Source organism: Bactrocera neohumeralis, unplaced genomic scaffold (genome assembly GCF_024586455.1).
Source record: "Bactrocera neohumeralis isolate Rockhampton unplaced genomic scaffold, APGP_CSIRO_Bneo_wtdbg2-racon-allhic-juicebox.fasta_v2 cluster10, whole genome shotgun sequence".
Taxonomy (NCBI): domain Eukaryota; kingdom Metazoa; phylum Arthropoda; class Insecta; order Diptera; family Tephritidae; genus Bactrocera; species Bactrocera neohumeralis.
This window is the reverse complement of record NW_026089623.1, coordinates 8,001,453-8,073,541: the sequence shown is the minus strand read 5'-3', so window position 1 is coordinate 8,073,541 and position 72,089 is coordinate 8,001,453. Positions and strand designations below refer to the sequence as shown.

The following is a 72,089-nucleotide window of genomic DNA, read 5'->3' as shown; positions in this document are numbered from 1 at the left end:
ACAACCGGTACTCCTTGCGGGAGATTTCAATGTAAATTTCTCATTGCCAGAAGCTGAACCATTACTGGCATTCCTCAGAGAGAAATTTTCATTAGAAATGATCAATGGAAGAAATGATCCTACGACAAAAGGAGGTACGACTATTGATGCGGTATTCGCGAGAAATATAGATTAAATAGATGTAAGACATTTCATATCGTATTTTAGTTATCATAATGCAATTGTAAATATTATAGATATCAATCCGTCAGAACCCAGAAATGATAATTGATTTGGACTTTGCTTTATAAAATGTGCATAATAAATTTATAAAATGTGAACTTAAGAAAGTGGTGGTCACTCCACCATATTTTTATCCTTTCCCTCTCGCTAGTTTTCTTACAAAATGATATGCATTTCTTGGAATATCACTAAGAAGTATAACTTCTTCCGCGAATTAAGAATAGTTTTTAATTATTCTTTAAAAAACATATTTTCCTTCGATTCCTCCAATGTTCCTTTATTTAAATGTTTAATATTAATCTACACAAAACATTATAACTAATTATGTCTGAATTTCTATTCAAACTGAGGACAAGAGTTGTATGCGCGTCACTCTTTTATAGCAGTGCAGTCAACTCGTGTCGTCTTCCTATTGGCTAATTCCGGTGGCGTGGCATCTTGGATAATGGCATGCTTTTTGTTGTTGGTCACGTGGTGGCTGTACATTCTTGTAAGATAATGCCCCATGTGTCTGTATGTTGATCACGTTGTATATGCGTGATGTTGCATTGGCTTGTTGTTGTTGGTCACGTGGTGGCTGTACATTCTTGTAAGATGTTGTTGTTGTATATGCGTGATGTGGCATTGGCTTGCTATTGTTGTATATATGTGTATTGGTAGGTAATATGAGTCATACGTGTATGGCTGGGTGTTAACTCGCGCGTAGGGACTCCACGTACCAGTTTCTTTGTGTGGCTTTCCTAGGTTCTAGCACATAAATCGATTGTTAAGCACCCCAATCGTTCGTTCAATAATATTTCTACCTTGCGAATGTTGTTTATTAAATACACTTTCCAGAGATCCATACTTAGGCTTTCGAGATGGAGTTAGTGAAAAAGTTTGCAAGTATATTCTGCATCCCCTGTAGATGATAAATTTATTAAACATTGCTTTAAATATGATACTTATTTAAACATATGTATACCCAATAATATACTCCAATCACCGCCACGATTGAACACCGCAGAATTATGCGTTGCCCCCGGATATTTTCCGTTGATGTACCGCACTCTCATTTCATTATCACAAACCTGTAAATTATAATTTACAATTAAGCCAATAAGCAACTTCAATCTATTTTCGTTTCAAACACACGCTATGATCGTATTTATACTAAAATATCCTTTGCGGTTGTAATAGAAATTTTTTAGTTCATTTTTTGGGGCAACAATTTTAATATGTGTCCCATCAATGCAACCTATTACGCCTGGTATTCCACTTTTTTCAAAAAAGTAAATTTTTGCTTTTCGCTTGCCGTCTTCAGTGTATTTAATTGATATTCAGTCCTTGCAAACATGTTCCTCTAAGCATTTAAAAACTTCAGCCAGTACTAAGGCAACGGTAGATTGTCCAAGAGCAATATTATTCTATTTTCCTACGCTTACTTGATATGATCCTTGAGAACAGAACCTTAGAATCGCAGATAATTTTAGTACTCGTATAGTTGGAATCGATGTATTTCTTACACCTGCTTACAGTTTATTTTCTAGTAGTGAAGTTAATACGTGATTTGCTTTGGACGGATGAAATTTATTTTAAAACCTATAAAGATATGTATAATTCTAATTAATTGCATAAATATCATATAAAGTGTGCTAACATTTGGTCCTCCAACTCCAAAGGTTTTGAGGTACCTCGCATTTTCTTCTTAATTTTGCTAGCATTTTTATCTTCTCTTTCATCATCAAACCATAACTCAACGCTATCCATTTTCTTATTATTTACTAAAATAGAATGCAGTTTTCAAATACGCAATGCAATTTCAAATAATTCAAATTGCGTTCAAATGTAAACAAACTATCAAACAGCTGTTTATAATTTTCATAACAATTCACAATTGATAAGATTTTGGTCGACCAAGTTACCCAATACCAAATGAAAATAGAATCGACTCAATCGACTGCAGTCGTATTTACTGCCAGTCGACACTTAATGGGGGTGTAAAATTGCCTTCATGAATCATTATATGGAATGAGTAAAGGTGCATGCAGGTTAATTTTTAATTTGCGTTGGTTTGAGGGATATTAAAGTGATATCCTTCTTGTCTCCTCCGGTAATTGAATGGGTACTGTAAGGCATCATAATATCGGTGATCTACAATCTTCCTTCTTGTTTCCTCCAGTAATTGAATGGGTACTGTAAGGCATCATAATATCGGTGATTTACAATCCTGGCGAGAGAGTCATGGCACTTCTGCAACATGATACCTCTCGGTGCTGTGAGGTCAACACCCGCAACCCCAGCCGCCACCTCGACGTTCGCCGACGCGACTTAGCCCCCACTAGGTACGCGCTTTGCATGTATGTTTATCTTGCAACTGGTCATCGAACATATTCCCTTGGGCGGACTAAATATATTAACCAAGAAGGACTTATTGAATTTTAAGAAGAATTGCGCGCTTGACAATTTGTAATATTTAATATCGTCTACCAGTCTCCGCGTCGTCGTCTCCCATAAAATACATAGGTAAAAATTATGGCTGTTCCTTAAGTGGTGGCGACAGTGATCCCATTTTGCGATATACTTGGCCTTGCACTAAGAAGTAGGTGAAAATCTAGGCAGAGCGAGAATTTTGTCTGCCTCGAATGATGTCATGAGAAAGAATGCATTGTATTATTTTACCATTTTTTAAACAATTCCTGAACTGTCGAGATTCATCAGTTTCACCCGTAAATACTGTTTTTACTGGGTTCCACAAGCTCTTCTAAGATAGGAATGACTACTTTGCCCCCAGAGCAACTCATTCTTGTTCTTTCTCATTCCATTTTAAAACCCCACAATGGCGACACACATTTTCCATACGGCAAATTTTAATCAGCTTTTGGCTACTGTCATCCAATGTCGCGTCATATTCAAAACCAAAATTTTTAAATACCCCCCAAGAATTTTTATTATCAAGCCACATACTAAAAAATTGTTCTTTAGGTTTCATTAACGGGGCATCTCGACAGGCTAAAGTTTATAGCATACTAACTGTCAAATCTATTGCCATTACCAAATCTGTATGTGGGCATTTGTTATCAAAACATAATTATTTGCGAAAAGGCGTCGGATAGGTAGGCTCGAGCTGATGTAGCGCATGTTTTAAGCTCCAGAACTGTTTAAATTTTTATATGGATGGGAAAAATGTATGTGGAAAATAAAAAAAGGAAAAATATACTTTTTTCTACAAATGTTTCTTGAAAAAAATTATTTCATATTTTCGGACTATAAGTTATATTGTAGCATAATTTTTGTATACAAATTAAAATAATTAATTTAATATGAGCAATGATATTTTAATTTATGCTTGTATAAGTTTATTAAATTTAAGACTTCGCTCATTCTCCAATCTATTTTGCATAATCTTTCAGCAAATTAACATAATTAAACTAAATATTAATTTTTTGGAAAAATGTGTTAAATTATTTTGAAAATGTACTTTATTTTTATAATATAACTCAACTCGCTCTACTAAATTTAATATTACCGAAATGAAACTGCCGTCGGTATATGTGTAAATAGGATGTGTTGCCTGTTCGAAATTGTCATAGAATTGAAAACTGATCTGTCGAACTGCTCAAGTGACAGTTCATTGCTTTCAACATATGACATACTAATTAGTATTCCATATATTGTATTCCATAAGCAATATGGAGTCTCCACAGCCAATACGCACAGCAATACAGTTAGTATGCCATAAACTTGCCATAAACTTTAGCCTGTCGAGATGCCCCGTTAGGCACCTCACATATAATCACTAGTCATATGGAGCAAAGTCATCTAGATATTCGAAAATCCGGATTTTAGTTGTATGGGGAGCTATATCAAGTTTTTGTCCAATTGTATCTATTTTAGACACAAAAATACGCTGTTATGCGTAAAACATGTTCTGTAATTTTCATTGAGATAACTCAACTATATGTCTAGAATAAGGTCACCTGGAAGTTCGAAAATCTTCATATTAGGTACATATATGGAGCTGAGGGAAGTATTGACGCGATTCAACCCATTTTTGATACACAGAATTAAAATAGTTAGGAAAGGTTTCTCTCTGAATTTCAATTGAATATCTCACACATTGACCGATACTTTCGATCAAAAGTCAACTATAGATCCCCCTGAACAGTTTTTTTTTGGATTTGGACAGTTTTTGGTCATAAGGTGGGATACTTAAAAGGAATCATTAGTATAAATTTGTATATTGTATATTTTGTATTTGTAGATATATTGTATATCTGTTATATTAATTACTTTTTGATTTGTGTACTGGAGAGTGAAAGAATCACATGTAATTTAAAATTGTGTTACATTGAAAGGAGACGTGGTTGTAGTCCGATTTCGTCCATTTTCACACTGTGACATAGGAATATGAGAGGAATGCTACGTACAAAATTTAGCCGAAATTAGGAGGGTTCCTAGAAAATGAGCGGTGCCACTCCCATCGTCCGATTTTCCCACCGACTCCCATAAAGCCCTTTCCTACATTTTGGAGGTAAATTTAACGTCTCTAGTGTTTAGATATTGCTTTATCCTGCTTTTAGTAGTTTTTAACCGTACCTTTATATAGAGAGCGGATTTATCTTCGATTTGAATCCATTTTCACACTGTCGGTAAAAGTTATGAGATTTTGTTAAAAAATAATGTAAATCTGATATCACTAAATTTCATGTTCGTTTTATACTATTCTTATATATATTATATTCAATAAAATTAGTCGACATCTTACATTTAAACTGCGTGTACGCAACTCTGCTCAACAGGTTATGGGCCTATTCGCTAAAATAAAGTTATTTAAAATTGATTTTATTTAAACGAAAATGGCGGCAGGTGCTCCTAATTTTTCTTTTGAAAAACTTCGCGGACGTGAGAATTTCGATTATGGGTAGCGGAATGCAAAATCGTATTTGGTCCTAAAAAGTTGCTGGAAAATAACGGAAAACTGTTTAGTATGCATGGGATTCGTTAATGGCGCGTATGAAGGCAGTGGTTTAATTCGCAAGGTAGAGATTTTAAAGAAACTTGTGCAGTTAAATCTGGAGCAGTTTCAATCCATACAGGGTTATGTGGACGAGATGGTCATGTACTTGATTTACGGCAAAATGCATGTAAGCAGGCGAAATGTCGAAACAAATATTCGAAATGTCGAATATGTTCCTAGTCCTTGCGCGAATCTTTTGTCGGTTCGGCAAATAACAAAACAAAATAAAAAGGTGGTGTTTCAAGGCAATGTATGTATGTAAGATCCTTGTTGCGAAAAACAGATTAATTGCAAAAGCTCATGCAGAAAATGATTTGTGCAAATTAGATTGTGCTAAAGTTCCAATTGGAAAAGCAATGACAACTATTGATAATTTAGAATTGTGTAAGGACATATTTGCAAAAACAGCATGAAGCAGGTGCAGAATTCAACGCTTGGAGTTAATTACAACGGCGCAAGTGAAAAATAATGTATTGTAAGTATGTTGTAAGGGTAAGCAAACTAGAATAACAACTAAATCAACTGGTACTCGTGTTAAAAATTGTTTGGACGTTGTACCTTCGGACGTGCTTGGTTCAATTAGCACAAAATCGTTCAGCGGTGCAAGATTTTTGTTGGTGTTTGTTGATGATTTTTCAAGAAATGTATTCGCTATACCAATTTTATTTAAATCAGATGTATTTGAAAAATTCAAGCGGTTTAAACGCGAAGTCGAAACGCAATGTAATCGTAAAATAAAAGTGCTGAGAACAAATAATGGCACTGAATATTACAATTATCAAATTATAAAATTTTTGCGTGAATGGTGGTATTGTTCACCAAAAAAAGCTCCATATATGCCTGATCATAACGGGGTGGCTGAGCGGATGAATCTTACGTTAATTGATCGTGTAAGATGCATGTTGCTGGATTATGGCCTAGGAAACATATTTTGGGCAGAGGCTGCAAATACAGCAGCGTACTTAGTAAATTGTATTCCGTCTAGAGATAATAGTCGAAGTCCAAAAGAAATATGGTCTGGTGTAAAACCAAATTCGAGACATTTAATTACTTGTGCAGAGATGGTTCAAATATCGAAGCAAAGATGTTTAAAGTTAGATGCAAAAACAGATGAGTGTATTTTTGTTGGATATTACGTAGAATCAAAAGCATATCGGCTTTATCGAAAATCTGACTACAAGTTTATTGTGAGTCGTGATGTAAAATTTTAAAAAAATACGAACAATAAACCCTAGCGCGCAGAGCCAAATTTAATAATTGATATTATTAATGAAAACGAAGCTAACGACATTAACAATTCAGGGGAGCTAAATGAGAGCGAATTGTGTGATGAAAGTATATCTTCGGAAAGTGAATACAATACACTGATCAGTGTGACGAAAAGTATGCAGTTCGTCGATCAGAGCGTATTGCTAACAAAGCCAAAAGAAGCTTATTGTTAAGCGTAGTGTCTGATGCAAGTGATCCTGTGGATCTTGAAGAGGCATTGAATTGTCCAGAGGCAGATGATTGGAAACGCGCAATTAAAGAGGAGATAGATTATCACAACACAAACAAAATTTGGGTGCTTACGAAATTGCCTGAAGGTAAAAGAGCAATAAATTCGAAGGGGGATTTTAAAACAAAGCGCAATGCTGAAGGTGCGTTGGTTCATTATAGAGCAAGGTTCGTAGCTAAGGGTTGTTCACAGAAACAAGGCGATGACTATTCGGAAACATTTTCACCGGTAGTCAGGTACAATTCATTACGATTTTTATTTGCTATTTGTCGGTGCATCAGTTAGATGCGGTAACTGCATTTTTAAACGGTGAACTTCAAGAAAAAGTGTTCATGAAACAACCTGAGGGTTATAATGACAATTCTGGCAGAGTTCGTCGTATATTAAAATCGTTGTATGGTTTAAAACAATCAAGAAAAAATTGGAACGATAAATTGAATGAGGTACTAATTAGTCTGGGACTAATTCGGAGCGAAGTTGATCAAGTATTTACTTTTGTGTGAGTGAGTACAGCATGGTATACGTAGCAATTTATGTTCTGGTGTTCTCTAAAGACAAAAAGGCTACGCAACGGATTAAAAACGAGCTGTCTTCGAAATTTAAAATAAAGGACATGGGTTCAGCGTTATCCGTACTTGTCATGAGAGTTCAGCGCGATGCGGTAGCTACGCCACTACATTAGTCGCAAAAGTTAACTTTAGAAATGTGTACAAAAACTGAAGAAGAAAAGAGAGAGATGGAAAAAATTCCATATATGTAGGCAGTTGGTATTCTGTTGTATACAGCACAAAATACGCCGCCTGATATCAGCTTTGCAGTCAATTTGCTGAGTCGTTTTTCACAAATCCCCGGCAAACTCATTGGCACGCATTGAAGCGTGTAATACGGTATTTGAAGGGTACAGTCAAAAAGGCATCGTGTTTCGGAAATCAGCTCAAAGTTTAACTGGTTATTGCGATGCTGATTAGGCAGGAGATCTTGATCAAAGCGGCAACTTCTGGTTACGTGTTTATAATACAAGGTGCCTCTACATCTTGGTTATCGCACAGACAGCGAACCGTAGCATTTTCGTCAACTGAAGCGGAGCTAACATTAGTAGTGAGCGGCGCAATACAAGAAGCGATTTGGTTACATCGGCTAGAGTTGAAACTAATTCATGATGGTGCAGAAAGAATGAAAATGTACTGCGATAACAAGAGCGCTATTCACATTGTTCGGAACAATAGCTTTTCTCCCCGAACTAAACACGTGAACATCAAGGCGAAGTTATACGACAGAAATTATGAGATAAGTCATGGCAGCTGGAATATATTTCAACAAGCGAAATATTAAAAGATGATCTAACAAAGGCTATACGTGCTGATAAAAATGAATTTATTAATGTTGTAGTGATGTTGTATTAAAGGGAAGTGTTATGAAATAATGAAAATCTGACATCACTAAATTTCATGTTCGTTTTATGATATTCTTATGATATAACAGATTTGCACTCTGCAAATTTGGTTGTTGGAGCTTTAGTAGTTTAGGAAATATGTATATTCAACCTATTAGATGGGGGGGCCACGCCCACAAGTGCCCCTTGCTACTGCAATCCTCTGCGCCAAATTAGAGTATTGTATCTTAATTTAGTGTTTAGGTATGCCTTTTTATACATTTGCGGTTAATGGTTATTTGTGGACGAGGCAGTGTTCCGATTAAGCCCATCTACGAACTCGTAGTTTTCTTTGCACTAAGGAACCCGCATATCAAGTTTCATTAAGATATTTCAATTTTTACTAATGTGACAGCATGCACGGACGGACAGTCACCCGGATTTTACTCATCACCCTGATCATTTATACTATATACCTACAATACAACCCTATATCTCTTTCTATTTATTAGGTTAAGGTGATACATACAACCGTTATACTATGTTCGGACCGACATTGAACATATTGAAAACACATTTGTATTTTGTGGAATCTAAGTCGTTCGGACTGACAATGTGTGTTTTCGATGAGTTTTCACTGACAACTATCAATAGCGGCATTCTCTTGCTCCTGCAAGATTGCACGATGACACAAAATGCAAAAGTCCTATACCGAAATAGGCAAGACCAAGAGAGCACCCATTGTAGAATCTAGTGATATATGACGGCACGAAAATAAACGTGGGTTCTGGTCTGACATATTTATAGCCATTGAAAATAATTTTCTGCGTGTGTTTGTTGTTGTGCCGTTGCACCAAGAGGAAAGTTCTTTTACACATGGCTCAAGCAGCTCACTACTTCCGGTTTTTGACCAAGTATCCTCTGGGTAGCCTAAGAACATCCGTTCAAGGGCGAGCTAATGTGAGAAGGCGAAACATCCCCTACATAGGGTTGTGCGCTCGGTTTGGGACCCGCCACGTAAAAATCAGTACATATGACAAAGAAAACACAGCCTCGGATGAGTGACCCCCCTTTTGATGACGACCATGGCAAACGAAATAAGGACTACGATTCGAGGGCATGCACTTGGAATGTCCGGACCCTTAATTGGGAAGGTGCCGCTGCCCAGCTGATTGATGTCCTCGCAAAAATAAAGGCTGACATCACCGCGGTCCACGAAATGCGATGGACGAGCAAGGACAGAGACGAGTAGGTCCTTGTGATATTTACTACAGTGGCCATATAAAGGAGCGCAAGTTTGGTGTTGGATTCGTGGTGGGAGAGAGACTCCGTCGCCGAGTACTATCATTCACTCCGGTGAATGAACATCTAGCCACAATCCGCATCAAAGCGAGGTTCTTCAACATATCACTGATTTGCGCCCACGCCCCGACGGTAGAGAAGGACGATGTGACCAAAGATGCCTTCTAAGAACGCTTGGAGCGCGCTTATGAGAGCTGCCCCCGCCACGATGTCAAAATTGTGCTTGGTGACTTTAACGCCAGGGTGGGCAAAGAAGGTATATTTGGCACGACGGTCGGTAAATTCAGCCTCCACGACGAAACATCCTCAAATGGGTTGAGGCTGATTGACTTCGCCGAAAAATGGTTATCTGTAGTACTAGATTCCAGCATAAGAAGATTCATTTACTGAATGGCAGTGAACGCACAACGCCAGGAGAAGGAGAACCCGATTCCCCAATCGTTGACGAGAGAGCTGACGTTCCATTGTCCGACCGTGAAGAAGTTCGAATAGCAATTACCCGCCTGAAGAACAACAAAGCGGCGGGCGCCGATGGATTTCCGGCCGAGCTATTCAAACACGGCGGCGAAGAACTTATAAGGAGCATGCATCAGCTTCTTTGTAAAATATGGTCGGACGAAGGCATGCCCAACGATTGGAATTTAAGTGTGCTATGCCCAATCCATAAAAAAGGAGACCCCACAATCTGCGCCAACTAACGTGGGATTAGCCTCCTCAACATCGCATATAAGGTTCTATCGAGCGTATTGGGTGAGAGATTAGAGCCCACCGTCAACAAACTGATTGGACCTTATCAGTGTGGCTTCAGACCTGGAAAATCAACAACCGACCAGATATTCACCATGCGCCAAATCTTGGAAAAGACCCGTGAAAAGAGAATCGACACACACCACCTCTTCGTCGATTTCAAAGCTGCTTTCGACAGCACGAATAGGATCTGCCTTTATGCCGCGATGTCTGAATTTGGTATCCCCGCAAAACTAATACGGCTGTGTAAACTGACGTTGAGCAACACGAAAAGCTCCGTCAGGATCGGGAAGGACCTCTCCGAGCCGTTCGATACCAAACGAGGTTTCAGACAAGGCGACTGCCTATCGTGCGACTTCTTCAACTTGCTTCTGGAGAAAATAGTTCGAGCTGCAGAACTAAACAGAGAAGGTACCATCTTCTATAAGAGTGTACAGCTGCTGGCGTATGCCGACGATATTGATATCATCGGCCTCAACCCCCGCGCCGTTAGTTCTGCTTTCTCCAGGCTGGACAAGGAAGCACAGAAAATGGGTCTGGCAGTGAACGAGGGCGAAACGAAATATCTCCTGTCATCAACGTCACTGTAGACAGTCATAACTTTGAAGTTGTAGATAATTTCGTCTATTTAGGAACCAGCATTAACACCACCAACAATGTCAGCCTGGAAATCCAACGCAGGATTGCTCTTGCCAACAGGTGCAACTTCGGACTGAGTAGGCAATTGAAAAGTAAAGTCCTCTCTCGACGAACAAACGCTAAACTCTATAGGTTGCTCATAATTCCCGTCCTGCTATATGGTGCAGAGGCTTGGGCGATGACAGCAACCGATGAGTCGACGTTACGAGTTTTCGAGAGAAAAATTCTGCGAAAGATTTATGGTCCTTTGTGCATTAGCCACGGCGAATATCGCATTTGATGGAACGATGAGCTGTACAAGATATACGACGACATTGACATAGTTCAGCGAATTAAAAGACAGCGGCTACCCTGTCTAGGTCACGTTGTCCGGACGGATGAAAACACTCCAGCTCTGAAAGTATTCGACGCAGTACCCGCCGGGGGAAGCAGAGGAAGAGGAAGACCTCCACTTAGTTGGAAGGACCAAGTGGAGAAGGACCTGGCTTCGCTTGGAATATCGAATTGGCGCCACGTAGCGAAAATAAGAAACGACTGGCGCGCTGTTGTTAACTCGGCTATAATCGCTTAAGCGGTTTCTACGCCAATTAAGAAGAAGAAGAAGAAGGCACCAATTATAATAAGTGAAATGTAAGTTTTCAAGTAGTTTTCAACGAAAACTGTGTTTTCGTTTGACGGATTTTACATGGACGAAAACACAAGTTTTCGTGCAAAAACCAGTTTTTCCCACGAAAACATGTTTTCGTTGTCGGTACGAACATAGTATTAGGTGATCAAAAGAGTTATACTCTATATCAGCAGGTTGCAGGAGTATAAAAAATATGTCCTTGAGTTAAATGTTTTTTCGCACATACCTATAAATATTTTAATTTAAACAAATATTTAAATATATGGTTTAATTTTTAGTTAATATGATTTTATAGTATAGTGTCTATAGTTATAATAATAATAATTTCCGGACCCATTAGTTCCCTTAGCCCCTATATACCCTTCCGTGCATATATCAATCAATGTATTAATCTCAATGAAAATGAGAAAGCGTGTTTTGCTAATAACAAAATATCATTGTACCTTAAATGAACAACATCGAGTGAAAACTTCATCTAGTCCCTATATAACTATTATCAAATTTTTTGAACATTCCACTGATTTTAGTACCTATTGATTGGTAATGAAACCCAAGGTAATTACAAAAAGAGGTAAAATTTAGTGTGCTGCCGGTATTTAAATAAATTAAAATTGTTTGAAATTCAAGTAGCCTGTGATTTTTCTTGTTTCATATTTGTGAAAATGACATTATGTGCGTATATACTGCAAAGTTTTTATAAACTTATATATGTACATACATATGTACGTGGAAAAAATCTTACTTTTCGAATAGTCGGCAACGAACGGTTAACCAGATAGTCGATATGACCGGCAAATCAAATAGCGCCAACTTATAACTATTAGGATACTGAACATTATTATTTGAATAATCCCCTATCTAATTAATTCGGTTAGTTGATTAGTCGAATACCAAGAGCTCTACTACATACATACGTATAATTATTATCGTTTTTCTAATAAATTTTATGCCGAATATGTCGTTCAGTGTGTGATATGTTCCCAAGTGGACCTGAGCAATTGTCAAATTAATGCATTCTCTTCCCTCAATGGCCCATGTAATGATTTCCGTCTTTCCATCTGATTCTAAACCGTTCAGGGTAATCAAAATGTGATATTTTAGTGGAAAGAAATGGACACGTGTTTTTTCTATTTATGAGATTTAGAGCTGAATTAGAATTTAATTGGTCTCTACATTGGTCTAAACCTCATATCGCTATTACAATGAATTCAGATAATCTGGTTGACATTTTTCATTTCAACTCCATATTAGTAACTATATTAAATTTAGCCTCTTCGGTCAAGCGATATCGCATACATAAGTACATATATGTATAACATCTGAAATTTTTTTAGTATATTATTTGCTGACCCCAACTAAAGTCTAGCTTCAAACTTAGAGTTGAATTGAATTATACTCAAACATTTTATTTTTCAATTATTATTAGACGTGCCTTCCGTCTATCGCAACATGATCGATCTGATTGGTGGCTTTTCGATCCGGAAACAGCCAGGTAGCTTGATGTATTTTCTCGATCAGCCTCTACCCATTTGAGGATGTTTCGTCGTGGAGACAGAATTTTCCGACCGTAGTGCCAAAGATACCTTCTTTGCCCACCCTGGCGTTAAAGTCGCCAAACACGATTCTGACATCGTGGCGGGGGCAGCTCTCATAAGTGCGCTCCAAGCGCTCATAGAAGGCATCTTTGATCACATCGTCCTTGTCTTCCGTCGGGGCGTGGGCGCAAATCAGTGATATGTTGAAGAACATCGCTTTGTTGCGGATTGTGGCTAGACGTTCATTCACCAGAGTGAGTGATAGTACTCGGCGAGGGAGTCTCTCTCCCGCCACGAATCCCACACCAAACTTGCGCTCTTTTAAATGGCCACTGTAGTAAATGCCACAAGGACCTACTCGTCTCTGTCCTTGTCCCGTCCATCGCATTTCTTGGACGGCGGTGATGTCAGCCTTTATTTTCACGAGGACATCAACCAGGTGGGCAGCGGCACCTTTCCAATAAGGGACCGGTCATTCCAGGTGCATGCCCTCAATTCGTAGTCCTTATTTCGTTTGCCATGGTCGTCATCAAAAGGGGGGTCACTCATCCGAGGGTTGTTGTTCCTTTTCATTGCTATGATTTTTTACGTGGCAGGTCTCAAACCAGATGATAGGTCAAAGACCGGAAGTCGTGAGCTGCTTGAGTCATATGTAAAAGAATCGTTTCTTGCCACTCCCAAGTGAATGGCGATCAGAGAACTTTCCTCACTTCCGTGAACTTCTACACATGACTCCATCCTCCAAAATACAATCATATTATTGTGTTATTATATGTATGTATACATATTAATACTATTTAATATATAAGTTAGCCACTGCAACGCGTGGTATCACAAAAAAACGTCGAAAATGTAAATATTTACATACTTGAACTTAATATATTTTACTAAATAATATATTCCTATCGTTTTTGTTTATCCCAATAGTGATCGAGAAACCATCTCCAAATACTTCCGTCATTTTCTGCATATATGGAGAAAGGCACTGTGTAGCGGTTTTTGGCATGATTTAAAATTTTTGTATTAACAAATTTGTATGTCCCTATTTTGAACCATTAATTAGAGCAAAACTAATCTAAAATGTGTAAAACAAAACTAAGCAGGACTGAAGATAGATAATGTGGTATCCGCATACTTTCTTGAATCAATTAAACTCGCTATCTTTGTTGACGTTTTCACATTGGTTAGACAGCAGCGCACATTTAATTTTTCGATATACATATAATGTACCTAACTCTTGTTATATCCATCCAAAGCACACAAAATTATATCTAAATATGTATCCCTTTTATGCTTTATGTTAATATTAGTTTGGATTTATTCACATAGAATCACTGCATTATGAAACGTTAGATAATGACTTTTATATTAGTGAATTAGTAATCTATAGAGGTGTAAAATAAAAAAAATGTAAAAAGATAATTGCAAAATTATATAAAACTCAGAAAAATTGCATACCTGAAACGTTAATTTTAAAGACAAATATTTTAAAAACCATAAGTCAGCGGCACAAAATTATTGTTTGTTGTTGAAGATCCAGCCTCAAACCTCGATTGTATCAAATAATGTTATTATTAAAGTAATAATTGTAAAATTCTTACACAAGAGCTAGTGAAAACTAAACATTTGGCATCTTTGGTTCCATAACTTGCATACTTTATTAGAATCACCCGATTTCGAAACGTTCATTTTATATTACTGAAAAAGCATATTGAATATCATATTAAAATATGGTCCCAACTTTAATAGTCAAAGCTAAGGTTCAACCTTTAAAAACATACATTAAACATTCTACGTCTTGAGCTGAAAGATAACTTTCCTTTTGATGATTTCTTTATCCAATCCCGATTTAACTTTGTCGAGTACAAATTCTGCCGCCTGAAATATAATACAACCTCTTCTTCATTCTTTATTGCCCTCCTTGTCAAATATTTATTGAAATTGCTTGATTAAATGTGATATTCACTTCTAGCCTCGAGTCCACCTTTAGAAGCAAACTGTCGCCTCAGTTAAAATCAACGAAAACATCTAATTATTACCGAAAAAGCTCCTTATGCTATATTATATTTAATATTTTTCCATTCTTCGTAGGTTGCCTTTTTATATCCGGATAAGAGAGCAAAAATTTATAATCGAAATCGCATTATTGTTTTCAAAATATTCTCATTTAAGTTATGTACACTTGCTGCGTTTTGAGTCCAAATACCTTCAAATTCTAATGATCATTCTGAAAACTTCAACTGCCTCTTCAGGTGTCAGAAATCGTTGACTTCTTAGTTTATTTTTTACGTACAGGAATAAAAAGATGTGGTTCGAAACAGGACTAAACGGTGGATAGCTCAGCAAATTGAAATTTTGAGTACTCAAAAATGCGGTTGTTTCAGTCGCATTGTTATGGTGCAGAGTAATCCGTCTTCGGCAGAAGGGTTTCCTGATTTCTTAAAAAGAACTGAAAATTAAATGCTTGTGTACCACTGTGGTATGGCGAAATTTTATTTAAAAAAAAAAGCAGACAACCATTTGCTTAGAATGCTTCATGTGCGAATAACTTTTCTTGGTTTCGCCTCATTTTCAAACCCACGCACAGTCGACTGCTATTTACTTTCGGGCTTATGTGCGTAGATCTGTACACTTCGAAACTCCGCTATCGTATTTTTTAACATTTCTCTCAACCTTTTCCTGAGCGATTGACCAATTCTGTAGGATCTATCGCGAACAAATTACGATTCGTGACTCTCTGATTGGCCTTACAATATATTAATACCAACACTGTTATTAATATTAGAATAATAATTTAGAATATATTAAAGTATAGTGAAAGAAACTATTGGTAGAAACATCGTAAAAATAACTCGTCTATATCATGCACTCTCTTTGTAATACGTGGACGATAAGTTAATCGTTTTATTACATCTTCGTAGAAATACCCCAAAACTATTTAATATATGTATGTAGTTATAAAACTATGGAGGGAACACTTCTCCAGCCTGTTAAAGGGCAGTGAAGGTATAACATCAGGATATAGCGAATCCGGTTCGCTAATCGATGACCATGGAGCAGAAATTCCATTGCTTGACTATGAAGAAGTCCGAATAGCAATTACCCGTATGAAAAACAACAACAAGGCGGGGGCCGATGGATTACTTGCCAAGCATTTCAAAACCGCTGGCGAAGAACTGATAAACAGCATGCATCAGCTTCTTTGTAGCATATGGTGAGACGATTGGAATTTAGGTGTGCTTTGCCCAATCCACAAAAGTGAGATCTCATAATCTCATAAGCTCGTTTGTCACGGCGAATACCGCATTCGATGGAACGATGAGCTGTATGAGATATATCACGACATTGACATAGCTGCTGTAACTGTGGTGAGGCTCATCCTGCTTACTACGGAGGATGTGTAGTTACGAAAGAACTACAAAAGATTCTTGACTAAAGAACTGTTAAAAAGAAAAACGACCCACATCCTTAAAGCTCGGTTGACAAAGATGCCAAAAGCCTACTCAAAAACACAATACGCCAACCAATTGCTGAAAATAAAGTTTGAACAGCAAATGGGCTAATTATAAAAGAGAACATGTGTTCAAATAATGTTAATAAAGTTTTATAATGGGTGGCTACTATAATGCGAGTCATCCCCACTGGGGCTCGAGGCTTATAACCACAAAGGACAGATAGTTATTAAAAGCTCTTCAAATGACTGGGTGCGGTATAATGTCTACTTGAACACTAACTTACTGACCAACGGATCCACCTAAAATACCATATCTTATTGATTTTTTCATTACCAAGCATATTTTTCCAAATTATATGTGAACTAGCTGACCCCGCAGCCATTGTCCTGCGCGAAATTATGTCTTTTGAATTGAAAAGACAAATATTCATATTGTGTTGAATATCATTTATTTGAGATTTTTCCACATTTTTTTTCAATGTAACGCAGCTTGATAAACAACAATTTTTGGTTTCTGTTCCGGTGTACAGAAAAGATGGTTTTCCAATTCGTGAGCACGCCACGTATATCTGGTCATGTGAAAATTATAGCATTTCCAAATTTATGCCACACACTATGCGACTATCCTTGTGTCCTGTTGATTGTCATTTCAAATGAAAGAAGAATGCGTACGTTTTGTCAAATTGGAAGGAAGAATGCTACATTCTATTGGTAAAAGAATTTTTAAATCGGCCCAGTACTTTTTGAGCCTATTCATTACAAACAAACAAAAATAGGTACAAATCTTTCGTCTTTATAAAAATCTTTCCTCTTTTGTAGTGACATAACTACTATAGTTGGACATATGCTACCGCGGAGTTTTTTGTAGACATTATGATGCTCTTCAATATTGTAGTACATTATTTTGTTCTATCGCTAATAGTTTCGTCAGCGCATTCGACGAAAGACATTTTAAGACTAATTTTTCTACACCTTCGGTTACATTGTTCAAATTTTACCAAGGATCCCTAATTTTTTTTCAAAATGAAATGTAGCCTATGTCAAATTGGAAGAATGTAGCATTCTACATATTATTGAAAGAATTTTTTAAATCGGCCCAGTACTTTTTGAGCCTATTCATTACAAACAAACAAAAATAGGTACAAATCTTTCCTCTTTTTATACCCTGAACAGTAGGCCGGGTCGATTTGTGGGGAGGCAAAAAAATCGCCCATTGCTCTATGAAAATCATATTCTAGGGATCAAGATAAGAAACTTTGCCGAAGGAACCATACCTCTGAAAGGAATTCTGATGTCCCCCAATTTGGGTAGAACTTTTGGGTAGGGGCAAATTTTGAAATAGAAGTGAAATTACCATTTCATTCTTATTACCTCTGAAAGTGAGGATAACTAAAGCAATAACCACTATGGTATTTCAAAAAAAAAAAAAATAAGTGAAGTGACGATTCCAAATCAAAAACTTTACAATGAATCCACCATCCTCTACACCGCAAGATGAAGCAACTACATCAATAACTATCGAAAACCCAATGAGTCATATACCCAAGCATGATGTTACTGTTTTTGGTGTGTCTTCTGATTTGACTGATCTTAATTTACCAACCCATCTGGATATCTTGAGATATTATTTTTACTTAAGCGAACAGAACAAAAAAGTTTTCCCATAAATCATTCACTATTCAAGTACAAGATAAGTTGATTGGAATTTGGGAAAAACTTGGTATGGAAATAATGCTGAAAAAAAGTGTATGTAATAAATTGAATAAATTGCTTGACAAGTATCAAGAGCAAATCAAGAGAAGAAACAACCCCCAACATTTTACAGAGTATGTAAAATCTCTGGAAACAATTTTTTTTACATTGGAACATGTAAATGCGATTTGAAGGCAGCTCCATGTGCATGCGGCTGGGTTCCCGAACGCCTTAAAGAGTTCATGCACGATCAACATAATCAGAGAAGACTAACAATGAATGCATCAATGCCAACATACCAAGATCCCGATGATTCAACATACGCACCGCCACCAGTTCAAGAAGATATGGATAGAAGCACAAGTTCACAATACACAATCGTATCTCTGATTGTTTTAACTTTGCCTTGGTATGTGACAGATTTCGTGTGCCTGACAGAGTAGCATCAGCATTGGGAACCGCTCTTTTGCAAGATTTTAAAATTAAAGATAAGCATTGGAAACCTCTCATCATAGATAAATCGAAAGTTCGTAGAGAAAAAGAGAAATGCAGACAAGAAGTGCTTCGCAAACGGTTAGATGATACTAATTTGTTAGCGTTTTCATTCGATGGCAGAAAAAATGATACTTTAACGATAGATAAAATTGATGAGAAGTATCATACTAGGATGGTAAAAGAACCTTATCTTGTTATTTTAAGAGAACCCAATTCTGAATTGATTGGTTACTTAAGACTGGAACATGAAACCGCTGAATACAAAACAACCAAATTAAATGGTTTTTTCAACGATAAAAATATATCACTGGATACATTAATTGGAATATGCACTGACGGTGAGCCAACAAACACTGGCTCACACGGTGGAATTCTACGACGATTCGAATTGCTGTTAAAAAGACCATTGCATTGGTTTGTTTGCCTTCTACACTTCAACGAACTTCCGTTTCGCCATTTGTTTGAAGCTTTGGATAAATCAACCAGCACTGGACCAAGATCGGCAACCGGAAAACTGAGCCGTCAAATCGAAACTTGTGAAACTCTTCCGGTAAGTTATTGCTATCACTCATTTATTATAATTGTCAACCATTTTTAATTATTTTATTATTATATATTTTTAGGTGGTGGACGGCTTCCAGAAAATTGAGTTGCAAATAAGTCCCCTGCTCCAGAAAAAAGAATTTTCCACCGATTCGAAGTACTTATGCGACATGGCCCATGCAATTTCTAGCGGCGTGGTTCCGGTGGATCTGGCTAACATCAAACCAGGGAAAATTGTACATTCTCGGTGGCTCACCAAGGCCGCTAGATTATTGCGATTATATGTGACAACGGAAAATCCAGATGCAAATTTAAGAATTCTGGTAATATCAAGTATTACAGCTCTGTCGTGTACGACAGTGCATTATTTTTCAAGTTCATTGGTTGGTCACGATTTCTAGAACCTCGTTTACGCAAAATTGTCAATCAAGTAATTAAAGATAATTCATATTATGCGCATTTGGAAAATATCTTGTTATCAATGTTGTTTGATGATAGGAAAGAAAAGCGCGACTGTGCCATCAAGAAAATTCTACGCTATCGAATCGATGATTCGAACAAGGAACAGAACGACATGTTCAATTGCTAGCTAGCGTTTCCAAACGGGTTATACCGGAAAATGTAGAGGCTGTTATGGCGACGACATAAGAGAGCCGTGCGAAATTGCCCAGACTTGAAAGTTAAAAGGATTTCAAACAATAATTATTAGATATGTTCTGACTAAATAAATTTCTTAAGAGAAAAAATAGATATTATTATAAATGAATAAATAAAAATAAAGAAAAGCCATAGCCATTTAGCTGATTTTTTCATGTAAAGGCCAAAAAAGTTCCAGGGGGTGTGCCACTGGCATGGGTGGATCGGCCGTCTAAAGTTAGTGGGGTCGTCGGTCATACATTTGGACTCGATTGGAACACTCTAAATGGGTCAAAGTGGGATTTTTCAAAATTTGCCCCTACCCAAAAGTTCGACCCAAATTGGGGGATATCAAAATTCGTTTTAGAGGTATGTTTCCTTCGGAAAAGTTTCTTATTTTGATCCCTAGAATATGATTTTTATAGAGCAATGGGCGATTTTTAAATCGACCCGCCCTACTGAACAGGGTATATTAAGTTTGTCACGAAATTTGTAACACCCAGAAGGAATCGTCGAAGACCCTATAAAGTATATATATAAATGATCAGTATGTCGAGCTGAGTCGATTTGGTCATGTCCGTCTGTCTGTATGTCCGTCTGTCCGTCTGTCTGTATATATACGAACTAGTCTCTCAGTTTTTAAGATATCGTTTTGAAATTTTGCAAAAGTCATTTCCTCTTCAAGAAGCTGCTCATTTGTAGGAACGGCCGATATCGGACCACTATAACATATAGCTGCCATACAAACTGAACGATCGGAATCAAATGCTTGTATGGAAAACTTTCACATTTGACAAGATATATTCACGAAATTTGGTATATGTTATTTTCTAAGGCAACAATATAATCTCCGAAGAAATTGTTCAGATCGGTTAACTATAGCAAATAGCTGCCATACAAACTGAACGATCGGAATGAAGTTCTTGTATGGACAACTTTCACATTTGACAAGATATATTCACGAAATTTGATATATGTTATTTTCTAAGGCAACAATGTAATCTCCGAAGAAATTGTTCAGATCGGTTAACTATAGCATATAGCTGCCATACAAACTGAACGATCGGAATCAAGTTCTTGTATGGACAACTTTCACATTTGACAAGATATATTCACGAAATTTGATATATGTTATTTTCTAAGGCAACAATGTAATCTCCGAAGAAATTGTTCAGATCGGTTAACTATAGCATATAGCTGCCATACAAACTGAACGATCGGAATCAAATGCTTGTATGGAAAACTTTCACATTTGACAAGATATATTCACGAAATTTGATATATGTTATTTTCTAAGGCAACAATGTAATCTCCGAAGAAATTGTTCAGATCGGTTAACTATAGCATATAGCTGCCATACAAACTGAACGATCGGAATCAAGTTCTTGTATGGACAAATTTGGTATATGTTATTTTTTAAAAAACTTGTTTAGAACGGATTACTATAGCATATAGCTTCCATACAAACTGAACACATAGTTACTAACAGAAATGCACCTGTGAAGGGTATTTAGCTTCGGTGCAACCGAAGTTAACGTTTTTTCTTGTTAATATCAGTATAAAAAGAAAGCGGTTTGGATATACATACATATTCGCCAATCTATATAAATAAAAATGAATAGCCAAAATGTATGTATGTACGCTCATAACTCAATAACGCCTGGACCAATTTGGCCAATTCTTTTTCTTAAATGTTCGTTGAAGTTCAAAGATGGTTTTTACGGCGAGAGAAATTCGAATAATTTCCGGAAAACCCCTAAAAACAGCTTTTTTCTTTTCCCCATATAAACGTTACATACATACATACATACATACAAATGTTCATACATATGTCTAAAAAATGAGTTTTTGTTTGTTAGTAACACTAAGAGAACGGTTGATGAAATTTTTAAAGGTTGCTTGTTGTGGATCGGGAAAGGTTTAGAAACAAATACCTTATACTTTTCATGAGTAGAAGTCGGAAAATTGGACAATTCCAAAAAGTAACATTTTTCGTACACATTTTTTTCAATTTTTGTTTGTTTTGTTTTTCAATATTTTGATTTGTAAATTATTTGAATCGTTCAATTGCGGTCGCTTGCTTTTTTATTCCGGCTATCCAAAGGAAAAATTATTGAAAATTATTCAGTGAAAACTTTATGTATGTTTGAGACGATGTGATCAATTACAGATTGAAATTTGTTACGAAGCCACGAAGAGGTGGCGCTAATATTGGTCGGCGTTCTTTTTGCCATCAACGTATGGCAGCACAAAGAAAGGTAAGAAGTACTCCCAAAATGCGATAACATACGTGCGGAATTATGGATCGCGGTCAATGAACTAGCGATCGTAACGATATCACAGCACGACTTTTTAAACAATAGCTGCGATGTTTGACGGTCTTTATCTTGAATCAACCTATGGTATATATGGTGCTGTTAGAAGCTGAATGTATTCCGTTGCGTGTTGCCGCACGCACACATTCTTCTTTGGATGCGGTTGGTGTTTACACCAGATCAAATTGATGAAATAATTTCAGCGGAAATTCCTGATTCAGAGTTATGTAGATCCAGAATTATACGAAGTGGTGAAAACCAATATGGTTCATGGACTTTGGGAACCTTACAATCCCACTTTGGTTTGTATGTCTCCCCAGACGACAATGGCAGAACATTTAGCATTTAGAGGCGTGAATATCGAGGTTAACAACACATCCAAGTTGAAAACATATGGATTGTACCATATTCGCCACTTTTGTCTTTTATCACATTCAAAACTCATGTCAATGTTGAATATTGTAGATTGGTGAAATCGATCAAATACATTTGCAAGTACGTCACCAAAGAAAGCAACATGGCATTTATTGGCCTTGAACAATATGAGATCAGCAGTATCAAATGGGTCGATATGTGAACCGCAATGAAGCGCTTTGTAGGATGTTTACTTTTGCAATTCATGAATGTTTTCCGATTGTTGTCCGTCTCGCGGTTCAACTTCATTTAAGTCATTGCGTATTGTGAATGGTACAGTGTGTGCAACTTTTTGAGAAGCATGCCAGCAGTTGCGTTTGCTGGAACATGCTAATCACTGTAAACCAGAGATGGGCAAATGAAATGTATGGATGTATTGGTAACCGCGAGCGTAAAATGGCTACCATGGGACCAAGAATGATAGAATACAAGATTACGACACTAGTTTACAGTTAGTTTTTTTCGGTTTAGCTCTTGACAATTCTTACAAAAACAAATACAATGTTCAAGAATTTCGTAACGTAACAGTTTTGCGTTGAGAAGAACAAGCATAGAAATGCATACAAATTGTAAACCGAAATGTAAACACTTTTTGAAATTCCCAAAATAATATTAATTCATTCGTCTTTGCAGGAAAAATTTCAGTGGAATGTTTAAAATATTGTTGCGAGAAAATATGTATATAATTAGTTTTAGGCACATCCACAATAAATAGGGTAGCATGTGTGGAAATTGTTCAAATGAAGAAAACCAGTGTAAGTGTACTGTTGTATTTATTTAAATTTCTAAGCATAAATATATTAATTTTTTAAAATGAAATGTGCAGTGGCTTGTTGTAATAATTATTATGCAATTAAAGGATCGAAAACGAGTTTTTTCAGTTTTCCGGCCGATTTAAAAGTTGCCAAAAAATGGGTGTTATTTTGCAAAAGAAATGATATGTTTAATACTAAATTAATAATTTCCAATTCTTTTATCATAATTTCATACATCTGATACATCTGAACTTATAATATATGTATATATTTATATACAACACAAGAAACGTCTTCTCCATTTGAATCACAACTTAATAGACAATTTTATTATCAATAGGCCGATATATTTCCTTAGAAATGATTCAAATCTTTTCAGTCAACAATATTCAATCGCTTCACTAAAACTTTTCATTAAAATCGAAAGAATTAATAATATTTTGCGAATTTACAAAAGTGTTTACTTTTCTGTTTACAATTTGCAAGCCATTTGACAGTTTTTCACTCTTGTTCTTCTCAACACGGAACTATGACGTTTCGTAATGGCGGTCGTCGTAATCTTGCATTCTATCATTCTTGCATGGAACAAAGAACATTTGCAGTCAGTTGATTAACAAACAACAGCGAAGCAACATCGTGCGCCGCTTGATTGTTTTATGATACTATTTATGCGCGTACCTATATGTGTTTGTTCAAAATGAATGACAAATATTGCTTTATGATTTCCGATGCCGAGGCAAGCCTTATTTTTAAGCATGATTTCTCGAGAACTTCACAATTTCAACTTTATCTTAAAATTTCCGCTAAGTAGTTTGCTAGTAAAAGTAGTCAACTCCCAATTTACCCCACCATAACATATAACATTTTATTTATGTTATACATTTCAAATGGGGCAAAAATATACTAGGGCATAAAAAAACATCAACATACCGACTACCTATGATACCTCGTAGCTGTCTGCAGCGCAACTGGCAGGAAAATCAATTCATTATCTCACAGTGCAAAACTGGTTTTTTCGCTCTCAATAGCGACTGAAATAAGAGCGTAAGAAACGTGTGCTGAGAGTAACTGCTCATGTGAGTCAAAACGCTCATGTATGCTGTAAAAGGACGAAGGACAATGCAATAGTTATTTCGCATGCCACTGAAGTTCGCATAGTTTTCGCGAAGATCAATTCGACAAATCAGCCTTCAAATTCGCGTTAATTATGGGATACGAAAAAATGACATTGCCGATGACATTTTACTTCAACGCCCTGCAAGACGGGTAGCTGTTAGCAAACGTGTAAGCGGCTTGTTATTGTTTACTTTTGTATTCGTTAAAATATTTGTTACTTTTGTTCAGAGAGTGGGAAAAAAGTAACACATAGCTATTTGATGTTCAATGGTTATCTCGCTCTAACCCATGGCAAATATCGCATGCTGCCTTGTTCTAGCAAAATACATGCATTTGTTAGCAAATCTCTTCACAGTATGTTACGGGTAACAAATTTTTTTATTAGCACACTGCTTACCTATGTGTTATGGATAACAAAAAGTATTTGTTACCCGAATATCTGTTAGTGTTATTATTTTCGTTATCAGTTTGTTACCTATAACATATAAGCATGTTAGCAAGAACAAGCAGTAACAAGATTATCTGTTACCCATTTGTTACTTCTAGCAAATTCAATTCTTTTAAATAAAATTCAGTTTTTTTATTATTTCGCTTTATTTAATAATAACATCAAAATAATGAAATATTTACTTAAACTAATAGCGAGCTCCACGTAATGCTCGTCCTCCAAGTCACCGGTGATGCGGCTAATTGAATGGTGCGTCTTTGTTATACGCATCCAAACGCTCCAAATGATTTCTGTAATATCGGGTGATTTTTTAAGAGCTTGATAACTTTTTTTAAAAAAAAAACGCATAAAATTTGCAAAATCTCATCGGTCTTTATTTGAAACGTTAGATTGGTTCATGACATTTGCTTTTTGAAGATAATTTCATTTAAATGTTGACCGCGGCTGCGTCTTAGGTGGTCCATTCGGAAAGTCCAATTTTGGGCAACTTTTTCGAGCATTTCGGCCGGAATAGCCCGAATTTCTTCGGAAATGTTGTCTTCCAAAGCTGGAATAGTTGCTGGCTTATTTCTGTAGACTTTAGACTTGACGTAGCCCCACAAAAAATAGTCTAAAGGCGTTAAATCGCATGATCTTGGTGGCCAACTTACGGGTCCATTTCTTGAGATGAATTGTTCTCCGAAGTTTTCCCTCAAAATGGCCATAGAATCGCGAGCTGTGTGGCATGTAGCGCCATCTTGTTGAAACCACATGTCAACCAAGTTCAGTTCTTCCATTTTTGGCAACAAAAAGTTTGTTAGCATCGAACGATAGCGATCGCCATTCACCGTAACGTTGCGTCCAACAGCATCTTTGAAAAAATACGGTCCAATGATTCCACCAGCGTACAAACCACACCAAACAGTGCATTTTTCGGGATGCATGGGCAGTTCTTGAACGGCTTCTGGTTGCTCTTCACCCCAAATGCGGCAATTTTGCTTATTTACGTAGCCATTCAACCAGAAATGAGCCTCATCGCTGAACAAAATTTGTCGATAAAATATTCCGGCCGAAATGCTCGAAAAAGTTGCCCAAAATTGGACTTTCCGAATGGACCACCTAAGACGCAGCCGCGGTCAACATTTAAATGAAATTATCTTCAAAAAGTAAATGTCATGAACCAATCTAACGTTTCAAATAAAGAACCGATGAGATTTTGCAAATTTTATGCGTTTTTTAAAAAAAAAAGTTATCAAGCTCTTAAAAAATCACCCGATACTAGAAATTTTCAACAATGATAGAGAAAGAGATTACGCAATGCGCATGTTTGCTTTCAGTCAGCTGTTCTTGCTGACGTCACGGTTGACTTATTATTCGCCCGCGCTATTGAAAGTGAATTCGAATTGTGTATTCAAGTGTTATATTATTTGTTAAATTCTATATTTTTAAAATGCGTTGTGCAGTGTTCGGTTGTAATAATAACAATGGTAAAAATACTGCTACGAAGTGGAGATTTCTTCATTTCCCTAAGGATAAAGCCGCATTAAAACAATGGATTCAAATAATGTACTGGAACAGATGACGGAGCTGGTTTCATCAATGAGAGTCATTGGTAAAAATGGTTTGCTTCCATTCCAAAAAGGTAATACTCAAGCTACATATATATCTAGATAAGTTGATTTTCTACAGTTTTTGATTTTACTTATGATTTACAGGTATACTCCAAAGCAATAATGCTTTGAAATTGCTGCTGGATGACTTAAGACAGCAGCACAAAATTGATTACGTTTTGACCTATCGATTGAACCAGGAAGTTTTGGAAAATTTTTTTGGCGTAATCAGGTCAAAAGGCGGTCTTCACGATCACCCTGACAGGCAGGAGTTCAATATAGGCTGCGTTCCTATATACTTGGTCACAACGAAAGAGCGATCACAGAAGAAGGCAATGTTGAAGTCGACAACACACCAGATTTGGAAAGAAATTACTTATCTCTAACCGGTAATTATCAAAATATTAAACGTACATAGTATTATAAACCTAAAACTACAGAAAACTTTCTTATATAAAATTGTATTGATGTTAACAAATGCAAATATGTACTTACATACAAACTAAGTTTATGCATACTAACCTCTCACTGTTTTTTATCCTAATTATACTAATAATAATAACTAACAATTTATTCCATTTATTGATACGCATACGTATGTTTATTATATTTTTGCAGGTAATATTTTTCAACGTGTGTCAGTTGATCTGAATTCCACTGACCCAATCGAAAAAAATGATGACTTGGAGATTCTCAACAACGACGGACTTGAGAATTTGGCAGGGTACATCTGCCACAAACTCGGTAAAGACAACCCTGAAATTTGTGCCAATTCCGAAAATTGTTCGTCCCATACTTGGGTGGATCACCTTTCTGAAGGAGGACTCTCAAAACCAACAGATATGTTGATGGAGCATATGAGAGCCTTGCAAGCAATATTTGACGACGTCAATGGTAATGATTTGCATATATGTACAAATTAAGTCCAGAAACACATAGATTTAAGTGATTTTGTAAATTGTAGCTCGAAAATAAAATAATTATTTTTCAGAGCTAGAATGTATTTTAGGATTCGTTCCATAAATAAAAACATAATTGAACATAAGTATGTACGTTTAGTAAAAAAAAGAAAATTAAATAAAACAATAAATTGATACTTGGTTACAAAATATTCAATCATTTTATTTACATAAATGTATATGGTTGAAACAAACACAGCAAAGATTGTCTCTTTTCAAATAATACAATGAAAATTCAATTAAATGAATATGTAGGTAAATGTTCACTATAAAATATTCACTTATATTGATATCTTTTATTAATATTCACTTATATTGATGTTAAATTTGATGATATTCATGATTTTGTATGCCTGCAATACAAAATTACTTCTTATTGCAAAGAAAAACAACCAACTGAAAATCAGCTGATTGTAAGTTGGTCAACCGTGACGTAGATGCGCAGAACGAACAAAATTTGAATTCGTCATTGCGCAATCTTTGTTTCTATCATTCTTGAGAAATTTTAATTACACACACGACATTCAATTCACAATGCTTACCTTTTTCTCCTTGTTAAGCTTTTTCGTTTACTCTATATAAAAGAAATTAATAACATATATAGTATAAATGTATATAAGAAATTAATTATAAAATATCAAATAATGAAATAACGAACTTACCTCTTTAAAAACCAAAATAAATTGCGCTTTTCGTTTTCTTCTTCTTGAAAAATTGGGCATTCGTCTCTCCTATTCTAGCAAGTTAATATTACAATATGTTTAGAACGTCGATAGTTTTGCTCTATCTTACTTACGTATTTTCCCATTCAATTGAAAATTCCAGAAAATGCAACAGTGTTAGTGAACAGCTGAAAATGTTTCAATGTGTTTGTGCAATCTGTTACCTCCGTCTTGCAGGGCGGAATATGAACTCATCACGAATGTTTATCTGCACATTGGCAAAATTATCGTAACTGCAATTGCTTGAGTGCACGTTCAATTTTAGATGCCAAAAATACCGATGTTAATGACTTAAACTGGAAGTCAAATTTCGGGAGGTTTGCGCTCATATAAATCGATCTTGACAAGAAAGACGAAACCGTAAATTATCCAGTGAAATTTCCAAATTCTTTGGAGAGCCTTGGTATGCCCCAGCATCATTTGCGTCTCAAAGTTGGATCTGTCATTAATATGTTTCACAATCTTCATGCGCCGAAACTGTGTAATGGAATCCGACTGATTATCACGCAGTTATCGAATACAAGGGACAGCCATTTCATTTCAAACGTATTCAATTTCCAGGGAAAATTGGCCAGATGTATGTGGCGTATTGACGAGTTGGAAACCCATCTTCTTTATGTATTTATGCACCATAACAGAAATCAAAAAAATTATGTTTGTTAAGCTGCGCTACATTAAAAAAAATGTAGAAAAATCGAAAATAAATCATTTTCGACACAATATATTTTAACTTTTTTTCATTTCAAAGCATATAATTTCACGCAGGACAACGGCGGCGGGGTCAGCTAGTATACAATATTTATCACTACATGAAAGTGTTGTTATTAGTGTGCCACCACTTACGCTTACAAGTAAAAACACTGATTGGGAATACTTTAAGAAAATCCTATCCAATGTTGATAATCACTTAAAAAAAATTTATAGTTCATATTATAGTCAGAATTCAATATGCAGCCTGAAGTAGTTCACCAATTAAAAGAAACGCCACAGCAGGTCTTAAGTATACCAAAGAAATTAAAGAAATGGTAACAGAAAATGCCGATAACGCCGAAAGTGGCAATAAACAAGATCTCCATCTGACAAAAGTTGTATAAAAAACTTCCTTTATCTTTTCAAAATATATGTCAGTCCATGTGCGGTAACATCGTCTGTATTAATGTCCGTACAATTTGGTGCTGCAGTAGGACCGCCGTTCATGGGCAAGCCGGTTTCCATTTCTCTAAGTCAATATATTTCTGGCGAAGCGTAGCGAACAACTGCGCGACCGATTTCCTCACGTACTTGCACACCAATCAATCAGTACCAAAAGCGCTTCATCACTCTTAGTATATCTACCAGAACAAAGCCTTGTGCACATTCTTTGTCTCTTTCTTGCCTTTACAACACTCGTTGATTTTATCGTGACGCGCAGAAGGACACTCGGCAAAACGAAATGCTTTTACCTCGCTCTCACACCGAAGGATATAATGAAGAGAAACATGAAAACAGCATACTTCGATTACATTGAAATTTATTTACAAAGTACTTTGCATACACAGTAGTTTGTCATTTATTAAAAAATTACAGGGTCATTCGTCATTTCAAAAATGATATCCAAATTAACAAAGTTATTTGTTTACATCGACACGGCCTTCCTGACTAACACAAGTCCTCGGGTGTAATACTAGAACAACAAAATAATATCCTTTTTTTAATTTTTTTTTTATATAAATGAAATATGTCAATACGACATAACTTAAGAAATAGTTTCCACAAGGTAGCCTTCAGTGACAGGGTCTTGTAAATAAGGGAAACTTCCTTACATCAGGGCTTTATCAAATAGCTCACATAATATAATATTATAATTATTATTTATTTATTTATTTACGTCTTTTTTAACGTCTTCATTGACAACGACGTCTCTTTCAACGCCTTTATCGCCATTAACGTCTTTTTCAACGTCTTTATCGTCATTAACGTCTCTTTCAACGTCTTTATCGTCATTAACGTCTCTTTCAACGTCTTTATCGTCATTAACGCCTCTTTCAACGTTTTTATCGCCATTAACGTCTCTTTCAACGTTTTTATCTTTATTTTTAACAGACTCACTTGCATTTTCATTGCAGCTCATGTTTATTTCATTAGCAATTTGTTCTTCCGGAAGCCATCGCAAGTGCTCATGTGAGTATTTGTACGACCTTTTACTAGTCAACGATTTCAATATGTACCTGTCTCCCTCCAAAACCTCTGTCACTAAAAATGGCCCTCGGTACTTAGGGTCTAACTTTGTTTGATGTCTTTCTTCATTTTTAAGTAAAACGTAATCACCAACCTTATATCTAACAACTTTTGCTTTACCTTTATCAAATCTTCTCTTATCATAACAAGCGTTTTTCTGTATATTTTTAGTTGCTTGATCTCTTAATAAATCAACATCAACTTTGTTTTCTTCTTTATTAAATGAGAGTAAACCGAACGGCCGTGCCTCTTTACCTATTAATAATTCTAATGGACTAGCCTTAGTAGTCCGATTAACCGTGGAATTCAGAGCCAGTTGAATTTCTCCCAAAGCATCCTGCCAAGAACGTTGGCTTGTTTCAACTGCTGTTAACAGATTTTTCAGCGTGCTCATTACTCGCTCTACTTGTCCATTAGCACGACTAGCGCCTGTAGCAATCAAATGTAAATTAATGTTTTGCGAAATACAGAAATCCTGGAACCCTTTGCTAGCGAAACACCTACCTTGGTCAGCAATTACACGATTAGGCACGCAAAATAATGAAATTGATGACTTGAGAGACCTAACACAGTTTTCTGTATCAAGGTTTAGAGTGTGATATAAAGACACAAATTTAGTAAATGCACCGATTTGGACGATAATATATTCTTTAAGGTCATTCTTAGCAGTTAACTTCCCAGTGATATCGATGTGAACGGTATGCCATGGAATGTTAACTTTAGGAATGGGGTGCAGTTCGGATTGTATTTTGCCCGAATGTGATTTGGATAGCTTGCAGGTAATACAATTATCAACAAATTTTTTTTACGTACTTAGACATATTATCGAACCAGTAATATTCATAAACCTTATCGAGTGTCTTTTCTGAACCCAAATGCATAATGGACTCATGCACATGATTAATTACGGACTATTTGAAAAGCCTAGGAACGACCGGTAAACATTTTGTTTTGCCATTTCTTTGTATTTTTCTATGCAATGTCCCTGCACGCAGTTCATAAGTATTTGCCTCATCTCTGCTTAGTTCATTATTTCTTAATTTACTAACAATAGTAGCTATCTCTGGATCCCGTTGTTGCTCTGCAAGGAGCCAGTTTTCTGAAATTTCTGCTAGGTTGACCCGCTTCTCAGAAATTCTTACAACCGGTGGACTATCAGAGGGCAATGGGTTACGAGAAAAGAAATCTGCATGTGCCATTCGTTTACCCTCTGCATACTCAACCGCAAAATCAAAAGATTGCAGATAAGTCCACCATCTATGGACCCTAGGTGTTAAATCGTTTTTAGTTCGTGAAGCTTTGAGAGAATTGCAATCCGTGATTACAACGAATTGGTGCCCTTGCAGATAATGTCGAAAATGTTTAATCGAGTTGACAACGGCTAAAGTCTCCAGCTCATATGAATGATATCTGGACTCCGCAGAAGACGTTCGTTTACTATAATATTCAATAACATGTGGCTTGTTGTTAATTTTATGCAAAAGAATGGCACCGTATCCATCCGCACTAGCATCTGTATGCAATTCGATTGGATACTGCGGATCAAAAATTGTCAAAACTGGTTTATTTGTCAAGACGGAAACTATTTTCTGTCGTATCTGTTCATGCTCTGCCTTCCAAGTAAAATTGTTTTTACTAGAAACAAGGAAGTACAGTGGTTTCATTATTTGTGAAAACTTAGCTACAAATTGGCGAAAATACGAAGCCAACCCTATAAATTGTCTCAATTGGTGAACAGATTTAGGTGGAGGTAGAGCTGTCAAGGCTTGAATTTTGCGTGGATTAGGTCGAATTACTCCAGCTTTAATTTCATATCCAAGATATTCAACACTCGATTTTAGAAAAGAACATTTATTAACATTAAACGAAACCCCGGCCTTTGTCAAAACATTCAAGACCACCTCCAACCTTTCAAACGCTGCTTCTTTTGTTGACGAAATAATCATAATGTCATCCATATACACTATGACATATGAGTACGCAAGGTCCCCCAATGCCCTCATTACCGCCCGTTGGAAAACCGATGGAGCATTTTTGAGTCCAAACGGCATGGTCAAAAATTCATATTGCCCCTCTGGCGTGACGAAAGCAGTGAGTTCAATCGAGTTTGAATGAACAGGGATTTGGTAAAATCCGCTCGCCATATCCAAACAAGAAAAATAATTTGCTCCACGCAGCCTAGCAATTTGGTCCGATATAAGTGGTAAAGGATACTTATCCGACACCGTGTTCGAATTCAATTCGCGGTAATCAACACAAAGGCGATCAGACCCGTTCTTCTTATTTACAAGTAACATAGGGCTAGCAAAAGGAGAACAACTAGGGCGAATAATGTTGTATTTCATTAACTCTGCTATTTTATTTCTAACAATCTCTTTCTCTTCTGAACTAAGCCTATACGGTCGCCTTTGTACAGTTTTATTTTGATCAATTAACCGTATCTCCAAATGGCCAGTGGCGACACGATTTTGCGGAATCCCTTCTATAAAAAACTCGGTATATCCACTCAACAAAGACTCTAACTGTGCTTTATCGTTTTCGACCAGGTCGGTATCAAGAGCAAATGAGCTGTTGCAGCATATATTGGCCGCCTTTTCTTTAAAAATATCAAATTTGTTAGCCGTAATAAGGACACCAAAATTCTGACTCAGAATTTCACGGCCAATCATAACATCGTGTTTTAAATATTTATCTAGTACAACATGAAACAAGACTTCGAGGGAATTTACACCAATTTCAATATTAGATAAAATTTGTAAATAACTACATACAGAAGTATTTCCGATACCTCTTAAAAATACAGTATTACTTATACGTTTCCCTGAAAATTTTCCCGACACCGTTTCTTTGAGAAGCGAACATTCCGCCCCGGAATCAAAACAGAATTGGTATAACTCACCAGATTGACTCAGTACGCCCTTAGGCTCGACACATTCACTCTCTTTTCAAATCCGGATTTATTGTTGCTTGATGATTGATTGCTGCACTTCGATGCAATGTGCCCAGCTTCTCCACACCGGAAGCAAATAAGTGGCGACCGACCTCTTTCAGTTGATGTGCTGTCTGAGAACTTTCCCGCTTTCATTGCTGATTTGGTTTTATCTCTCTTCATCCGACAATCGGCGATTTTATGGCCCACTTTACCGCAAAAATGGCATTTAAGGTTAGGTGACGGTTTATACTTTTTCGACTCTGGTGGATTTTCGGAAACAAACTTTCTTTTACCGAATACAAAAGCTCTGAGTTCTTGCTGAAGTTCATTTCGAGTTCTTATATTCGTTTTAAACAACAAACGCTGTAAATTGCTCTCAAAACGAGCTGAATGTGCGAGGACCACTGCGATAGCTATTTCTTCGATAGTCTGTGATTTCCATTTATGCATAAGAGAAGTCACTAGCCGGCTTGCATATACTGAGATGCATTCATTGTCATTTGGGTGACCATTAAGGATGTTCATCAATATAGCAGCTGATGTTTCAACACCCTCAAAGCGCTGTACAAACAAGTCCCTAAATTGTTGCCAAGTAATTCCCGCAAAGCTTATTTGTGACAGCCATTGCGAAGCGCAACCTTCCATTGACTTACTGAGGGCTACAATAAGTGCACTGCCTTCCAATGGATTGTCTGCCATGATCACGTCTACAGTCGAACACCAGGAAATCGCATCAACACCGAAAACGTCAGGGTTAAACTTTGGCAATGTAATACTTCCTTGTCCTGCGGATTTTGAAGGCTGCACCGCTTTTAAAAGTTCAATAAATTGTCGATTTTGCATTTCCAATATTTGGCGGAGCTGCTCATTCGCATTTACTGAAGATGGGGGAGTCTATCCCACTTCTGATGTCTGTCCATGTGCGGTAACATCGTCTGTATTGATGTCCGTACAATTTGGTGCTGCAGTAGGAGCGCCGTTCATGGGCAAGCCGGTTTCCATTTCTCTAAGTCAATATATTTCTGGCGAAGCGTAGCGAACAACTGCGCGACCGATTTCCTCACGTACTTGCACACCAATCAATCAGTACCAAAAGCGCTTCATCACTCTTAGTATATCTACCAGAACAAAGCCTTGTGCACATTCTTTGTCTCTTTCTTGCCTTTACAACACTCGTTGATTTTATCGTGACGCGCAGAAGGACACTCGGCAAAACGAAATGCTTTTACCTCGCTCTCACACCGAAGGATATAATGAAGAGAAACATGAAAACAGCATACTTCGATTACATTGAAATTTATTTACAAAGTACTTTGCATACACAGTAGTTTGTCATTTATTACAAAATTACAGGGTCATTCGTCATTTCAAAAATGATATCCAAATTAACAAAGTTATTTGTTTACATCGACATATACATATGTACCCAAGCTATTTTCTGAAAAGTTTATCTAACGACTAAGTGTTTTGGAAGTGCACAAAAAACTTTTCTCGACCCGTAATTCAGCATTATCCAATCAGAAATACAAACCAGAAATGGGCCCAGAGCGATAAAGTGAAAGCAAATGCTTTCCGGAATACCTTGAAGGTGTCTTTAAACCATATGACACATTTAATGCAGCAGAAAGGGGATCTCATACTTACGACAATTACACCGAAATTCCTCTAGTAACTAACAAAGAGGTGTGTGCAGAAATAAAAGAACTGAAGTTTAAAAAATCACCCGGGGCTAACTTTATTAGCACCGAAATACTAAAATAGCTTCCTCAAAACGATATACAAAATCTGTCGCAAAAGAAACAGAACTTTTTAAATATAACTGTTTCTGGTAGCGCCACTTATTAATGGGTATATAAAATAAAAAGCTTGATCTCTTGTTGACATTTCGTAAAAATTTTAAGACAATTGGATAACTACAATCGATGTTATCGATCAAAAAGTGACAGCAGCTTTTGGTCATCGGTCGAAAAATGCAAAGAGCAAATATTAAATTTTGTTTTAAACTTGGGAAAACGTTTACTGAAACATTTCAAATGATGAAAAAAGTTTATGGTGATCAATGCCTATCCCGTTGTAATGTGCATGAGTGGTTTAAGCGATTCCAAGAAGGTCCTGAGGACCTCTGTGACGATCAGAAGAAGCCGAAAAAAAGTCGTCTTCAGAAGTCAAAAATAAAGACAATGCTGATTTGTTTTTACGATTCCGAGGGTATTGTACACCGAGAGTTCGTCCCACCTGGCCAAACGATTAATGCTTTGTTTTACCCTGGTGTTATGAAGCGTCATTTGTCACGAATTCGTCGTGGTCGACCACAATACCGTGAGGCAAGGTCCTGGCGCCTGTTGCACGGTAATGCGCCATGTCATCGGTCGACGCTTGTCGATGATTTTTTGACAAAAAACTCCATATTAACCATTAATCACTCACCCTACTCACCTGATCTGGCCCCCTGTGATTTTTACCTATGTGGAAAACTTCATTTGCCCATGAAAGGACACTGACTTCAGGACATTTCAGCTATCCAAAAGGCGACGACCGATATTCTCAAGAGCATTCCAAAAAATGACCTTAAACACTCATTTGAAATGCTAATTGATCGGACTAAACGCTGCATAGAAGCACAAGGAAACTACTTTGAATAAAAAAATATAACTTTTAAAAAATATTAATATTTTGTTGTTTTTTTTAACAGTCCTGTTTCTTTTGCGACAGACCTTGTAAGTAGATTACTGCTATAACGAACGCTACTATTAATCTACGACACGTATCTAGTCACTGAAAAACTGAGGAAGTGATAGATTCAATAAACCTGGAAATACTAAAACAGCTCCCTCAAAACGTAATAAGTAAAATTACTGCTATAATGGACGCTACTACTCGTATTACTCTGCCACACGTATATAATAACCCGGTTATGTTCAATAAACCTGGAAAGCTAGCGCTTTCCGTTACTTTGTTTCGGCCGTATCTCTCCTGCCTAAACTTTCTGATACTTACTGTGCGTCTTAACAACAACATAATTGAAAATAAGAAGATAATACCGGTATATCAGTTTAGCTTTCGAAAAAATGCCTTTGAAGAAAAAAGTTTGCTCGGCTGTCTTCCCGGGCGTTATAAAAGTTTTTGATCAAGTTTGCAATGGCGGGCTCATAAACAAAATTAAGATGATTTCACTAAAATAATATTATAATATCTTAAAATTATGCCTTTCAGACCATTTTTCGAATTAAACATGGAGATGTGCAGAGACGGCGTGAGGCGTGGGCGACGTGGGCCACCGCCTACGGCTTCGCGGTACAAAGGGCCTCGCGCCTTAAAAATTTTTATGCATTGCTTCAAAGCGAGTAGAAATATAAAAAAATATAAACCAATTTGGCAGGATTTGCTTACGTGTACATATATCCTTACTCCACCCGCCCAGTGCGGGAATCCCTTGTTTCATTTGTTTACTTTCCTTACTAGTTAAGAAATGAATTTCTTATAATGTAAACATAATGTATCAACATGACAATAAAGAACTGATGTTTTTCTTTAATGTTGTATTAATACATTCTATTATAACAACCTTATTTTGGAACAATAGGAATACACTAGCAATACAACAAACAATAACAACCCAAATAGTTATCTACAGTAGAGGCCCGCTAATCCGGACACGGCCTAATCCGGATTCCACTGTAATCCGGACAGGGTTAAAAAATTCAAAATTTCTATTATGTCCCTTGTAATCCGGACCGACATTCTCTATCCGTATTCTCTAATCCGGATCACATATTTATTATTCACTACATTCGCTTTTATGCTTTATTGTTTTAAGTTTTTTTTTTTTTTTGGAACATGTGTATTATTTCTTATAATAAACAAACAGAAATTTATAAATATTTTTTCTTAATATATAGTTCTGATATGTCTTTGGTAATCCGGATTCCCTTATATTCCAGATAGGCAGATAGGGGCCGGTTTTAATTGATCCGGATTAGCGGGCCTCTACTGTACTAGTAAACAAATGAAATTTTTGTAAACAAACCTAAACAAACAATGTATTATATTTAAACGAAAGTATCAACTAGTAATAAGTAAACATACTAGTTACTATAAATAGAAGAACCATGTAATAAGTTAGTCTAAATAGAATATTAATAAAGAACACGCACTTCGGTGTAACAAAATAAAAATTATTCTTTTTTAGTCATATCGGAAAAACGATATTTAATTCACGCAAAGCAGTCGCTGGGTGAATAACGTTATTCAATATTGTTTGTTTTTATGACTGTACGTACCTATTTTGATAAGAATAGTGTGTTTAATGTTTTATTAAAATTTAGTGAATAAATAGAAATCAAAAAAAAAAGAACAGTGACCAAATAAATGGTTTTTGTTTTTTTTGTGATGTGTAACACACGGGTAACATAAATAAATAACGGAGTAATTACTTGTATGTAAAATTATACGCTTTATAATATTTTTTCAAGGAAACCAAAGCTTTGACGGTAAAAAAAGGATCGACTTTTTAAGTTTAAAAAACCAGTATGTAGTAAGAGCTTTCATAAAGATTTTTGTTTGAAAACTAATTTCAATTTAGATATATTAAAATATAGATAAAACTGCAAAAAAATATTGAAAATATTGCTTTTGTATACAGGTTACATATGTCTGGCCGAGATAGATATATTGGAGGAATTTGGGAGTCTGGATCAGCAAAAAGAAAATGAAAAGCTGACAGAACTGCATCCAACTTGGTTTTGAGTTTAAATGTGATTAAGTTCCTCAACGAAACTGGATCCGGTAGTACAGAACCATCTGAATCGATAGATATCTAAGACACTGATGATAGATAGATAGATACGATAGACGTCTAAGATACTGTTTGGAAATGCTCCAGATGTACTGAGTACTGAGAGCGAACATTAGTTAAAAGTAAAGTTTGGATCATCCTCTAGCCCAGGGGTGGGTATATTAGCCCTCAGTGGCATTTTGCACTGTTCGGGCACGCGTGCACATTTTGAGGGCTAGATCAGGGGATCATCGCGGGCAAACATGAAGAGGGAAGTGAGAGCAACGTATTTTACCACTCCATATTTACAAATGAGAGCGCGCGAGTTAATTTTTACCATAAGTAAAAATGAGTCAAAAGAATATATTTTGAGCTGCACCGAAATGTGTACTCTTTATTTATACTCTTAAGACTGACTTATTACATGTTTCTTACTTCTATTTATACGAGTACTAACTAGTATGTTTACTTATTAATAGTTGATAGTTTGTCTAAATACAGATTGTATTATTTGTTTAGGTTTGTTTACATTAGAGCTCCCACTCCCGGAATGTTTTCGAATTCCCGGGATTTCGGGATATCGAAATTTCATTTCCCGGGATTCCCGGGAAAAACGGGAGAAAATAAAATTGCTAATTATTGCTTATAAATTTAAAAAAATTAAATTATTTTTTTTATTTCCAATCAGTTACATAGATTCAATTAAGTATTCCCATGTTTTTGGGTTCTTTATAATAAAAAAATTATTATTTAATAATAATTATTATTTCTTATAAATTGAAAAAAATATATAATTCACTTTTTATTTCGAATCCGTTACATGAATTAAATTAAAAATATACCTATGTATTTGGTATTATATATACATATATTATTTTGTCAAAAAACAAATAATAAAAATCACAGATCGATTTCTGTAGGAACTAATTTTAAATAGTATTTTAAAAATATAAGCGCATCCATTGTTTCATCGTTTAAACTAGATCTGATTTTAGTGCAAATGCTTCCAGACACTGAAAAACAACGCTCGCATTCGACACTAGTTGGTGGCATTGTCTTTAAAAAATTACAAGCAACCTCCAGATTGCTGCCAAGCCCGCCGCCCCCAAGAAGTAAATTTATTTCCTTTGGTACCGCTTCCTCTACTGATAATGAGACATCTCTTTTTAAAACGCGAGATTCTTTGACAGTTTCTTGCAACCTTTCCTTCAACGTTTTTTCCTTTTCATTTTCGATTATTTTTAAATCGATATCGCGATTCTCAACATCATTAGTATTGTACTTTTTGACAATTAACAGCTGATCAAACCAGTGCTGTAACTTTGATCAAACAGTGTTGTAAAGTACTAAATTCTTACTAATTGTTTTTTGGCAATGTTCATCTATTGTAAATACAACTTTGTTTATGAAAAAATTATAATTAACAGTGTTTAAAAAAAAAGGACAAAAATCCCGAATATCCCGGGAAATTAATTTTAAATCCCGGGAGGAGTTTTAAGTCCGGGATCCCGGGATTTCGGGAGCCCGGGAGTGGGAGCTCTAGTTTACATATATATTGTTTGCCTAGATACATTTGCTTTGTTACACTCTCGCAACAATGTTGCTAAGGAGAGTATTATAGTTTTTGTTCACATAACGGTTGTCCTAAAAGTAAAAGAGTCAGATATAGGGTTATATATACCAAAGTGATCAGGGTGACGAGTAGAGTCGAAATCCGGATGTCTGTCTGTCCGTCCGTGCAAGCTGTAACTTGAGTAAAAATTAAGATATCATGATGAAACTTGGTGCACGTATTCCTTGGCTCCATAAGAAGGTTAAGTTCGAAGATGGGCAAAATCGGCCCACTGCCACGCCCACAAAATGGCGGAAACCGAAAACCTATAAAGTGTCATAACTAAGCCATAAATAAAGATATTAAAATGAAATTTGGCACAAAGGATCGCATTAGAGAGGGGCATATTTGGACGCAATTTTTTTGGAAAAGTGGGCGTGGCCCGCCCCCTACTAAGTTTTTTGTACATATCTCGAAAATTACTATAGCTATGTCAACCAAACTCTACAAGGTCGTTTTCTTCAAGCATTTCCATATACAGTTCAAAAATGGAAGAAATCGGAAAATAACCACGCCCACCTCTCATACAAAGGTTATGTTGAAAATCACTAAAAGTGCGTTAACCGACTAACAAAAAACGTCAGAAACACTAAATTTTACGGAAGAAATTGCAGAAGGAAGCTGCACCCAAGCTTTTTTTAAAAATTGAAAATGGGCGTGGCGTCGCCCACTTATGGACCAAAAACCATATCTCAGGAACTGCTAGACCGATTTCAATGAAATTCGCTATATAATATTTCCTTAACACCCTGATGGCATGTACGAGATATGGGTGAAATCGGTTCACAACCACGCCTTCTTCCAATATAGCGCTATTTTGAATTCCATCTGATGCCTTTTCTGTATAATACGAGTATATACATTAGGAACCAATGATGATAGCGGAATAAAACTTTACAAAAATACGGTATTTGAAAAATATGTAAATGACGGATAATGAAATCTCGATTATCACTTTATCATGCGAGAGTATAAAATGTTCGGTGACACCCGAACTTAGCCGTTCCTTACTTGTTTTAAGATAAGGTTGTTGTGGTATTCAAACTCAATGTTGTTTTGATACTTGTTTGTTTAGGATTGTTTGTTGTAGTGATAGTGCATTTCAATTGTTCGAACTCAAGGTTGTTTTGAAGTTTGTTACTACTATAAGGAATACATTCTTTAACTCGCGCATATATGGGAAGTTGCACTGTGGGTAATAATTGTAAAATTACCTAACAATTTTAAGTTTCTTTATAATTACTATAAATTTATAAAATGTAAGACAAATAATAAAAAGTATAATAAATATTTTGTTTTACTAATCATTTTTTAATATGTCTTTATAACAGCATTTAATTCAGTTTATTTGAAATAATAAATTCTATGTTTGGTTTAATCTCAATTGTTGTAGCTAAACGCATTATTGTACCAAAATTTAAATCAGATCGGCTACTTGTACTTCTTATTTTATGTTTGTTTAATTTCATGATTGAAACAAACTGTTCACAAGTGTAGGTACTTCAAACATAGATATAATTTATAAGCATATACGCACAAGCTTACATAGCTAATGAGCAAATTAAGCACAAGAAGGGATAAAAACCGGCGCTAGCATAACATTAAGACATTATTAGTAAAACATTAGGAGTGTTAAGAGTGAAATTAAATTACTTATATGTAAACTTAAATTAAATAAAATCAAATTATTAACTGAACATTAATTTATTATTGGGCTCCTACATAATTTGGCGACCGGGACAGGACATATGTTCTACATTTAATATTTTTGATCAAGAAAAGCCAATAGATTAATGTCTCAGTTAATTTAAATAATTCGTTTGTGTTATACTAGGAAGAGCTGTGTAGCAGTATCCAACAACGGATCATTTGGATTGTTGTACCCGGACAACATTCAATGTAAGCGCAGATAGCAATTCTTGCCACACATAATCGTACTTGCCGCTGTAATCATACATCCAGATTACATGGTTTTATTAACGTACGTTCAAGATCTTCTCATCAACATCTGTCGAAGTTACCGACAATGCGTTAACTCGTCGCAGTCTACGCGACTCTTTACAGTACAGTTTCATCGGATTGCTGATCTGCTTTTGCCACATCTACAACAATTCTTCGCAACCTACATAGTATAAAGCAACAAATTGCTTGTGAAGAAGTCGATAGTGATACGCATGTTATCGAATGTCGACTACAAATAGTTGAGTCCTATTTTCAACATATTTGTGACATCCAGAACAATATTGAAGCTCTTTCTCCGTCAGGCAAATCAAGAGCAGAAATTGAAGAAACGTACATTTCAACAAAATCTAAAATACTTTCGTTAATCAACCCCAGAAACCGCGTTTCTGAGTTGAACACTAGCATTTTCAACGCAACAACTTTTGAAAATACTAGCAGCTACCATAATCGATTGCCTTCACTCAAATTACCTAAATTTGACGGCAAATATGCGGAATTTAAACGCTTTTCCGCACTTTTTGTAATATGGTGCATGATGATCCAACAATGCCAAAGGTGGACAAATTTAATTATCTTTTAAACTGTCTTTCAAGACCAGCCCTTAGCGTCATCGAACCCTTTCAGGTAACCGAAGATAATTACCCGAAGGCTATACAGCGGCTCAAGGAAAGATACGACAATAACGTATTGATTTTTCAAGATGATATTACATCGCTTTTCAACGCTCCGGTTATGAAAAGATCTGGCACGGCAAGTCTACGAAATATTATCGACACTGTTGCAGCGCTTCGAGGTTTATTACTCTCGTTGGGCTCAGAAAGCGACATAATGAATTCGTTGCTAATTCATATCGTTTTAACCAAAATTGATTCCAATTCCAAATCAGCATACAATCGAAAGCAAGAGTTTGACTACTTGCCATGTGGGACGATTGCTACAAGTGGCTGAATCGGCACTGTCAGAATTTAGAAACCTGTTCAAACGGTGAAAACTCAAAAGTAACACAGCGAGATTGTAAGCTACACGGTAAGAAAAATGCAAATTAATTCGTTAATGCGATGTCGGCTTGTATACATTGCAATAATGTAGACCGTAGCATAAACAATTGTCCTTCATTTTTACAGTTGTCAGCTAAGATGCGTTTTGATTGGGTGAAGCAAGCAAGAGCTTGCATCAATTGCTTACGCAAATGATACACCGTACCTAAATGCTCATCAAAATCTCGTTGCCGTGTATATCATCAATCGCACCACTCTCATCTTCATTTTGCCACCGTTGGAACTACAAATTATCCATTTGCACAAACATTAGAACTTAAAGGGAAAGACAATAAATCTGTGTCATTTACTTCGCCGAATCCATCGCATCAGTCACCAACTAATCCATCGGTTTCACTCATCGCATGCACACGTAAAAGAGCGATATTACCGACAGCTTTAATTTACATACAAGATAAATTTGGAGTTATGCAGCCAGCTCGCTCGTTATGGATTCATGTTCCGAATTGAATTTCATCACCGAAGAAACAGCGAAGCGTTTTCAGCTTAAAAGGTTTTTCTCAAATCAGGAAATCTCAGGTATTTCAGATATTCGTTCTAATTCAAAGTATGCAGTAAATGCGAAAATCAAATCTCGCATTGGAGATTTTACTTGTATGTCGGAATTCGTTATAACTAAAAAGATTACATCACAAATTCCTAGTACTTTTATGAGTACTTCTAAATAGAATATTCCTGAAAACCTTCAGCTTGCGGATCCATACTTCTACAAACCGCAACGTATAGGTTTATTGCTCAATACCGAAATATTTTTTGAGAGCCTTCAAGAAGGTACAATTTCTTTCAAATTCCCGCCCATATATTTGCAATGTCTCACTAAATTCAAATCTATCGAATATCGATTCGATTCTTCAACGTTTTTCGGAAATTGAAAATTTGACTAAAAAGGAAGCAACATTGTCCGAAGAAGAACGTTTATGCGAAAAACACTTCATTGAAAACGTTCAAGTGAAAAATGATGGACGTGTACAAGTACGGTTACCATTTAAGGTTTCACCGACAATATTTGGCAACTCTTTCCATAATGTCAGGAAAAGATTTCTCGCTCTTGAACGACGTTTATCTAACAATAAATTAATAAAGAACATGTAAGCGGATTTCATAAAAGAATATACTGAACTCGGGCACATGGTTGCCATAAAAAACTTTGATTTCAATAGCTCGCACTACATAATTCCACATCATTGTGTACTCCGTCCACAAAGTACTACGACCAAGCTTCGGGTTGTATTCGACGCCTCTGCGCGGACCACTTCTGATAATTCATTAAACGAAATACTCATGGTTGGAGCAACAATTCATCCAGAACTAATCATCACATTATTATCATTTCGTTTATATCCCTACGTATTAGCCGCCAATATATCAAAAATGTATCGGCAATTTTTGATTAACTATCAAGATCAACGATATCAACTCATTTTGTGGAGAAACGAACCTTATGAGCCATTACAGTTGTTTCAACTCAAAACTGTAACTTATGGATTGGCTTCTGCATCATTCCTAGCAATTTACAGTTTATTTCTTATTGCTGATGTCAATAAAGTTGCCTTTCCTCTAGCATCGTCTGGTGCAGATAGTATAGACAACTTACAAAAACTAAAAATTGAAATCATAGAAGTTCTTCGTTCTCATGGTCTTTCTCTGACTAAATGGCACTCGAATTCTACACAATTATCTGACGCATCTTATAATGAAGTTGTAATTAAAAGAACTGAAGAAAACATTACCAAAGCGTTAGGTACGTCATTGAAACCTTTAGATGATACCCTTTGTTATCGCTATGAATTACCAGATTTGCAGTCAGTTATAAAGCGATCTGTTTTATTAACTATTTCCAAATTTTTTGATATCCTCGGTTTATTGATTAATCACGGATTATACGTGGCAAAATATTAATGCAAGAAATTTGGATTTGTCGCTTAGATTGGGATGAAACACTTCCATCCGATCTTCATAACATTTGGATGAAGGTTAAAGCCGATTTAAATTTCATTAATAAAATCGAAGTTCTTCGTCATGTACAAACAACATCCAATTCTCGCTGTGAAGTCCATGGCTTCGCAGACGCATCAACGCGCGCATATGAGTGCTACATTTATGTACGCTCTGTTATAAACGACACTTACAAAACAAGGTTACTTATTGCTAAAACTAAAGTGGCACCGATTAAGGCACAATCGCTTCCTCGTTTGGAGCTATGTACAGCACTGTTACTGAGTAGGACTTGGCAAAAAAGTGGACAAACAAAACAAAAAGGGACATAACATTAAAATCCAAGATTGGGAACGACGGAAAGGAATCAATCTCAAGTGTAGCAAAAGCAGCAACGAGGGAAACATCATCAACCGCAGTTCATCGTACCACCGTCGCTGCATATATATTTCGTGTCTTCAACAAAGTCGCTGTTAACAATAAACTAACTCCAGCAATGATACTTCATCTACCGTTAGAGGAACTCGATCATACTTGGTGGCGAATCGTCGTAGCTATTCAACAGATCGAATTCGCTGAAGAAATTGAAATACCTCAGAAACATCAAGAAGTTAAATGTTTCGTACAGAAGCTGACTCCTTTTCTACATGAAATGAATCTTAACGGAGTGACAGTCCTCAGAGTCGATGGCCGTTTGTCAAAAGCACCAATTCCTTTTGACGCAAAATTTCCGACACTTCTTCCAAAAGATCATCGATTTACATCTTTATACATAGAATATCTTCATCGGAAGTTTTAATAACTCTCTTGTGTGAGCGAGTCTGGGTTATAAATGCTCGCGAAATCGTAAAGAAATCGTTCGAAATTGCGTGCTCTGTTTCCATTATAAACCTAAATTAATGGGTCAAATTATGGCGGATCTTCCTGCCAATCGCTTAGTTTAACATAAAAAAAAAAAACTATGTTTTTGCCAAAATGTTACAACTAAGCGAAAAAACATCAAGATAAGGAAAAAATTTAAAAGGTCATAAAAAAAAACTGACCCATTCGAACGCCAAACTCTTTGAGGGTTTTACTATACTGACCAAGTACCATCACCCTGACTTGGAATTTCTCACCCCCCAGACAATAATCCCAAAAATGTTCCACAGGGTTATAAGGAGAGCAGTCTATAAAATTGCACCTTTACGTATTTCGGAATGAAATGCAAGCATTTCAATGGGGGGGAGCATGTTTGGTCAGAAGCATGCCATATACATATGTTACGGTTTTCTATGATTTGTACATAGTTGCATTTTTTTTATGTTCTCACTTTTCGCTTTCAGTTTGCAAGCAGGTATGTATATACATACGCACATACATACGTTTTTCATACCTACGCCCTCATAAGCATATACGCACAAGCTTACATAGCTAATGAGAAAATTAAGCACAAGAAGGGATAAAAACCAGTGCTAGCATAACATTAAGACATTATTAGTAAAACATTAGGAGTGTTAAGAGTGAAATTAAATTATATGTTAACTTAAATTAAATAAAATCAAATTATTAACTTGACATTAATTTATTATCGGGCTCCTACAGTAGTAATTATAAAAATTGTTTTCAATATGTTTGAAATTCTCCTAAATTAACTCAAAATCAGAATCGATTGCTATTATTTATAAATAATATATATATACTGGGTCTAATTATCGAAATCGAATGTGTTGCGGAAAGAATTTTCGATCGAAAATGTTCATGCGTTCATTGATACCGTCGATAACCTGCTTTACCATACCATAAGTAAACTGTGTTATCAACAAATTTGACAAGTTTGAAAGACGAAATAAATTGTCTTAGCTTTCTGGTTCGTTTTTAATGATGTAAATGATGATCGTCGTAAGCGCAGAAGTTTGAGGAATATTTCAAAAAACTTGTTGGAGATGGATGACTATAAGTGAGTTGAACTATTTAAGCTAAAAAAAAACAGAATTTTATTTACATATGTATGTATGTACATACGCAGTCTCATCAAAAATTTTCGGATCAACAAAAGGGCATTTATATACATTTTGGGGGAATGCGAAAATGGATTTGGAAATGGCAAAAGACAAGGTTCTCTGTCTTAGCCACAGGCAGTTATCAACATTGTATTGGACATGACTTCGATATAAATATGGCCCAATCGACATTTTGTGTTGATTTAGATGAAGTACTCAACATTCTTGAGTACAGGCTATGTTCAAGATGGATTTCTATTGACAAGACCGTCAGTGGAATTATATAGGGGCAAAAACATATTTTTTTGAAAAATCAAAATTCCTGGTGTGGCAATGGCAGTTGATGGAACTCACGTAAAGATAATGGCACCATTAAGAGATAAACATCTGAATTTTAACCGCAAAGGATTCTCAAATGTCTTCCCAAAAAGCATTTATATCCGCGGGTGCTCTTTGAGAAAATCTTTTAGCTATGCCTATGTTTTTATTTGTTCTCTCTAAATGACACATTTGAAACATAATTTAATGCGTTCTCAAGTATTTTTTTACATAAATACTTACAAATGCTCCATTTTTGTCAATTTACGCAGTTCACTTATCAACGGATAGATTTCGACGTATATTTTCGATTTTGTGGTTTCGATGATTTCGAAATTAGCGCCATCTATTAGCCACGGAATGCATTTTATCGAGTCGGCAAGTAAGTTCAACTGCAACGAAAACTTAATTTTCGATACTTTTTTAATGATTTCAATGTAATAATTTTCGATGGAATTGTCAAGTTTTTCGATCGAAACGGATTCAATAGTTAGACCCACTATTTCTAATAGTTTGATTTCAGTTCTGGTATTTTGTATTATGAATAATTATAATGGAAAAGTTAGATGTGTACAAAACTACATATGCGTACATATTAAGCAATGGCAACATTGTTCGAATGAAAACGAGAACAAAACGCTTGCCGCTCGTAACGAAGGGAGAAGCGGAATTCGCTGTTTCTGCCATTAGCGTTTGTAGTATATTTCCCTGCAAGACGTAGGTAAGAGCCTTATCACACGAGGCAACTTTTGTTGCGGCAACTCTTGGTTTATAGGCGAGGGGTCGACGAGGAGAGGGGAATCGCGCCGAGTTTCCAGTGTTCAGCAACTCGCTTTGTGTTCTTATTCGTAGCAGTTCGCTGCGACGTTTTTCGGCATTCGTGTTCTTTCTTTCGTAGTACATAGTTGCATTTGCGTATATTTTTTTGAAATTAATATTTTGAATGTATTTAAAAAATTTAATTTCATCTTTTGGTAAGTAATTTGCAAATATGTATACAAATATACATAATATAATATAAATATTTTAGAAAATGGAGTATGACGAAAAAATCGAATTAATTAAAGATATTGTGAAATGTATGGAGGAAGCCATACAAATGGATTTAGACGATAGTAAAAAGGGTGATATATCTTTGTTTTAATATATAAAATGTATTTCTTAATTGACAGAGCTGATTAATATATGTGATAGAGTGGCCCAAATACCTATAAGGAAAAAGAAGCGAAAATGGGTTAAAGTAAAGAGTAGACAATGGGTTAAAGTAAAGTGAAAGAGAATGAGAAAAAAACTCGAGCAGAGTTGCGCAACACAAGTTGCTCGTGTGAAGGTAATGGGCGACAGCAAAAGAGAATCGCCCGAGAATTAGCAACTAAAGTTGCCTCATGTAATCGCAAACTAACAGATTGCACAAACACACTGAAACATTTTCAGCTGTTCACTAACACTGTTACATTTCCTGGAATTTTCAATTGAATGGGAGAATACCTAAGTAAAATAGAGAAAAACTATCGACATTCTAAACATATTGTAATGTTAACTTGCTAGAATAGGAAAGACGAATAACCAATTTTTCAAGAAGACGAATACGAAAGGCCCAGTTTATTTTGGATTTTAAAGAGGTAAGTTCGTTACTTAATAATTTGATATTTTATAATTAATTTCTATTACATATATATATATATATAATTAATTTCTTTTATATAGAGGAAACGAAAAAGCTTAACAAGGAGAAAAAGGTAAGCAATGTGAATTGAATGTTCTGTGTATAATTTAAAATTTTAATATTGCGGAAATCATTTGGAACATTTGGAGAATATTGCGTATAAAAAACAAATAAGAGAGTAAGTTTTAGAATATTAAAGTTAAATAGTGCATATTTAATTCAAATAGTTGTCATAGATTGTGCATTTTTTTGAAATATGTAATTTGTAATAATGTAAATATGTAATAAATATGTAATTTGTGCGTTATATCTACATATATATGTATATACATATATACAAGAGTAAACGTAAAAAATTTAAAATCTAAACTGAAACGAATTGTGCGGTTACAATTCTAATTGTGTCGACTTTAGAATACCGGTCCAGGATTTCGGGAATAAAATGGGTATGGTCGGAGAGAGGAGGTTCTCCAGATCAATATTGCAATCCTTTAGTTGATGTTAAATAAATATAGTTCAACAATAAGTTTAATATTAAAAAAAATTTCACACGAATTAGTGAAGTGCTAGTGGACATAAAAATGCGAAATATAAGTGTAAAATTTACTTTAATTCGAAAAATACATTCTTCAAATAGTGGTCATTTTCAGCTTTAAACGCAAATATCTCGAATATTACCGCGGTTATAACCATATATATTCTTGAACTGGAGAACCTCCTCTATAACTAAAAATGTTCATTTGTTCGTCCAAGATATCTGTTCGTATGCATAATATCTAAAATTGTTTAAAATAAAAACAACATTCGTGTTTCATAATAAATAAATGTGAACATAGTTCGAATATACATATACGCATTTTCGCTCCGAACCTGGATTTTAAAAATTAAATTAAAATTAAAATTAAACATTTTCAAGCTTGCTTCAAGCAAACGAGGAGTGTCCTTTCAAAAAAATATTTACATTTTAAATTTTTTAAACTATTTATATAGTCTGCAGATTTAGGCTTACTTGTAGGTAAAGTTTCAGAAAATGAGGTAGTTTTAAGTAGGTTAGATATTAAATATAAGTATTTTTCCATACCTATAGACGATAAAATTTTTTTAGTTCCACTCATTCATCACCTTTTTTATGATTTTTCATAGAATGAATTTCGATGACCCCGTGGAAGAAATGGATTCCAAAGTGGAATGCTCACAACCGTTGAGCCCCCATAGAGGTTGTATTGAACATAAATATTATTAATTTTTTAATAATATTTTTTTACAGATAAAGTGTTTAAAAAAATATATTTCACTCTCGTTTGCGCTCCTCCAGTAGAATCATCACAAATTGTGGTACCGTCACCATCGTCTGGCGGCCATGCAGGTATATTGTATTAATATATAAATATATTAGTATTTGCTTTATAAAAATACATTTATGTTTTTCAGATATAATCCAGATATATATAGATATATTTCCTGACAAGGATAAAAGCAGTATATGTGGGGAGCTCCGGAGATTTGTGGCCTTAAGCCACAATCGTTTTAAACAGAAGAAACATAAACTAAGGGCTAAACCAATATAAGTTTTATTATTATTACCTATATATATTAGTTTTAAGTTGTAAATATTAGTTTTAAGTTGTACACATTAGTTTTAAGTTGTAAATATTAGTTTTAAGTTGTACATATTAGTTTTAAGTTGTATATATTAGTTCTAAGTTGAAGTGTCTAATTTTACTTTTAAAAATATGAATTTTTACAATTATAATTTTTATACTCAAATAACTTGTATATAATTTTTCTGCCGAATGCAATAATAATAGGCATATTATTAATTTAATTAATATCTGATTTTGATTTTATTATTAAATAAAGCAAAATAATTAAAAAAAAATGACTTTTATTTAAAATAATTGAATTTGCTAGAAGTAACAAATGGGTAACAGAAATGCTTGTTCCTGCTAACATGATTACATGTTAAAGGTAACAAACTGATAACCAAAATAATAACACTAACAGATATTCGGGTAACAAATACTTTTTGTTATCCATAACACATAGGTAAGCTTTGCGCTAACGAAAGAATTTGTTACCCGTAACATACTGTGAAGAGATTTGCTAACAAATGTATGTATTCTATTAGAACAAGGCAGCATGCGATATTTGCCATTGGTTAGAGCGAGATAACCATTGAACATTAAATAGCTATGTGTTACTTTTTTCCCACTCTCTGAACAAAAGTAACAAATATTTTAACGAATGCAAAAGTGAACAATAACAACTCGCTTACACGTTTGCTAACAACTACCCGTCTTGCAGGGTTCTATCACATATACAGTGGTGTGAAAAGATAGGAACGACCATTAAATATTGTGAAGTTTTAAAATGTGCTGTTTTCTTATTAAATAAAATTGTTTTTAGATGGGTATAACTTATATAATTTTTTCCTAACAGTGATTAGAATTTCGCACCATACAAAAGTGAATAAAAACAAATATTAATGCGAAACTCTAAAACCTTCAAAATATTTTTACATCGTTTGGTTCACACAACTGTACAGTTCCAATATGAAGTAAATATCCGCTCTGTAATTTGCGTACAATGTCAGTATTGCCGCAACCATTCTGCCAGAGATAAAGAGTTGATCAACTCTCCTGTCACTGGAAATGTAAGAGCCGCTCACCTACCGAACTTTGACAGTTGACTGGATTGGGAAGGTTTTGATGTTTTGCAATTGGAATGACTGGAACGGCCAGATTGGAATTATACCAAAATATATGTGAACGGAGGAATTTGTTTCCGCCGATCAAGATCACTAATAAAAAATGTGAAACAATGAAAATCATAAAAATGCAAAATTTAAATATATTTCATGAAAAGTTTTGCAATTTGTATAGTCCAATATATAATAATTTGCAATCGTAATAAATGTTAGATATTTTAATTTAAATGCCCAAAAATTCTTATTTTGTTCGATCTGGCCACAACAGAAAATGTTATAAAAAACGCTTATTTTGAGGCGCTCTCACACTGGAATAAGTTAGGCATCCCATTATCCCTGCATTCTGTGATGAACATCAAGTTTCGTGGGAATGTAATGGATTTTTTTCGCAACTTTTTATACCCTTCTCTCTGTAAACTGATATTCCCCTCATCTAGCCCTCGTTCGCACTTTGCTAACTTTGCGGGTTAAAATTGTTCCCATCCCTGCTCTAGCCAATCAAAATTTGACGCTGAAACTCTTGTGCTGTCATCAAGCAATCGAGAAGAACAGATTGACATACATAGATTCTCCAATTCGCAGCGACGATGCCAGTGCTATAGCTCAGCAAGTATTTGATAATTGGGATCCGTGATTTTGGACGTTTTCCATAACGGATTCACAGCGTCGTGATATAGTTCAAAGCGGACCCACATAGCAAATTAACGTAATAGCGGTGATGAATAATATCAAAGGTGATGATCACACACACTTTTCCAATTTCTATTTCTTGAGAAGACTAAATAATGGTGAAACTCAACATAGTCGCTGTTTAGTTTATTCCAATTCCCAAAATAAAATTTACTGTTTTTCATACAGACTATTTGGCAATTCACAAGGTCAGGTGGTGCAAGAAGGTGTTGTGTTGGGAAACATTTACATAAGTAGCGTTTTACATAGACATGAGAATACCAAAGAACATATGGCACATATGTTCCAATGGTTAATGTTAGAGAAAGGCAAAACGATAGACCAAGAAAACGAAAAGCTGATACGTGAATCTCAAAAACATTGGCACAACTTTTTAGAGAGAATAATAGACATAATTAATTTTTTGTCATCGCACAATCTTGCATTTAGAGGTCACAGAGAATCCCTCCAGACAGGTGACGTTATTAAGAATTCTGGTAATTTCATAGATTTCATTAAACTGATTTAAAAATTTGATCCCACTTTACGATAACACATGAAACGCATTAGTGACAAACCACTTTGATCATATCGTTGTCAAAAACAGTTGTCGATGAAATTATTCGTAAGGTTAAAGAAGTAAAGTATTATTCTTCTTTGCCCCATTGCACTAGAGAATGTAGTAGGGTTGAACAAATGTCGGTTATCTTAAGATTTTGTGATACGTCATCTGGCACAATAGTCGAACATGAAAAATATGACTTAAATGTTCAAGACTGCCGTGGCTAGGAATACGACCATGATGCAAATATGGTAGGTGTAAATAGTGGAGTTAAAACTCGAATATTGAATATTAATCCTAGAGCATTTTTCACAACTTGTGGCTATCATAGTTGGGCACAATTCCGATTTCTATGGCGCGATATGAAGGTACCGTTGGAAAGAGGAGTCATAGGTGCGGCAAACGCTTAGTTTACGAGATATTCGACTTTAAAGTTTAAAAATTCCCAAAATTCGAACATTTCAACAAGCTATTTCACTACTTTAACACACTTTTGACACATTTTTCACTTCAAATTCATTTAATTAAACTGTAAAGATTTAAACAAATTCACAATTTACACTTTTTGCAGGTTTTATAAGTGAGAAATTTATATTTTAAAAATTACCTTTTACACTCGTAGTGAGCATCATTTATGTGCTAACAATTATAAGGAAATGGAGCGCTGCCATATGATAATAAGCAAATATGATCAATTCATATTGAATATCGTGACCTAAATAATGGTGTGAAATTTCTCTTTTTCGCTATAATTCCTCTTTCTTTTTTTAGCAATCTTAGTTCTTGTAAAAAAAAGCATCTATAAATTATATTTCAAATTAAAATGAGTATAAACAATCTTTCCATGCATATGGATATTTTCTTATTTAAATTTAATAAACATCTAAGTAATATTAAATAATAATATTACGAAATAAAATAAGTAGATTTTTAAGAAATACTACGCAAAAGTACTTCAGTCACCCTAAGTATTGGCTCGATCAGCATTATTTTTTTAAAGCGCAGCCGAAGGCCGCAGACACAGAAAGGAGTACTACGCAAAAGTACTTCAGTCACCCTGGGTATTGGTTCGACCAGGGTTATTTTCCCAACACAGAAGAGAGTACTAAGCGAAAGTAATTCAGTCACCTCGATGTGATATAAATCATATATAGTAATCTTATCATAGAGTTTTACTTATTTGTGTATATTAAATATCGGGTGATTTTTTAAGAGCTTGATAACTTTTTTTAAAAAAACGCATAAAATTTGCAAAATCTCATCGGTTCTTTATTTGAAACGTTAGATTGGTTCATGACATTTACTTTTTGAAGATAATTTCATTTAAATGTTGACCGCGGCTGCGTCTTAGGTGGTCCATTCGGAAAGTCCAATCAAGAAATTTTCAGTGAATGGGCCCTAGAAAAGTTGGCAGAAAATCCGCTTTTTTATCGACAAATTTTGTTCAGCGATGAGGCTCATTTCTGGTTGAATGGTTACGTAAATAAGCAAAATTGCCGCATTTGGGGTGAAGAGCAACCAGAAGCCGTTCAAGAACTGCCCATGCATCCCGAAAAATGCACTGTTTGGTGTGGTTTGTACGCTGGTGGAATCATTGGACCGTATTTTTTCAAAGATGCTGTTGGACGCAACGTTACGGTGAATGGCGATCGCTATCGTTCGATGCTAACAAACTTTTTGTTGCCAAAAATGGAAGAACTGAACTTGGTTGACATGTGGTTTCAACAAGATGGCGCTACATGCCACACAGCTCGCGATTCTATGGCCATTTTGAGGGAAAACTTCGGAGAACAATTCATCTCAAGAAATGGACCCGTAAGTTGGCCACCAAGATCATGCGATTTAACGCCTTTAGACTATTTTTGTGGGGCTACGTCAAGTCTAAAGTCTACAGAAATAAGCCAGCAACTATTCCAGCTTTGGAAGACAACATTTCCGAAGAAATTCGGGCTATTCCGGCCGAAATGCTCGAAAAAGTTGCCCAAAATTGGACTTTCCGAATGGACCACCTAAGACGCAGCCGCGGTCAACATTTAAATGAAATTATCTTCAAAAAGTAAATGTCATGAACCAATCTAACGTTTCAAATAAAGAACCGATGAGATTTTGCAAATTTTATGCGTTTTTTTTTTAAAAAAAGTTATCAAGCTCTTAAAAAATCACCCGATATAAATCACATATTATACATATACATATGTATTAGGAAAAAGTGTTCACAACTCCATTATAGCTTGAAAAATGTTGGAAAGTATTTTTTATTATTGTTAATATTGAAAAAAGAATCACGTGAAAATACAAACAAAGAAAAATCGTTGTAAGTCCTACATCTCCTCCGGAGAAGCTCCCTTATCCAAACATACCCCATTTATACTGAAATTCGAGTTTTTTACCCGACCGCCAAAGTAATCGGATGCGTGCCACTAGTTGGAATCAATGAACTCATCTATGGCAGCAAAAATTTTTTTTGGGTTGATACGAAAAATTTGTTTTCTGCTTATTTCAAGTTCAAGCAAACGCTGGGATTTAATAAAAGGCAAATTAAAACTTACTATGAAACCTTTATCAGACACAAGATGGGAAAGTAGAGTCGAAGCAGTAACGGCCGTATTATTGAAATTCGATAAAGTAATTGAATGCATCGAAAGCTTAAAAAATCAATTTATCGTATCTTTACATGTGTGGTAAATTATGGTAAGCAGTACAAATTCATTTAAGCATTGCTCTTGAGCATTTACACACATTTTGTGAATGGATAAAAGAATATCGGGAAACTGGATTAAAAAATCCCTATCTGATGTTTAGAAATTTACTGAGCGAAGCTGTTATGATCTGCCAAAAAAGTTTAGGAATAAAAGAGTAGTTAAAGAAAAGAATGTTCGATTATGAAAACAGCAATCAATCTTTCTTCTTCTTTACTGGCGTAGATATCGCTTACGCGATTATAGCCGAGTTAACAACAGCGCGCCAGTCGTTTCTTCTTTACGATACGTGGCGCCGATTGGGTATTCCAAGCGGCTCCACGTCCTTCTCCACCTGGTCCTTCCAACTGAATGGACCTGGATTCACTTGGAGTCCCCTTGTTTGAAACCCCTTTTGGTATCGAACGGCTCAGCGAGGTCCTTCCCGATCCTGACGAAGCTTTTGGTGTTGCTCAACGTCAGCTTACACAATCCTATTTTTTTCCTTTTGCGTGGATACCAAATTCAGACATCTTGGCATAAAGGCAACTTCTTTTCGTGCTGTCGAAAGCAGCTTTGAAATCGACAAAGAGATGGTGTGTGTCGATTCTTCTTTCACGAGTCTTTTCCAAGATTTGGCGCATGGTGAATATCTGGTCAGTTGTTGGTTGGCCAGGTCCAAAGCCACACTTTAGGTCCAATCAGTTGGTTGACGGTGGACTTTAATCTTTCACACAATACTTTAATCCATCGGCCCCGCCGCTTTGTTGTTCTTCAGGCGGGTAATTGCTATTCGAACTTCTTCATGGTCGGGTAATGGAACGTCTGCTCCATCGTCATCGATTGGGGAATCGGGTTCACCTTCTCCTGGCGTTGTGCGTTCACTGCCATTCAGCAGGCTGGAGAAGTGTTCCCGCCATAATTTAAGTATGCTCTGGGCATCGGTGACTAGATCACTTTTGGGGGATCTACAAGAGTATAATGCGCTCTTGAAACCTTTTGTAAGCCGCCGCATTTTTTCGTTGAATTTTTGAGCATTACCCCTTTCGGCCAGCTTATCAAGCTCTTCATACTCACGCATTTCGGCCTCTTTCTTTTTATGTCTGCAAATGCGTCTCGCTTCCCTCTTCAACTCTCGGTATCTATCCCATTCCGTACGTGTTGTGGTCGATCGTAACGTTGCGAGGTACACAGTCTGTTTTCTTTCCGCTGCAACACGGCACTCCTTCTCGTACCAGCTGTTTGTTTGCATTTTCAGAAAACCAATGGTTTCGGTTGCAGCTGTACGTAAGGAGTTTGAAATGCCGTCCCACAGTTCCCTTATACCGAGTTGTTGACGAGTGCTCTCAGAGAGCAGGAGTGCAAGTTGGGTTGAAAATCGTTCTGATGTCTGTTGTGATTGCAGCTTCTCGACGTCGAACCTTCCTTGTGCTTGTTGACGTGCGTTTTTTGGCGCACAGAGGCAGGTGCGTGTTTTGGCTGACACAAGGTAGTGGTCCGCACGCACATCTAAAACACTGGAGTCGTGTCTTCCGTCTATCACAACATGATCGATCTGGTTGGTGGCTTTTCGATCCGGAGACAGCCAGGTAGCTTGATGTATTTTCTGGTGATGGAATCTAGTACTACAGATAACAATATTTCGGGTCCCGGCGAAGTCGATCAGCCTCAACCCATTTGAGGATGTTTCGTCGTGGAGGCTGAATTTACCGACCGTAGTGCCAAAGATACCTTCTTTGCCAACCTTGGCGTTAAAGTCGCCAAGCACGATTTTGACATCGTGGCGGGGCAGCTCTCATAGGTGCGCTCCCAGCGCTCATAGAAGGCATCTTTGGTCACATCGTCCATCTATTCCGTCGGAGCGATTTGATGCGAATTGTGGCTAGACGTTCATCCACCGGGGTGAATGAAAGTACTCGGCGACAGAATCTCTCTCCCACCACTAACCCCACACCGAATTCGCGCTCCTACATATGGCCACTGTAGTAAGTGCAACACGTTTTGTACGTGGCGGGTCCCTGACCCAGCGCACAACCCTGCGGAGGGGATGTTTCGCCTTCTCTCTTTAGCTCGCCTTCAAACGGATGTTCTTTGGCTACCCGGAGGATACTTGGTCAAAGACCGCAAGTAGTGAGCTGCTTGAGCCGTGTGTAAAAGAATCGTTTCTGGCCACTCCCAAGTGAATGGCGATCAGAGAACTTTCCTCACTTGCGTGAACTTCTACACATAACTCCATCCTCCAGCATTAACACCACCAACAATGTCAGCCTGGAAATCCAACGCAGGATTGCTCTTGCCAACTTCGGACTGAGTAGGCAATTGAAAAGTAAAGTCCTCTCTCGACGAACAAAAGCTAAACTCTATAAGTCGCTCATAATTCCCGTCCTACTATATGATGCAGAGGCTTGGGCGATGACAACAACCGATGAGTCGACGTTACGAGTTTTCGAGAGAAAAATTCTGCGAAAGATTTATGGTCCTTTGCGCATTGGCCACGGCGAATATCGCATCCGATGGAACGATGAGCTGTACGAGATATATGACGACATTGACATAGTTCAGCGAATTAAAAGACAGCGGCTACGCTGGCTAGGTCATGTTGTCCGGATGGATGAAAACACTCCAGCTCTGAAAGTATTCGAAGCAGTACCCGCCGGGGGAAGCAGAGGAAGAGGAAGACCTCCACTCCGTTGGAAGGACCAAGTGGAGAAGGACCTGGCTTCGCTTGGAATATCCAATTGGCGCCACGCAGCGAAAAGAAGAAACGACTGGCGCGCTGTTGTTAACTCGGCTATAATCGCGTAAGCGGTGTCTACGCCAATTAAGAAGAAGATGCGTATTTAGTAAATCTATCTATAGAAGAGAGATAACTTTTGCCATTTATATAAAATATGTCCATTTGTACTGATGTGCCTGGAGTATTTGGTACTGGGCTTTTTCCTAATAATTGTTTAATTGGTTTCCTTTCATATTTATTCTCCGTGCAGTTGACACAATTTTTCACTATCTTTTCTGTGTCTCGTTTTAGTGTTGGCCAATAACAAGTTTCTAATATTTCTTTATAGTTGTTTAGAGCGTTTCTGTGTGCTCTCTTGTGTGTAAAGTCTAATATATTTTCCCTATCTTTTTGTTCTATTATATCGTGTAGTTTATTTTGTGTAAATACTTTGTAGTAGGTTGAAAATATGTTTGCTATCTTTTCTTTTTGTTTATGCCACGTCTCTAAGTCAGTGTGGAATGCTGTTACTATTTTAGGTTTCATTATTTGTTTTAATGTTTGAATCATATATTCTTCAGTGATATATTTTATTTCGAATCGTTCGTGTCGCGGAAATATAGTTGTTGTTGTTTTTTCGTTTGTTTGTGACGGTGTTAAAATAATTTGGGTTTGAAATGAATTTAATGGTTTTGCTATCATTTTTATGTTTCTTGGTGCGGATGATTCAGCTGAGTGCATTGACGTATGTATCTGACATTATGTTTATTTGTCGTGATAAAGCGTCTGCTACAATATTTTCATGCCCTGGTTTGTATTTTAGCTTGGCACCGTATTCTTCTATCAAATTTTTCCATCTCTTTAATTTAGTATTCGGTTTTTTTTTTCTGATATGGAAAATATTAAAGACTGATGGTCTGTGTATATAGTTAGGTCTGCTATTCCGTATAAATAATTTCTAAATTTCTGTCATGCCCAAATTATGGCTAACATTTCCTTTTCATTTGTAGAATAATTTTGTTCCGTTTTCGTCAATGTTCTTGATATGAATGATATAGGATTTCTTCCTTGGCTTAGTACTGCTCCTATTGCGTAGTTACTAGCATCTGTGGTTAAGTCAAACCCTTTATTAAAATCTGGTTGATAAGTTCAACTTTTTCTTTTAATTTATTTTTTATTTCATTTATAGCATTTAGTGCTTCTTTATCTAATTGTAACTTTACGTTATTACTTTTATTTTTTGAAATATTTCCGTTTTCTCCTCTTAGGTAAATTGTTAATGGCTTGCATATATGTGCGAAGTTCTTCACGAATTTTCTAAAATAGGAGGGTAGTCCTAAAAATGATCGTAATTCCTTTAGTGTTTCAGGAATTTTATACCTATCTATAGCTTCGATTTTCCCTGGATCTACTGTAATTCTTCCATTGTTTATGATATGTCCTAAGAATTCTGTTTTTGTTTGAAAAAAATTAGATTTTTCCTCTGAGATTTTCATATTGGCTGCATGTAGGGTATGTATAATATTAGTGATGTCTTTAATATGTTACTTTGGGTCAGAAGAGTAAATTAATACATCGTCGATATATACATATGCACATTTTCCAATAAAGGGTCTCAGTATGTCGTCGACACATCTTTGAAATGTGGCTGGAGCATTCTTTAGGCCGAACGGTAGGCGAAGGAATTCATATCTGGCTCCATTGACTGAAAATGCGGTTTTTTCTCTGTCTTCTGGTTTTATCATAATTTGGTGGAATCCTGATTCTAAGTCAATTGTTGTAAAGTATCTGGCTTTCCCTAAATTCTGGAGAGTCATAGTTATATCTGGAATAGGGTATCTATCTGCTATCGTTTGTTTATTTAATTTTTGGAAGTCTATAACCATTCTTTTTTTCTGCTTACCTTCTTCATCTAATCCTTTTTTTGAGACTGTCCATATTGGTGAGTTATATGGGCTTTAACTTTTTGTATTATGTTATTTTTTAATAGCTTCTGTATTTCCTTTTCGACAAAGTCCTGATCCGCATATGGATAGGGGTATTGTCGTACCCAAACAGGTTCTTTGGTTTCAGTCCTGATCTCTGCTTGTATTGTGGTTGTAAAAGGTAACAGTTCATTGTTATTATTGTTATTCATTAATTCTTTTATTTCTTTTTCATAAGTTTTGTCTCCTATAGTATAATTAATTTGTTCCTTTACTTGTTCAGATATTTTTTTAAATGTTATAGAATATTCGAATAAATCTATTTTTGCTTTCATTTTTCTTAATGAATCTTCTCCTAATATTAAATCAAATTCTTTTAATTCTTCTGTTTCGTAAAAATCTAAGTCAAATCCTACGAGATTAATTTCTCTTTTGTGGGTAACTACTGAAGTTCCATGTAATGTATTGATTTTAATAGGTTTGCCTAATTTAATTCTTTCTGCAAATGGATAATTTTTATTCACATAGCTACTTGTGGCACCAGAATCTATCAATATGTACACGAATCTTCTGTTTGGTGCAGAGCGTCTTAGGGTGGGAAGACCGTGATACCTTATAAAAAATGTTTTTGTTGGTTAGTATTTTTATAACTTACGCTAGCTGCTTCATTGCAGAGTGATATGTTATCTTCATTAGTTTGTGCATCATTCATTTGGTTGATCCGCTGCGCTTTGCGTTGATTTATATTTGATGATTCGTCTGTGCTTCTCTTGAATTGTTCTCCTACTCGTTGCATTACTGTTTTGAAGGGATTCGGTGTTTGTCTGCTTGTCTGCTGAAATTGTGGTGGTTGTGGATTGTATGGTTGTCTTCTGAATCTTGTTGAGGAAGGATCTACATCCATTGGTACCACTGGCTGTGTTTGTTGCACGAAAGTTGGTTGAAGAGGTGGGTATATTTGTGGTCTCTGCCATTGTTGCTGACTCTTCTGGTATGTTCTGGGTATGTGTTCCAGTTGGTGATTATGAGTGTCATGTTGCATGGTCCTTGCTATACCGTAGGCTTCCATCAGGTTTGAGCAATTTCTGGAGTACAGTGCGTTTTTTGTTGCTGTACTTCTTAATCCTGCGATAAATGTACGTATCGCTTTTAGTTGCACTTCTTTTGATAGAACTTCTATCACAAATTCATTTTTGTGTGACATTTCTATCTTGGATAATCCTCCGTTGAGTGCTTGGTTCAGGTGATCATAGTATATGTGGAGAGGTTTTTCTCCTTGTCGTATTCTCATCATATCTTCCTCGAGTACATAGAGTGGGCGTTGATCTGCATACGAGTCGTCTAGGCGGTCTATGATTTCATCGAAATTTAGCTTTGTGTTGTTGTTGATGAGGATTTGTGCAGCTCGTCCTGTGATCTTTCCTCTGAGAAGGATCAGGGCTACAGTGTAAATGTTTTGTCCACGAAATATTTTCACAGTATTCATTAGAGTTATTGCTAGTTTTCTCCAATTTCTGTATTCGTGATAATCTCCACTAAACACTGTTATTGCTGATTTGAAGAGTCCTAAGTCGACTTCTTTGGGATCAGTGTATGTACAGATTTCATCCTGGGCTTCTATTATTGGTGTATTACCTATTTGAGCTTCGGCGAATTTTTTCTGTAGGTCTTGCACGATTATTTGAAGTGCTAGGATTTCTGCAGCGTGTTCAACCATTTGGTTTGTTAGACCGGTTTGAAAATTTGCTTGAATTTTAGTTACTGGATTCAACCTTATTTCTTGTCCTCGAAGGATTTTTGTATCGAATCCTTTTTTGCTGACAAGTCCTTTTTAGTTTTGGGACACTTTCCTAGGATATGTTTTTATATCCTTCACTTGTTAAGGAATTTATTCTGACTCCTTTTTATTAGTGTGTCCCTGCTCGGGCGCTAATTAAAGTTTACACTTTATTATTTTCTAAAAAATATATTTTTAGCTCCGTAGAGCGATCTTTATTTAATCACTTAAACAGTGTGAATTTTATGAACAGAAAAAAATGTTGTATACAAGCGGGTTCTTGTATTTATACAAAAAACTTAGCTTCAAAGTAATATATTTATCAGTGGTTGTATTTATACAAGAACTTAGCTTCAAAGTAATATATTTATCAGTTGTAGTTTTGTGGTTTCTATTCTATTGTGGAAAAGTACTGAAGTGGAAAATTACTGATGTGGATGACAATTAGTTTAGTTATTTGGATAGTGTTATCTTATAGTAAGTGATGTCAGCTTATTGCTAGGCAGATGTATATGTGTGGTAGCTATTATCAGTTGGGTACAGTGTTAGTCATGTATTAACTCGGGCAAACATGAAGAGGGAAGTGAGAGCAACATATTTTACCACTCCATATTTACAAATGAGAGCAACGTATTTTGCCACACCATGTTTACAAATGAGAGCGCGCGCATATATGGGAAGTTGCACTGTGGGTATTAACTGTAAAATTGCTTAACAATTTTAAGATCTTTGTAATTACTATAAATTTATAAAATGTAAGACAAATAACAAAAAGTATTATAAATATTTTATTTTAATCATCATTTTTTTAATATGTCATTATAACAGCATTTAATTTAGCTTATTTCAAATAATATATTCTATGTTTTTTTAAATCTCAATTGTTGTAGCTAAACGCATTATTGTACCAAAATTAAAATCAGATCGCCTACTTGTACTTCTTACTTTATGTTAGTTTAATTTCATTATTGAAAAAAATTGTTCACAAGTGTAGGTACTTCCAAACATATAGTAGATATAATTTTCGAATCAAAAAGTTCCAAACCAGGTTATTTCTTTAAATTTCTTATTAAAAAATAATTTTAATAATAACTTCAGTTTATGAACCACTGTTTCTTCAAACACATATGCCCAAATGAATCTTATGAGAGCGCAATGTGAATGGTAAGCCAACACCGCTTCTACCGCCCGCTTACCATAGAATTTCCAACGATTTGGGGTTTTCCCCGTGAAAACGCGTCAAAGTGTAAACACAATGACTGCGACAGACTGCAGCAGCACGACAGTGAACTAAAAACGTCGTTGTTCATCTTACTACATGTACAAGTAAATAAGTAAATATTTTTGCTTTAAATTATCACTTGTTATTACAAATGATATAATAGAGCTATAATATAGCTATTTTATGCTTTTATTTGTAAAATAACGTCAAGTTTGTTACACTACTCTACCTCATTTTTCTATCTTCCATTCTACTGTTCTTGAGTAATGCCAACATTGTTCGGATGAAAACGAGAACAAAACGCTTGCCACTCGTAGCGAAATACGATGTTTCTGCCATTAGCGTTTGTATTCTATTCGTGTGCTTAGCCACTCTCAATCAATAATGCCATACCGTGCAAATATATTTTTATTTGATGATTTCTTATATTTTTGAAAATATATGTTCTCTCTCCATAGCGCGTATTATTATTTTTATACATTTCCAGAGGCAACTTAGATTTTTAAAATTTAACAGAACAATTATAGAAACAAACCTCAATTCTTTGAAAATTTTGATATAACAACCAAACTAAAAATATCACAAACATTAATATATATTTATATATATGTATATATATATTTAATATATATTTATATAAGCATTTACATTAAATGGAACTGCAATATGTTCAAACAAAATATATATTATGGTCACAAGTATCTTTTTTTATATATGCAGATATATAAAACTGCCTTACATATGTACGTATAAAAGCCCACAACTTGAGAAAAGTTTTCCCAATTGTAGCTAAAATGAATTTTTACAACTGGCATCACCACCATTACTGTTCTATCGCATGTACAGTGGTGTGAACAAAATAGGAACAACCATAAGGTGTTGTGAAGTTTTAAAATGTGCTTTTTCTTATTAAATAAAATTGTTTTTAGATACAAGTATAACTCGTATAATTTGTCCTACCTGTGATTAGAATTTCCCACCATGCAAAGGTAAATATAAACAAATATTAATGCGAAACTCTAAAACCTGCAAATTATGTTTACCTCTTTTTGTTGTTCAACTTCCGATATGAAGTAAACTTCCACTCTTTAATTTGTGTACAATGTCAGTATTGCCGCAACCATTCTGGGATGAACATTCAGTGACGGAGGAATATAGTTGATCTTTTTCGCAACATTTTATGCCCCTCCCTCTCTAAACTGATATTCCCCTCATCTAGCCCTCGTGCGCACTTTGCTAACTTTGCGGGCTAAAAATGTGCCCATCCCTGATGTTAAGCGAAACTCAGATGTCATTTTAAATAGTGACTTAAGGTAAGCATGCCTGATTTTTGCCAGATTTCACATGTTCATAGAGTAACAGTTATGAAAGAAGGAGGGTTGGGTGAGGTACCCCGATTGGCATCTAGTAAGCGTCACGGGACGTAGGAGGAAAAAGCTACCAATACACTCTGAAAGACCCGTTCACCTTTACCAAACCAATAGGAGCCAAGGTGGCAACAAAAGTGTTAATACTTCAGATATCACGCAAGTGGTAACCCACCCATAGCTTCTACTTTGGCAAGGTCATGAAGGCTCCAGAAGATTAGCAAAGGATACTGGCTGCTTGACCAAGACGGAAGGAAAGTGGGGCCCATTCCGAAAATAAAATACCTCCGTCAGGAAAACTACTCTGAACTTCTGAGGTTACTAAACGTTCAAAAAGAGCGAAGTATCACCCCTCTTGCAAGGGCCGACTGAGCGAGACAGAAATGGAGTATCAGTTTCGGGTATTGGCAAGAAGAAAGTTACTAGAGGGATAAAAGAAGTCCTATGCGGCACTGGCAGAACCGGAGGAAGCTTGTAGCACCTGTTTGAGTCGGCGTTCATCGATAGTCTTATAGAACTAATCCTGTCGTCGACCTCGAACAGGTCGATGTTCAAAATCGACATGGCTCGCTTCGTAAGGGGAGTCTTCGGGTCTGCTATCAACTTCTTGGAAGATGTTGCAGCCATCCATTCCATGGTGGAGTCTCTCCCGTAGCTATAGGACAACTTCAAATTACTCTTTGTGCGTTACGAGGAGGTCACTAGAAATGGTTTAGAAGCATTAATTTATCAATGCACACATTTATTGATATACATACATATGTTCGTTTTGTACTGTTTCGGCATTGTCTAAGAAAAACATGTTCAAAGATATTTGAACATATTGCCGAGGGAAAAAAACTATTATTTTAATTTCATGAAAACTCACGTCAACAAACACAAGGAGGTTCGAGAAGCTGCAATCACAACAGACAGTCGAACGATTTTTTATTCGACTTGCACTCCGCTCTCGACGAGCACTCGTCAACAATTCGGTATAAGGGAACTGTGGGACGGCATTTCAAGCTCCTTACGTACAGTTGCAACCGGAATCATTTGTTTTCGGATAATGCAAAAGAACAGCTGCTATGATGAGAGTGCCGCAGCGAAGAGAAAGCAGACTTCGCAACGTTACAATCGACCACAACACGTGCGGAATGGGTTAGATACCTAAAGTTAAAGAAGGAAGCGAGTCGCATTTGCAGACAGAAAAAGAGAGCGACCGAAATGCGTGAGTATGAAGAGCTTAAAAATATATCCGCAACGGCTTATTTTAACAAAGTTAAGTGGACATTTTTTGATTATAATATACCTTGGTGATGAAAATGGACGCTTTGTACAACATACAATAATTTTCCTCATTATTGTGAACTTTTGTCTAATATATCTATTAATGTGTGAGTTATTTTAATAAAATGTTGTGGAAATATTTTCGAAATATGATTTTGTAGCAAGCAGTACATCATAATAAGATTATATGATTGTAATTCATACGCAATTTCTTAGAATATCGAATGGTGCATTTTTATGCAATTTTATACCCTGAATAGGGTATAAAAAGTTTTCTATGAAGTTTGTAAAACCTAGAAGGACACGTCGAAGCTCCTATAAATATTCTATACCTCCTTTTCTAACCAAGAAACTACTCACTTGTTGGAAGACAGCCTCAGGGGGCCCTCGAAGCCTTACCAGAAATCTCGATCGAACTGAATTTTTGGAAATTTCTCCCATTTTCAACATAAATATGACAGGCAACCCGACTTGAATTATGACAACTCAGTTGAGAGAACTTCAAAAGTTATGCCTAAGATATTTCTCTAAATTCGTTCTGTAGGTTGGCAGTGTTGTCAATTTGACGGATAGTGAAATGTGCGGGTTATTACTCGTTGATCTAAGTTTTATTGTGGAATTGAGTTAAGATTTTCATTGAGAACGATTAAAAACCTAGTGCTGTATCAGGAGTAAGTAAACTAATCTCAATAAACTTTTTTGTACTGGTCAATATAGTGGTTAAATTTTATTTGATTTTGCCACTCATATTGATGTCAGTTAAGTCAATAAATTTCGGCTACAGCTCATAGTATAATGCGAAATATCTTGAAAAATGTAAGCCTCCTGCAGTAGGTACATTAATTCAGGTCTGCAACTAAACCTTGTTATTTCGATATTATCAAAGCATTATCAGAAATAGTTCTAAAGAGTCCTAATAAAGATGAGCGTAGTGAAGCAGAGAGTATTAAAACAAAAATGCTAAATTTTGAGTTCGTGTTGCTTTGCGAATTCATCCACAGTGTATTAAACAACATCAATTATGCATCCCGTGAGAAGGCATGCACCAACTCTTCGCCGATTTCAAAACTGCTTTTGACACCACGAAAAGGAGCTGCCTTTATGCTTCGATGTCTGAATTTAATATCTCCGCAAATCTAATACGGCTGTGCAAACTGACGTTTAGCAACATTTAAAGCTCCATCAGGATCGGGAAGTACCTCTTCGAGGCGTTCGACACCAAACGAGGTTTCAGGCAAGGCGACTCCCTTTCGTGTGACTTTTTCAACCTACTTCTGGAGAAAATAATTCAAGCTGCAGAACTAAACAGAGAAGATACCATCTTCTGTAAGATAATATTGATATCATCGGCCTCAACATCCGCGCCGTTAATTCTGCTTTCTCCAGACTGGACAAGGAAGCAATGCAAATAGGTCTGGTAGTGAACGAGGGCAAGACGAAATATCTCCTGTCATCAAACAAACAGTCGTCGCGCTCGCGACTTGGCTCTCACGTCACTGTTGACAGTCATAACTTTGAAGTTGTAGATAGTTTCGTCTATCTTGGAACCAGCGTAAACACCACCAACAATGTCAGCCTGGAAATCCCACGCAGAATAAATTTTGCCAAAAGGTGCTACTTCGGACAGAGTAGGCAATTGAGAAGTAAAGTCCTCTCTCGACAAACAAAAACCAAACCAAACTCACTCATTATTCCTGTCCTGCTATACATATGGTGCAGAGGCATGTACGATGACAACAACTGATAAGTCGACGTTACGAGTTTTCGAGAGGAAGGTTCTGCGGAAGATTTATGGACCTTGGCGCGTTGGCCATGGCGAAAATCGCATTCGATGGTACGATGAGCTGTATGAGACATTGATATTGTTCAGCAAATTAAAAGACAGCCGCTACGCTGGCAAGGTCATGCCGTTCGAATGGATGAAAACACTCCAGCTTTAAAAGTATTCGACGCAGTACCCGCCGGGGTAAGCAGAGGAAATGGAAGACCTCCACTTCGTTGGAAATGCCAAGTTAAGGACCTGGCTTCCCTTGTAATCTCGAAATGGCGCCAAATTGCAAAAACGACTGGCGCGTTGTTGTTAACTCGACTAAACCCGCTTAAGAGGTGTCTACGTTAGCTAAGAAGAAGATCTGTATATAACCCTTAACATAAAGTTTTGCTTGAAGGAATTTTCCGAGCTTTGATTCTTGCGAGTTGCGAGAGTATAAAATGTTCGGTAACACCTGAAGTCAGCGCTCCCTAACTTGGTTTCTTTGAGTTAAATAGTCATTTTTTCTTGGGATAAGTTCAGGTGCAGCCAAACTGTATCATTATTATAATTAAGTAAGGAAGTGCTAAATTCGGGTGCTACCCAAAATTTTATACTCTTGCAAATTACAAGAATCAAAGCAAGGGAAATACTTTAAGGTGTAAAACGTCAACCAGAGGATCGAAATTCAAGGAATTTGATATACATATATATGTATATAATATACTAGCTGACCCGGCGAACTTCGCCCCGCCCAATTTTTATTAGAAATAGATAACGCTTTTTGAACTCTGTTCAAGGCCATTTGTTTGTATGGAATGTTAATATATTCAGGGAATAACGTCTCTGATCAATTTAAATATTTTTGGCGAAGTTCGTTCTTTGTTTTGTTGTGTAGCGTGTAAACAAATAAAGAAGATGGCTCTCCAACACGCTAACATGCCACATATATACCTATGTATGTACATACATATGAAACTGTAAAATTTTGAACTTACACGATAAATCGGTGTGAATCATTCGAATACTCAGAATGAACATTTCCTCACTTTTAGATTTGCTGTGTTGTAGTAAACTATTCACTACAGTGAAATTATTATTTATGAATAAAGACGGAAACCTTAGTATATATCTGGTATAAAAATCCACGGGATTGAGATTTGAACTTGAGGTCAAAATTTTTAAAATTATTGTTGAAAATTTTGGTAGAGTTGATAATTAGCACAAATTTTCATAAAATAGTTCATTTTTGATTTTATATTCAAGTTTTTAACAAATAAGTTAATTACAAAATTGTTAGTTGATAACATGTAACATTTAATTTTATAATCTTAGGATAGATAATTCTTAATTTTTAATACTAGTATTTATTTTTTTGAATTATAAACATTTTAATTTAACTTAGCACTAATTGGTGCACAATATTTTTGGTTAACCTGTCTCGAGCTAACACAAATAGATTTGATGGTTTTCCAAATCTAACCCACAAATGGGCATTGTTTGGCCTTGAGACTTATTAATGGACATGGCAAAAGCTAAACGAATAGGAAACTGTAGTCTTCTGAATGGTATCGTAGATTCTGACGGTATCATTGGAATACGGGGCAACAGGACCACTTCTCCTTTAAACTTTCCAGTCAAAATGGTTGCTTCAAGAATATTCCCTGTTAAATTTTTGATGAGGGGGATTCAAATTACGCAGAAGAATAATAATTGAACCAATCTTCAACCGAAGAATATGTGGTGGCATAAGCACTGAAAATGGGAGGCTTAAGCAATGCTTAAATAACAGCTGATTTTTGCTTTGAATTTGCTTTGAATTTTCAGCGACATCTTTCGTAGCGTAGGGCAAGTGTCCGTTCGTTTGCACTCAATAACAGCTTATACTTTTCCTTCAGTTCCCATAGGTGCTCCGACTCGCTAGTGATGAAATTTGGGGTTCTTTTGTTGTTTTCATCAATTTTTGATATAATTTTCCTCGCAAATTTATGTATTGTCTGTTATAATTTAAATATTTCAAACATATTTTTATGAATGACATTTGTAAAACATATGTTGCCCATAACGTTGCCATATATCATAATAAAATTTTATAGAAATTAAGCATTGACTGTGAAACGCAAACGACTACTCAGTTTGCAACAATACTTAGCTAAGATTTTATTTAGGCACAACTTAAGTATGGACTGTGAAACCGGGCATTAGCCATACAAAATTCTATACCTGAATGCAACTAAATGAAATTTTTTCTGCATTTAGGAAATACATGCAGAAGTCAACTCTGCGATTTCCTAAATTCCTCTGAAATCTCCCAAATTCGAGGAAGATTTACTGGAAAAGAGTGGCAGCATTGCTTATTTGTCTGACCATACATATGTACACAACTTTATTTATTTCACGGATTGTATGTGATTTTTTCTTAAATTTAGAATATTGGAAGTCATAGATTCGTATAACTTTACCACAAATAATATAAACTTCAAACAACGCATTTTCATTTAATGTTTTTAGCAAGTGGCAGCTTTTGTTATGACAGCCTAAATCCATGAAAATTTAGAAAGAAATGTAGCGCCAACTACTGTAACATACCGCACTTACTCAATACCGCTGATAGTGCCACCAACTGGTGGATAGCTAAGGTATAGATAAGGAGAGTTATAAACTATCCTATCTTTCAAGTTGGACCAAACTGCACACAGTGTTAAAAATTTCATTAAAATCGGTTCAGTAGTTTAGGAGTCCATCGAAAACAAACAACGTGACACGTGATTTTTATACATATATTAAGATAAGAATAACGTATACACTGACAGACACAAACAGTTTTATCTATTTTATTCCCAAAACCACATATTAAAAACAAATCATATAGTGCAAAATGTTAAATCCTGATATTAGTTATTTTGAGGTTGGGTCAAGTTGTACACACTCTCATTCAGATCAATCAGATAAAATTATTAGCCGATATATGCAGAATAAAGTCTCCCGGAAGTTCATAAATTTTATATTGGGTATATGAGGGCTAAGGGCCAAGGGAAGTATTGGCTCGATTCAACTCATCTTTGGCAACAGACATATCATTTTCAGAGCAGGAATTTATATACCCCACACATTCACCAATATTTCGAACAAAATTCAAATATAGGTACTGGGATCCAACTATTCGGTACCTAGGGTCTTGAACAGAGTTTATTGGAATTTAAATTTTGCAATATAGAAGTAGACGTGGTTGTTGTCTGATTGCGTCCATTAACGTACTATGACATAGGAATATAAGAACAATACCACGTATGTTTTAGTGAAATCGGTAGATCCGGTCCCGAGATATGAGATTTCATCAAAAAGTGTGCCACGCCCTTCGTCCATTTTTCACACCGGTTCCTATAAAGCCCTCTTACATCATCAGGGAGGTAAAATTTAACGTGTCTGCCGTACTTAGTTTTTGTATAATTGGTCTTTTAGTAGTTTTTAACAGTAACGGGGAGTGAGCAAGGTTATCTTCCGATTTGGTCCATTTTTAAACCGTTTGGTAGAAGTTTTTATAATATTTGTGCAGGGCGAATTTAGTTATTGTAGCTTTATTGGTTTAGGAGATATACACACTAAACTCATTAGAGGGCGAGGTCACGCCCACTTTTTCAAACTTTTGCCCACAGTTACCCCTTGTTACTGCGATCTGCTGTACCAAGTTAGAGTTTTATATCTTAATAATGACTTTGTTACTTAATACATTTTCGGTTAATACAGTTTTGTTAGCGTGGCAGTGGTGCGATCTCATTTACGAACTCCTAACATTTTTTTCATCAAGATATCTCAAGTTTTACTCAAGTTATAGTTTGCACGGGCGAACGAACGGACGGACAGACAGACAGTCACCCAGATTTCAACTTTTCTGGTCATCCTTATCATTTATATATAGTATATATAACCCTATATCTATCTCGCTTAGCTTTAGGTGATACGTACAACCGTTAGATGAACAAAACTATAATTCTCTGTAGATTGTAATAGTATAAAAATTGGGAGCAATTAAATCTACAAACTTAAATTTTTATACCTTATTTCTAAATGTTTAAAATCTGTTTTCTAGAATTCTATCGTAATGCTAATGTTACTCAAATTTATAGTTTAAGGCACCTAAATAACTTAGAATATCGTTTATATTATTTCTTGATGCAATTTGTTAAGTAGCAATAGCAATGTTTTTTTTTTTGGTGGGTACTCTAAAAAATTGTTTGATAGACACCTTAATTGTTTTAATTTTTAGTCTTATTATCAAAAAGGATAAATTTATATCTCCCTGCCAACTACTTGAAAGTGTTTCGTTTCGTAGATTTTATAGGAAGTAGAAAACTCTATAAAATGGTATACTACGGAGTTTAAATATTTTAAAGAAAATTTGTTTTTTTCTATCGAATTTTATAACTAAATGAAAAAACATAATTTTAAATTTTCCAATATATTTATCGAATAGGTTTACGTGAGCAGTTTAATTGAATGTAATTTTGATATTTTTAAGCGTTTTGGAGATATTCATAGTCAAAACTCAACGAAAAATAATATCAAAATAAATTCAACAGGGCTTTAGTTCGGATGTAACCGAACATTTAATAATCTTACAACGTGCAAGCATCAAAGTCCTAGAATTTTCTTCAGGAAAATATAGAAGTTGAGGTAGTGTTGACCGTATTTTATCTATTTTTGCCAATAACCCACAGTATTACCGGCTGAGATTTTGAATAGCATCCCCCGATATGTACGGATAGAGGAGGTCCTCCAGATCAAGAAAATATATACATATAGTAGTCCCTGACTTATGGTGTTTGAGATATTTGCATTTAAGTTCAAAAATTTAACTATTAAAAATTTTACACTTTTATATCCACTAACTCTTCACTAATTTTCCAATAT

General features: G+C 35.9%; 3 long non-coding RNA genes across 3 annotated transcripts; all 3 read left to right on the top strand.

The window, feature by feature from the left end:
• The first annotated feature begins 26,100 nt into the window (after positions 1 to 26,100).
• On the top strand, positions 26,101 to 27,357 carry LOC126765126 (uncharacterized). Its single transcript, XR_007668276.1, has 3 exons — positions 26,101 to 26,431; positions 26,505 to 26,788; positions 27,018 to 27,357. It is a non-coding gene; the product is annotated as an uncharacterized LOC126765126 (long non-coding RNA).
• Positions 27,358 to 37,378: 10,021 nt separating this feature from the next.
• LOC126765116 (uncharacterized) lies at positions 37,379 to 46,108 on the top strand. Its single transcript, XR_007668265.1, has 4 exons — positions 37,379 to 37,633; positions 37,702 to 37,756; positions 37,872 to 42,603; positions 42,702 to 46,108. It is a non-coding gene; the product is annotated as an uncharacterized LOC126765116 (long non-coding RNA).
• Positions 46,109 to 46,238: 130 nt separating this feature from the next.
• Positions 46,239 to 50,329, top strand: LOC126765125 (uncharacterized). The gene is made up of 5 exons (XR_007668275.1): positions 46,239 to 48,492; positions 48,578 to 48,609; positions 49,680 to 49,753; positions 49,804 to 49,902; positions 49,968 to 50,329. It is a non-coding gene; the product is annotated as an uncharacterized LOC126765125 (long non-coding RNA).
• Positions 50,330 to 72,089: the final 21,760 nt, after the last annotated feature.